Source organism: Aspergillus aculeatinus (genome assembly GCF_003184765.1).
Source record: "Aspergillus aculeatinus CBS 121060 unplaced genomic scaffold BO66scaffold_10, whole genome shotgun sequence".
NCBI classification, from domain to species: Eukaryota; Fungi; Ascomycota; class Eurotiomycetes; order Eurotiales; family Aspergillaceae; genus Aspergillus; species Aspergillus aculeatinus.
Window position 1 is genome coordinate 413,566 of NW_020291479.1, and position 67,371 is coordinate 480,936.

General features: G+C 33.0%; 18 protein-coding genes across 18 annotated transcripts in view; 10 read left to right on the forward strand and 8 right to left on the reverse strand.

Moving 5' to 3' along the window:
- The first annotated feature begins 10,946 nt into the window (after positions 1–10,946).
- On the forward strand, positions 10,947–12,197 carry BO66DRAFT_344263 (uracil phosphoribosyltransferase). Its single transcript, XM_025644509.1, has 4 exons — positions 10,947–11,289; positions 11,372–11,730; positions 11,779–11,950; positions 12,010–12,197. The coding sequence occupies exons 1-4, from the start codon at positions 11,126–11,128 to the stop codon at positions 12,059–12,061; spliced, it is 747 nt and encodes a 248-aa protein (XP_025506555.1). The 5' UTR covers positions 10,947–11,125; the 3' UTR covers positions 12,062–12,197.
- On the reverse strand, positions 12,113–12,990 carry BO66DRAFT_344265 (transcription elongation factor 1 family protein). Its single transcript, XM_025644510.1, has 4 exons — positions 12,791–12,990; positions 12,685–12,729; positions 12,493–12,631; positions 12,113–12,432 (listed from the first exon to the last, which is right to left on the reverse strand). The coding sequence occupies exons 1-4, from the start codon at positions 12,791–12,793 to the stop codon at positions 12,239–12,241; spliced, it is 381 nt and encodes a 126-aa protein (XP_025506556.1). The 5' UTR covers positions 12,794–12,990; the 3' UTR covers positions 12,113–12,238.
- Positions 12,991–13,732: 742 nt separating this feature from the next.
- On the forward strand, positions 13,733–15,110 carry rps1 (40S ribosomal protein eS1; the record flags this gene model as incomplete). The annotated part of the gene is made up of 5 exons (XM_025652719.1): positions 13,733–13,746; positions 13,828–13,912; positions 13,968–13,993; positions 14,095–14,596; positions 14,651–15,110. 5 exons carry the CDS (start codon positions 13,733–13,735, stop codon positions 14,792–14,794), a joined length of 771 nt encoding a protein of 256 aa, XP_025506557.1. The 3' UTR covers positions 14,795–15,110.
- Positions 15,111–16,936: 1,826 nt separating this feature from the next.
- On the forward strand, positions 16,937–18,547 carry BO66DRAFT_389713 (purine-nucleoside phosphorylase). Its single transcript, XM_025646846.1, has 6 exons — positions 16,937–17,343; positions 17,408–17,486; positions 17,559–17,638; positions 17,735–17,799; positions 17,856–18,058; positions 18,107–18,547. The coding sequence occupies exons 1-6, from the start codon at positions 17,151–17,153 to the stop codon at positions 18,489–18,491; spliced, it is 1,005 nt and encodes a 334-aa protein (XP_025506558.1). The 5' UTR covers positions 16,937–17,150; the 3' UTR covers positions 18,492–18,547.
- Positions 18,548–18,654: 107 nt separating this feature from the next.
- On the reverse strand, positions 18,655–19,674 carry BO66DRAFT_317030 (Fcf2 domain-containing protein; the record flags this gene model as incomplete). Its single annotated transcript, XM_025643538.1, has 3 exons — positions 18,655–19,029; positions 19,256–19,415; positions 19,487–19,674. The coding sequence occupies 3 exons, from the start codon at positions 19,672–19,674 to the stop codon at positions 18,655–18,657; spliced, it is 723 nt and encodes a 240-aa protein (XP_025506559.1).
- An 826-nt stretch (positions 19,675–20,500) lies between these two features.
- hapE (CCAAT-binding factor complex subunit HapE) lies at positions 20,501–21,932 on the forward strand. Its single transcript, XM_025645350.1, has 3 exons — positions 20,501–20,839; positions 20,984–21,050; positions 21,103–21,932. Exons 1-3 carry the CDS (start codon positions 20,723–20,725, stop codon positions 21,783–21,785), a joined length of 867 nt encoding a protein of 288 aa, XP_025506560.1. The 5' UTR covers positions 20,501–20,722; the 3' UTR covers positions 21,786–21,932.
- Positions 21,809–24,800, reverse strand: BO66DRAFT_445966 (Rab GTPase-binding exocyst subunit SEC15; the record flags this gene model as incomplete). The annotated part of the gene is made up of 9 exons (XM_025651667.1): positions 21,809–22,129; positions 22,190–22,440; positions 22,490–22,939; positions 22,989–23,124; positions 23,184–23,293; positions 23,351–23,452; positions 23,512–23,643; positions 23,704–24,696; positions 24,753–24,800. The coding sequence occupies 9 exons, from the start codon at positions 24,798–24,800 to the stop codon at positions 22,051–22,053; spliced, it is 2,301 nt and encodes a 766-aa protein (XP_025506561.1). The 3' UTR covers positions 21,809–22,050.
- An 18,478-nt stretch (positions 24,801–43,278) lies between these two features.
- On the forward strand, positions 43,279–46,648 carry BO66DRAFT_344282 (putative meiosis protein MEI2). The gene is made up of 14 exons (XM_025644511.1): positions 43,279–43,701; positions 43,750–44,134; positions 44,205–44,639; positions 44,695–45,057; positions 45,118–45,153; positions 45,202–45,268; positions 45,331–45,349; positions 45,403–45,433; positions 45,501–45,518; positions 45,571–45,599; positions 45,650–45,693; positions 45,750–45,829; positions 45,890–45,995; positions 46,049–46,648. Exons 1-14 carry the CDS (start codon positions 43,514–43,516, stop codon positions 46,279–46,281), a joined length of 2,034 nt encoding a protein of 677 aa, XP_025506562.1. The 5' UTR covers positions 43,279–43,513; the 3' UTR covers positions 46,282–46,648.
- Positions 46,649–49,099: 2,451 nt separating this feature from the next.
- BO66DRAFT_316935 (uncharacterized protein) lies at positions 49,100–49,800 on the forward strand (the record flags this gene model as incomplete). Its single annotated transcript, XM_025643532.1, has 2 exons — positions 49,100–49,329; positions 49,398–49,800. The coding sequence occupies 2 exons, from the start codon at positions 49,100–49,102 to the stop codon at positions 49,798–49,800; spliced, it is 633 nt and encodes a 210-aa protein (XP_025506563.1).
- On the reverse strand, positions 49,783–52,998 carry las21 (mannose-ethanolamine phosphotransferase LAS21). Its single transcript, XM_025642405.1, has 6 exons — positions 52,656–52,998; positions 52,562–52,606; positions 52,022–52,501; positions 51,598–51,971; positions 50,522–51,532; positions 49,783–50,467 (listed from the first exon to the last, which is right to left on the reverse strand). The coding sequence occupies exons 1-6, from the start codon at positions 52,847–52,849 to the stop codon at positions 49,929–49,931; spliced, it is 2,643 nt and encodes an 880-aa protein (XP_025506564.1). The 5' UTR covers positions 52,850–52,998; the 3' UTR covers positions 49,783–49,928.
- Positions 52,999–53,230: 232 nt separating this feature from the next.
- BO66DRAFT_389717 (DUF2423 domain-containing protein) lies at positions 53,231–54,061 on the reverse strand. The gene is made up of 3 exons (XM_025646847.1): positions 53,745–54,061; positions 53,630–53,677; positions 53,231–53,555 (listed from the first exon to the last, which is right to left on the reverse strand). The coding sequence occupies exons 1-3, from the start codon at positions 53,923–53,925 to the stop codon at positions 53,413–53,415; spliced, it is 372 nt and encodes a 123-aa protein (XP_025506565.1). The 5' UTR covers positions 53,926–54,061; the 3' UTR covers positions 53,231–53,412.
- Positions 54,062–54,185: 124 nt separating this feature from the next.
- On the forward strand, positions 54,186–58,019 carry BO66DRAFT_418605 (uncharacterized protein; the record flags this gene model as incomplete). The annotated part of the gene is made up of 9 exons (XM_025649755.1): positions 54,186–54,580; positions 54,684–54,899; positions 55,094–55,410; positions 55,501–55,606; positions 55,665–55,890; positions 55,959–56,375; positions 57,123–57,443; positions 57,570–57,687; positions 57,747–58,019. Coding segments are annotated over exons 1-9 (2,142 nt in total), but the record flags the coding sequence as incomplete, so codon positions are not given.
- A 446-nt stretch (positions 58,020–58,465) lies between these two features.
- BO66DRAFT_409360 (malate dehydrogenase) lies at positions 58,466–59,936 on the reverse strand (the record flags this gene model as incomplete). Its single annotated transcript, XM_025649173.1, has 8 exons — positions 58,466–58,606; positions 58,667–58,811; positions 58,871–58,955; positions 59,016–59,393; positions 59,456–59,543; positions 59,614–59,724; positions 59,809–59,840; positions 59,924–59,936. The coding sequence occupies 8 exons, from the start codon at positions 59,934–59,936 to the stop codon at positions 58,466–58,468; spliced, it is 993 nt and encodes a 330-aa protein (XP_025506567.1).
- Positions 59,937–61,482: 1,546 nt separating this feature from the next.
- BO66DRAFT_301823 (60S ribosomal protein L28) lies at positions 61,483–62,285 on the reverse strand (the record flags this gene model as incomplete). Its single annotated transcript, XM_025643218.1, has 5 exons — positions 61,483–61,651; positions 61,732–61,853; positions 61,912–61,935; positions 61,999–62,093; positions 62,234–62,285. Coding segments are annotated over 5 exons (462 nt in total), but the record flags the coding sequence as incomplete, so codon positions are not given.
- A 616-nt stretch (positions 62,286–62,901) lies between these two features.
- BO66DRAFT_316890 (DUF2015 domain-containing protein) lies at positions 62,902–63,344 on the forward strand (the record flags this gene model as incomplete). The annotated part of the gene is made up of 2 exons (XM_025643530.1): positions 62,902–62,956; positions 63,025–63,344. 2 exons carry the CDS (start codon positions 62,902–62,904, stop codon positions 63,342–63,344), a joined length of 375 nt encoding a protein of 124 aa, XP_025506569.1.
- Positions 63,345–63,890: 546 nt separating this feature from the next.
- On the reverse strand, positions 63,891–65,095 carry BO66DRAFT_409363 (U2 snRNP complex subunit HSH49; the record flags this gene model as incomplete). Its single annotated transcript, XM_025649174.1, has 3 exons — positions 63,891–64,553; positions 64,639–65,014; positions 65,076–65,095. 3 exons carry the CDS (start codon positions 65,093–65,095, stop codon positions 63,891–63,893), a joined length of 1,059 nt encoding a protein of 352 aa, XP_025506570.1.
- Positions 65,096–65,345: 250 nt separating this feature from the next.
- Positions 65,346–66,368, forward strand: BO66DRAFT_469341 (mitochondrial import receptor subunit TOM7). Its single transcript, XM_025652720.1, has 5 exons — positions 65,346–65,555; positions 65,625–65,671; positions 65,738–65,766; positions 65,844–65,880; positions 65,947–66,368. Exons 1-5 carry the CDS (start codon positions 65,529–65,531, stop codon positions 65,966–65,968), a joined length of 162 nt encoding a protein of 53 aa, XP_025506571.1. The 5' UTR covers positions 65,346–65,528; the 3' UTR covers positions 65,969–66,368.
- A 159-nt stretch (positions 66,369–66,527) lies between these two features.
- Positions 66,528–67,371, forward strand: part of BO66DRAFT_389720 (putative mitochondrial folate carrier protein Flx1) — a 1,500-nt gene continuing 656 nt past the window's right edge. Inside the window, exons 1-3 of the mRNA XM_025646848.1 lie at positions 66,528–66,737; positions 66,828–67,073; positions 67,161–67,371. The exon at positions 67,161–67,371 is cut by the window's right edge and continues 656 nt beyond it. Of these exons, the coding sequence (XP_025506572.1) occupies positions 66,620–66,737; positions 66,828–67,073; positions 67,161–67,371 (575 nt within the window). The 5' untranslated portion in view covers positions 66,528–66,619. The remainder of the gene's footprint in view (positions 66,738–66,827; positions 67,074–67,160) is intronic.

Genomic DNA, 67,371 nt, shown 5'->3' on the forward strand with positions numbered 1-67,371 from the left:
ATAGATTATTTAAAAAACTATAAAATAAAGCTGTAATAAATAAAAACTTTAGTATAAAAGTAGTTATAAAAATCTTAGTCTTATTAAAAATAAAAAACTATTTTTTATTATTATTTAATAGTTTTAAAATCTGATAGGCGGTCTAAAAAATAAAATATAAATAATTATTTATAGTTTATAAATTCTTAAAATTAATAAAACTTTTTTTAATAATTAAAAAAAACTATATATAAAATTATTTTTTTACATTAGAACTGTAGTAATATATTTATTTAATTATAAAATCTTTTTAATAAAATTATTAGATTTATTTTTATTTATTTTATATAAAATATTATAATATATTAGAATATAAATATATTGACTATTCCGGCTGTATATAAACTGCTTTTATATTATAATAAAAATAAATTATTAACTTATTATTTAATAATTTTAAATAATTTATAATATTTTAAATAATAGTTTTATATAAAAAAAATATAGTCTATTAATTAAATAAATAGATTAGAAGAAAAATTATCAGAGAATATTTCTTATAAATATAAAATTATAATAATCTAATTATAATCTTTATAAAATTAATATAATAGTTTTTAAAATATTACTTATATTTATTCCTAAAATTAATTTATAATATTATTCGGTCCGGGTTTTTGTATATATATTTAATAATATATTTAATTATTTAAATATTATAATAGATTTATATGTTAATATAATAATAGAAAATATAAAATAAAAATAAATTATATAAAATTATTTAAATATTATTAATTAGAATTTTATAACTTTTAATCTTTTTTATAAAATTTATTCTGGTTCTACAGCATCTACAGTATAATAAATATTTATTTTTAATTAATAAAATATTAAATTATAAAAAGATTAAAAATTATTTTATACAGCTATTATTATTATTATAACATAGGATTCTAGGATTATATAACAGTTTGCAGAAATTATAAATTATATAAATATAAATGAGATTTAATAATTTAAAATTAATAATTAGATTAGAAAACTTTATATAAATTATTTTATTAATTATAGCTGGATTCAAAAACTAATTATAATTTATAAAAAAAATAATTAAATAATAATAAAAAAAATTATACTTTTAATATTTTAAAATCTAAAAATAGACCGGTATAAAACTAAAAATATTCTTATTCTTAATTAATACTATTAGTTTATACTTTTTTAATTTAAATATTCTAACTATAAAATCCGGCCGGCTATTAACTATCTAACCAAAAAAAAATTATTAATAATCTTAAACTAATAAAAATTAATTATAATTATAATAAATAATAATAGTAGACTATATATTTATATAAGTATTATTATATCTTAAAACAACTATTATATATAATAAAAACTATTAATAAATCTAAATAATAAAATAATCCTACAGCCGAGCTTCTTTATACTAATAAAACTATTTATATAAATTATAAAATTTATAAAATTATAATATAAATTAAACTATAACTTATTTTAATAAAATTATATCTAATTTAACTTTTTTTATGTAATTATAATCTAAATATTAATTAAATATTATTACTAAAAACAGCCAGTCTGTAAAAAAATATTAAATTTATTATTATAAATAAATATTCAATAAAGATAAAAATTATAAGTAGTTAAACAATCAGTAGTAGTCTTATTTTTTTATTTTAATTATTATTATTTTTATTACTATAAAAATATTTATTATATGATTATAAATTCTAATACCAGCCGGCATTATTATATAAAAATAGTAGAATATAATATAAAATTAAATATAATATATATAAAAAATTAATCTATACTAAAAAAAACTAAGTCTTATTTTTATAGAACTATAAAAAAATAGTATAAAATATATTATATTTATAATTAGTTTTTATATCTAAAATAATTATAGTTATTTTAAATAATAAAAAAATATTATATTAATACTAATCTATATTTTTTTTATAATTAGCTTAATCTAAAAAACTAGTATAACTTATACTAATATTAAATAGTTTTCTATTTTAAAAAACTATCTTCTAATAGTTATATAAAATAAAATATATAAATTGATATTTTATAATAACGTTATTAATTAGCTTAAAATACATAGCTAGAAAGTAGAATTATACTAGATTTATATACTATTATTATATTTAATATTATAAAATCATATCTATATAAACTATAATTTATAATTATTATTATTTAAACAAAATTATATAAATAAAACAGTTTATTTATAATATTAAATAATATAATTCTATCAGCTGTATAAATATTAATATAATAATTAGCTAATATAAAACATAATATATTATTATGATAATAAATCTTGTTAATAAAATATAAACTATCTAAATTTATTAAATCTAAAAGATTTTGTAAAAACAAAAAAAATATAATATAATTTTTTATATAATATTTTAATAATTATAATACAGCTTTAATTAATTTATAATATTACTTCGAAATCCAGTAAAAAATCTTATAATTAAAATATAGTATATTTATACAGCCGAGATTATAAGTTTTAATAATATTATAATAAAATAATTAAATTCAAAAAACTAGTTATTAAAAAATAATTAAAAAATCAATTTTATTTATAAAAATAATTATTATAAATATGTAAAATAGTATTTCTATAATTAATAATAATATATAAATATATTTTCTTAGTCGATTATAGCTGTATAAAATAAATATAAAATTATTAAAACTTATTTTAAAAAAAAGTTAATAAAAAAATTATATAATTTTAAAATTATTTATATAAGTTTTTATGCGGGCTTAGTATATTAAAAATAAACTATAAATAAAATATAAATTTTTTATATAAAAAAAAACTAATTTTTTATAGTTTACTATATCAGTAGACTATAAAACTAGTTACAAATATTATAAAACTTATTATTTATTTTATTTATATTTTATTTATTATTTTTTATAGTCTACTATACCGGCAGACTATAAAACTAATTATAAATATTATAAAACTTATTATTTATTTTATTTATATTTTATTTATTTATTTTAATAGTCGGCTATACTACCAGTTTATAAAACTAACTATGAATATTAAAAAACTTATTATTTATTTTAACTAGATCTTATTTATTATTTTCTATAATTTATTATATTAATAGACTATAGAACTAGCTATAAATACTATAAAACTTATTATCTATTTTAATTAAATCTTGTTTATTATTTTTTATAATCTGCTATACCAGCAGACTATAAAACTAGCTATAAATACTATAAAACTTATTATTTATTCTAATTAAATTTTATTTATTATTTTTTATAGTTTATTATATTAGTAGACTATAAAACTAGCTATAACCGGAACTATATTTATTTTATAATAATTATTATAATAAAGAATCTAAGAGGTCAGTAATAAAAAAAAATAAAATACAATAAAAAAAATTATATTTAATAATTAAAATAAGATTTATAAATCTTATAATTATTTAAGCAGTCCGGAACTATAGTAGTAAATATATTAAAAAATATAATTTTTTATATATATAATATAGGGCTTTAATAGTATAAGAATGTAATTATTTATAAAATAAAAATGTACAGAAAGCTCTACAGTATAAAATAAAAAATATTAATCTAAGTAAAATATAGAAATTATTAAAACTATAAAAATTATATAAACTATAGAAACTATATAAATTATATAAAGATTTTAAATAAAAAGTAAGAAAATAATATTTTCAAAACCGACTATATTTATAGTATATATAAAAAACCGCAGAAGAGATATAGATTTATTTATTTTATAAAAAAATCTATAAAATAAAAACAAATTTAGAAAAATTTACAGAAGAGCCGTAGGAGCCGAGCCATATTTTTTTTATATAAAAAAATAATTAAATTCTAATATATTCTTTTTTTAAATAAAAAAGATAAACAGATAGACCGGTATCTAAATTAATAAAAAAAATATACTTTCTTAGTATAACTTTTCTAAACCAGACCTAAATTTTTCTAAAAATAAACTTAAAAAATATAATAAAAAGTTAGATTTTTAAATCTTTAAAAATCTTCCGAAAATATTAAGAATTAACTGAATTATTAATTTTTAAAGGCCAAATCTCAAAAAACTGTATTTCCGTATGGTATATAAGATATTTTTATAAAGATTTATTTGATAGAATTTTCTTTTAAAAAAATTTTATTTTTAATTATTGAAAATAATCTATTAACTCATTATTATTATAAAGATTTAATAGATATTATTAAAAGCTTTTTTCTATAGAAATATATAAATAATATTTATATCTAATAAGATTTCTTTTATTAGTTTTCTAATATTTAAACTTAGGATTATTTTTTAAAATAGTAAGATTTTAATAATATATTTTTATATCTTTATTTTAGATTTTTCAATTAAAAAATATAATTTTTTATTAATTTTAAAATAAAATAAATCTTTATTTTTATATACTTAGAATACTACCGATATATTAATATATTTATTAAAAAATAAGTTTATGTTAATAGTTTTAAAATATAATAAATTTTTATATTTATTTATTTAGAATACTACTAATATATTAATATATAAACTATAGAATATTTTTATTTTACTAATTTAGTTAGCTATTTTTATATTAATTTTTTAGTTTTTTTAATTTTATTAAAAACTTAATATTATATAAATACTAAGTTTAGAACTTTGTTATAAAAAATATCTTATTATATTTAAATTAGGATTTTATAGAAACTAGCTAAGATTCTACTAAAAATTTACTAGTTATTTAATATTATATTAATTTTAGAATCTTTATATTAAATAGAATTTTTAAATTTTTTTTTATTTTTAATAATAGATTAGTAGAATTATATCTACCGGACTAATATTAAATAATAAAATTATAATTATTAAAATATATATATTATTAAATTTAATAATTATTTAGTTTTAATTATTTTATAAAAGTTTAAAAATTTTAATAATCTAAAATTTTTTTAATATTATATAATAGCTCTTTAAAATATTAATACTAATATTTAAATAAATAAATAATAGTAAAAAACTTTTAATCTAAGATTAAATAGTAAGTATTACTATTATTAAATTTCTTTAATTAAAATATAATAAAATAATATATTTTTTAGTTATCTAGCTAGAATAATGTTTCTATTATATTTTATTAAAAAATATCTAGTTCTATTTAAATCTTTTATTAAAAATGAAAATATTTTAATAAAAATATAGTTTTAAAATTATAAAAAAGCTATTAAAATACTACTATTTTTTTATTAAATAATATTGATTTTCTAGGCTTTTTTTGATTCTAAGTATTTTTTAATAAAAAGATTAGTAGTAAGATAATTAAAAAATAATGTTTAATAAAATATTAATAAAGATTATAAAATTTTAAGAATATTTAGATTTTATAATATATAATTAGCATCAGCTATATAAAAATATTAAATATTTATTAAAAGTCTATCAATGAATTATATAAAAATATAATATATTCTAGAAATTTAATATAATCTTAATAAAAAATATATTTTAATGATTTAATATAAAGATCTACTTTCTATAAATATTCTAATATTTAATATAAATAAAGAATATAAAAAAACAGTTTTTAAAAAAAATAAAAATAGTATTTAAATAAATAATATAAAAAATATTTAATATATTATAAAAAATTAAATAAATATAGTTTTAAAATATAACTAAAATATTAATTAATTTAAATAATATTACTAAATATTTAAAATATTTATAATAGATTTAAAATATTATTTTTTGTTTATTTTTTTATTTAAGATAAATTTAATAATATATATTCTAAATATTAAGTTTTAAAAAATATTTAGCTTTTATAATCCTATTTAAAATCTTTAAGATTAGAAGTAAAAAATAATAATTTTTAATTAAAATCTTATTAAAGTTTTTATAATTTATATATAATTAGAGGCCTCTATTTTTTTAAATATAAAAAAAATAAAAACTTTTATAAAATTCTTAAAAGATCGGATTTATTCTAAATAAATATTTTTATTAATATAATAATAAAGAGATTAAAACTTAACTTAAAATAAAAAATAAATAAATTTATATAATAGAATTTTATTATTTTTTAGATTAATAGTATAGTCTAAAGATTTATAAAAAAATTACTAAAAAGAACTAAAAAAAATATATTTATAAAATTATAAAATTTAAAAAATAATATAATTTTATTAGATTTAATTTATAAATAATTTAAAAAAATTTCATCTCTTAATAACCAGATATTCTTTAAAAATTTAATAATAATATAAATATAAATAAGATTTTAATAAGCTTTTATAAATTTATAAAAAAATAAGATTTTTAATTTTTAAATCTTATATTACTATTACTGATTCTATATAGATAAATAAATATATAGATTTTTTAAAATAATTATTAAAAATAAAATAAGACTTTTAAAAAGATTTAAGTTATAATTAATAATTATATAATATTTTATCAATAATTATATAATTTTTCTTAAATTAATAATAATAATTAAAATTTTTTATATATTATAGATATTTATAATAAAATAATTAATTATAATAACTAATAAAACTATAAAATAAGTTATGTTAAAATAGAATTATTAAATAAACTAATAACTAATAAAATTAATTTTAATATATAAATCTAAATCTGTGTGAATTTTAAATATATTAAAGTAAATAGTAGTTTCTATTTTAAATTAGTTTATTAAAAATATAAAGACTTTTTTAATTATTATTTTTTATTAGTTTTGGTTTAATATTATTCTTATTTTTATAAGAATATTAATTAGCTAAATAATATTTATTATTATATTTATAATAATAAAAAGTCTTTTTTTAATTTTTTTTATTTTATAAGAATTTTAATAAAAAAAACTTATTAGTTAACTATAAAAGTTTAGATTTTTTAAAAATCTTATTTAGATAATTTTTTTATTTTTTTAAATCTTATTTTCTTTTTTGATTTAATACATTCTAATAATAAACAATAATAGATATTATTTTCTTTTAAAAGTCTAATACTTTTAGTATATATTTATAAATATATTAATTAAATTCCGATACTAGTTTTAAAAAAATTAAAATATATTCATTATTTTATTTAAATTTAAAGTAATATTTTAAAATATTTAAATAAAAATAAAACTTTTTTAAATTTTAATTATTTTATTAGTAAGCTTATTTAAGTTGTTTTATAGTATTAAACTATAAAATAACTATATTTTAAATAAAAAAATTTATTAAATAAAATAATCTTATAATTTCTTAGTATTTTAGTAGTTTTTTAGATATTTTTTATTAATATATTAGTATTATTTCTGCTGATAAATAAAATCTATATAACTAATTATAATTAAAACTTTTTAATTTTTTATATAATATCTTTAAAAAGCTTTTTTAAAAATATATTATAAATTATAAATCTATTTTATTCTTTATTACAAACTAAATTAACGAAAGAAAATAAAGATTTTCTTAAATTTAATTTTTTTTATATTTAAAAAATAAAGTTAAACTAGTAAAATATTAATATAATTCTACTAAAAATTTAATATTTTTATATTTTATTTATAATATTTAAGTCTATTTTTTAATTATTTTAATTATTTTAATTAATAAATAATAGCTTATACTTTTTAAATATCTATCTAGATTAAATAATATAATTTAAAAATAAATAAAATATTTTAAAATAATTTCATTAAGGATTTATTAAATAATATATTATTATTTTTAGATAATTAAAAAAAAATTAGAAATTATTAGAAACTACTTAATATAATAGATATACTAATTAAATAAAGTAAATAAAATAGTTAAAAATAATTTTTTATTAATTTTAAAACTAATTCTTAAAAAATCTTTTTTTAAAGAATCTTAGAATAATATATTATATAAAAAATAAATAAATAATATGATATTATAAATATTCAGATTAATAGTTTAATAAATCTATATTAATCTAGGAGCGGGCTGCTATAATAGTAGGTATAGGCTGCTGTAGCAGTAGGTATTATATAATAATTACTAGAAATAAATTAATAAATATATTATTTTTTAATTTTATTAGATTTTTTTAATTTTTAATAATTTTTTAATCTAACTATTTTTTTATTATTTATTCTATCTTATTATTTATTTTATTTTTTTATTTATATATTTAATTTTTTTTACTTATTAGTTTTTTATTTTATTTTATTTTCTACTCTTTTTATTGTTTTATTTTTATCTTAGTTTTTATTTTTTTATTTTTTTTTATTTTTTTTAATATTTTATAATTTTTATAATAATATATTAAACTCTAATTAAATTATTTTTTAAAATTTTTTTATTATTTTGTAATAGATAATAATATATTTTTTACTATGTTTTTTATACTAGTTAAATCTAAATAAAATTATAAAAAATAATTAAACTTTTAATTAAATTTATTAAAATTATTATAAATAAAATTTTATTCTACTTTAATATTAATATAATTTTATTTCATACTACCAATAAAATATATTTTCATATAATATTAAATTTTTTTATTTTTAATAAAATATATACTAATATTTATAAAATTTGTTATTATAATAGTTTTTTTTAATTATATTAACTAAATAATTATAGCAGTAGATATAATTACCGAATATAAATATTTTTTTTAAAAAAAATATTTAAAATAGCTTATACTTACTAGACAACTTAATATAAATAATAAGAATAAAATATATTTTAGTAAATTTTTATTAAATTTAAATTTTTATAATAATTAATAAATATTATTCTAACTATAATAAAACAATCTAATATTTAATAAAGTTTTATTTAGTCTGTTTTTATATGCTACTATAATAATATTAGAAATCCAGATATTTAATCAAATTTATATAAATTTAAACAGTAATAGTAAATATAAAACTATAGAAAAAAAGAAAATAAGAAAAAAAATAAAAAAAATCTTAATAAAAAGAATAATAAAAATCTTAATAAGATTAAAAAAAATCTCTACTATTATATACAAAAATGTTACAATTTAATTAGAAATTCGATTTCTCAGTCAGTTCTTAATAAAACTTTTTAAAAAAAGATTTATTAGATGTAGAAAAATTCTATTTTTTGAAATATAATATTTTATAATCCCATCTTCCTAAAAAGACTAGATATTAATAAAAAAAAGAAAAATTATATTTATTTATTTTATAGTCTGAATTTTTTATATTTTCTAAAAATTTAAAATTCTATAAATAAATCAGACTTTTTGCTATAGATTAATACTATTTTTAGTTTTTAATATAAAAAATTTAATTTTTAATAATTTTTTAAAGTTAGATTTTAGTATTTTTTATATAAATATTTTGTTTTATTTTTATCCGGCTGACTTAATAGTTTTATTTTATTAAAATTTCTATATTTTAGTCTTAAATTATATAATTTTTAATATTTTGTTTATATATAAATTATTCTATAAACTATTCTATAAACTATTTTATAAATTATTTTATAAACTATTTTATAAATAATTTTATAAATTATTCTAGAAACAGCTCTATAAATAGTTTTATAAATAGTTCTACTAATAGTTTTATAAATAATTCTATAAACAGTTCCACTAACAGCTTTATTAATAGTTTTATAAATAAATATAAAATAGTTTATAAAAAAACAGTTCTACTAATAGTTCTATAAATAGTTCTATTAATAATTTTATTAATAGTTCTACTAATAGTTCTACTAACAGCCCTGCGAGAAAACCTGCAAGATAATTTATAAAGAAATAGTTTTATAAATAGTTTTATTAATAGTTCTATTAATAATCCTACTAATAGTTTTATTAATAACTTTGTTAATAGCTTTGCTAATAGTTCTGCTAATAGTCTTATTAATAGTTTTATTAATAATCTTATTAATAATCCTACTAATAGTTCTGCTAATAGTTCTATAAGTAAGTCTATCAACAGCTCTACAGCCGAGTATATAAATATAAAATAGTTTATAAAAAAATAGTTCTACTAACAGCTCTATAAATAATTCTATTAATAGTCCTACTACCGGTCCTACGGCTGAGCACGCAAGTATAAGATAGTCTATAAAAATAGTTCTATTAATAGTCCTGCAAACAGCCCTATTAACAGTCCTACCAACAGCCCTGCAAACAGCCCTGCCAACGGCCCTGCGAGAAAGCCTGCGAGGCAGCCCACCCTTCCATACACCAAGTATAGCGAGTACCCAAGGCTTGTAATAAATAAGCTTATTTTATATTTATTTTTCTATAATTTTATTTTATATTATTTTTTTTAGTTTCTAATTATTACTTAGTTTCTGACTGTTATTTAGTCTCTAATTATTATCTAATTTTATATTTTAATTTTATATTTTCAGTTTTTTATTTTTTTATATTATATGATTTTTAGCAGCTATTAGTATAATTAAATAATTATAATTTTTTAAAGTAGTATCTATTATTATACTTATAACTATATTTATAAAGATTACCGCCTACTGTAGCAGCGGCTATATCTAGTATAATCTAGATAGTATTAAAAAGCAGCAATTAATAGAATTATTATAATTTAAGTATTTGTGCTTTAGCCTGTGACAATTAGCATAATCCATCTGTCCCGTAACATTTGCAAGCAGAACATGCTACTAATATATAGTAATTAAAAATATAAAAAAAGCATACTTTTGTTATTATCGACTATAAAGAAAGGATCTACCTATAGTGTCATATCATCACCTGATTTGCACGTGACAATTGCGAAGGTTGGAAGAGTCAGCAGGGCCCTTATACAAAGCCCTAGTGGATGTAGCAGCTCCCTTTCTCACTCGAGTAGATAATTATCACCTGGATAATTTAACTATGATAGACATAAATGACGCATCTCATATTACTTGCTGTCAAGATTTATTTTGTCATAAAGACATTAGTTTTCACATAGAGTAATGAAACTAGTCTTAGTAGAATATGGCTCTGCTGTCTGACTGCGACTTCAGCAGATAGTTCGGAGCACAGACATTAGAACCAGTTCCTCATCCCCCCCCCCCTCCTGCCCGCCTTCATCCTCTCTGCCTTTATTCCAAAATCATCATAGGCAAGCCTTGAATCATGGATCATAAGAACAATTTCGAACCTCTACCCTCTCCCGCACAAGGTGTCGGACCGTTTTACAGACCAGAGGACGAAAAGCCTACAGCAACAGTCTCCAAAGATATATCCTACGAGAATGTCCATGTCCTTCCACAGACCCCTCAATTGATTGCTCTTCTGACGTAAGAAATGGCATAAACATACAAATTTTCCTTTGGAGCATCGCCTCCGTCCTGTACTATGATGCGCTAATCCTCTTGACAGCATGATCAGAGACAAACAAACTTGTCGCGCCGACTTCATATTCTATTCTAATAGAATCATTCGCCTCCTAGTCGAGGAAGGTCTCAACCATTTACCAGTGGTCGAGCAATCGGTTACCACACCAGTAGGCAGGGTTTACCTCGGAGTTAGATTTGAAGGCAAAATATGCGGCGTTTCGATAATGAGGGCAGGGGAAGCCATGGAGCAAGGCTTAAGGGACTGCTGCCGATCTGTGCGTATCGGCAAAATCCTGATTCAAAGGGATGAGGAGACCTGCAAACCAAAGCTTTTCTACGAGAAGCTTCCAACTGATATCCGCAATCGATGGGTACTCCTTCTAGATCCAATGTTCGCAACCGGTAAGTCGCGACACACCGACATGGCTGGCTCGACCTAATTGTTCCTAGGCGGCTCTGCAACGCTTGCGGTCGAAGTTCTCAAGGCAAAAGGTGTTCCGGAAGATCGCATACTCTTTCTCAACCTTATTGCAAGTCCATCGGGAGTCGCGGATTTCGCAGAACGATTTCCCAAGCTCAGGGTAGTGACTGCATTTATAGATCAGGGTTTGGATGAGAAAAAGTAAGTGTCGCGCATTGTCCACAGTATAAAAGGTGGGACCGGCTGACCGCCACCGCTAGATATATCATCCCGGGGCTGGGTGACTTCGGTGATAGATACTATACACTCTAGATCGACATTGGTACTTGTAAGAGGTTGTCAGGTGTATGGGGGTGGTCATGACGGGATCTTCTTTGAATGATATTACTTTTATTACACTCAATATAGCGGTATTTAGGCATTAATGAAGTCTTTAAACCAGAGCAAGGCATATCTGGTTTTTACTCCCCGCCAATTGTCGCAGGAACGTCAGTAATCATCAGCATATTCTGCACCAGGATCCACATCTTCGGTATTCAGGTTTCGAGCACTAGGTGAAGCACTGAAGTCATTTGAGTGTCCGACGCGGGCATCACTTTCTTCGTATCTATGGGCAGTGTCTTTGGCAACCGCATCACAAGCATCCACCCAGTCCGAGTACACGTCAACGGCGGCAGAGAGGTCTAGAGCGTGAGATGAGCAGGCCGACATCCTCGAACATGATCCGGGGAAGGCGGACTCACAATTGATTCCTGTCTGAAATCGTTGCCCGCACACTTTGCAAGTGAGGTTTCCCAGACCAAGCTTCTTGTCCAGTTTTACTATGATCGAGTTCTCGTGGTTGCAAAACAGACATGCAAATGTGGTGGGCAGTGGTTCTTTCTGTCGCGAGTCAATAAACAGTGAGAGTCATAGGTACCCAGCGCATCAATCACCTTTCGTGTTTGTTGGGGCTGCCTGCTCGACTTCTTTCGCTTACCCTAAATTGCAAACCGAGCATTAGAATTATCGCCATTATCACCAAGAAGTCAGATAACATACCATGATTCAAACTTTTGTGATCTATGATGGTGCGAGGCCAGAAAGTATGAACACTCTAATCCTGTTGAGTTCATGGTCACGGGCCGTCGGTAATCTGATGTCAGCACCCGGACCACTTGCCCATATGTAAATTTCCCGTAAATTGGAAATACACATGCAGCTAGCAAGGAAGAAAGTACGGAGTACCAAGTACTTTGTTCACATTGATCGATAAATCTTCCTTGCGGTACATAAAATATCATGTAACTAAAGCGGTGGGGAGTTGCCAATCAGCATACTGTATTTCCAGGCACTTAAATAGTATTTCTCTTCGCGGGAAATGCGAAAACCAAGTAAAGTCTTAGAATATTAAAAAGGGTAACTTCGCACGTCCATACTGTACATCCTAACAGCAAGTGACAGTCATGCTGCTTACACCGAGAAATCTGCATATTCTGTATAGCCCCACACAATTGGCATTCCATTGGGATAAATCTTTAAACATGACTATAGGAGACAGAGAACACTGAAGATTATACGGAGTATCCTGTCTGATTTGCCGATCTTGATAGATATACCGGATTTGAAGAGAAGAGCCTAGAGCCTGCATTTGCAGATAGTGACATAGACAGAACTTTGCAACAAACTATATGCTGTATCAAACTATTCCAATAACAAGTTATTATAGATCTATGGAAAATGGATTCAGAGTCACGCGTGGTTGACCGACGGGGGCCAATCAAAACCTCTTAAGGCAGCATATTTGTGGGGAAGCATATTATGTAATTTGGTGGTAGGGCCGACGGCTCGCTTAGCTGACTTTTCTGTGGGATTTGGATTTCTACACTTTTCCGCGATTGAGCAGCAAGCCAGCGACAATCGAATCGACTCCCTCCACCAGTGCGCTTGGTGTGATATTTCAGTCTGTCTTCAACTGTTGCGGGATAGACCTGAGTCGCAATAATGGCCGTCGGAAAGTATGCGAAATTTTACATCCCCTCTCAACCTACCGAAAATCAGACTACAATTTGAGCGTTCAGTAACTGATTGCTTGGTAGGAACAAGCGCTTGTCGAAGGGCAAGAAGGGCATCAAGAAGAGAACCGTTGATCCCTTCTCCAGAAAGGACGAGTACTCCTTGAAGGTAGAGTTATTTTGCATTCAATAGTAGCGCTCTGGCTTCGACTGATCGCAATTAGGCTCCTTCAACTTTCCAAATCAGAGAGTATGCTGCGACCCCAACGTTCCGTTTATGACATTATCTCGTGCAACATTTACCTCGTGGCCCCGGGTATACGACAATGACACTAACAAGCCTTTATAAAGTGTTGGAAAGACTCTGGTCAACCGCACCAGCGGTCTGAAGAACGCCAACGACTCTTTGAAGGGCCGGATCGTCGAGGTCTCCCTTGCCGACCTGCAGAACGATGAGGATCACGCCTTCCGCAAGGTCAAGCTCCGTGTCGACGAAATCCAGGGAAAGAACTGCTTGACCAACTTCCACGGGTTGGATTTCACCACCGACAAGCTCCGTTCCCTGGTGCGCAAGTGGCAGTCTTTGATCGAGGCCAATGTCACCGTTAAGACCACCGACGACTATCTCCTTCGTCTCTTCGCCATTGCCTTTACCAAGAGACGCCCCAACCAGATCAAGAAGACCACATACGCTCGCTCCTCCCAGATCCGTGCTATCCGCAAGAAGATGACCGAGATCATCCAGCGCGAAGCTGCCAGCTGCTCTCTCGCCCAGCTTACCACCAAGCTAATTCCCGAGGTTATCGGCCGTGAGATTGAGAAGTCTACCCAGGGCATCTATCCTCTGCAGAACGTTAGTCTAGCGACACGGATATCTAATATTATCAGACTACTAACCAGACACTAGGTCCACATCCGCAAGGTCAAGCTTCTCAAGTCCCCCAAGTTCGACCTCGGTGCGCTGCTTAACCTGCACGGAGAGTCTACGACCGATGACAAGGGTCACAAGGTTGAGAGGGAGTTCAAGGAAACGGTTCTTGAAAGCGTTTAAATTTTTGATACTCGCCGATCATAGATGCTGTTTCCCTCTGTCATCTGAAGTTAATCCTGTGACTATTTCAATCATGACAAAAATGAGTTCAAAAATTGTAGTCTCAACAATGCATCAATAACGACAACCCCGATCTTCATCATTCCAGCGAGCTTCAGTTAACGGGCTAACATTTTGGCTTTATATTCCCCACTGCCACCGCCGATATCCAGTTATTCAATCCTTGCAAGTATTGCTGGCTTTCTGAAGTATACTCTCATCGATTATATGTAAGCCTGACTATAATCGCTTGTTCCTCGCGGGCATTCTCGTTATGAGCACAGCCCTGGGCAAAGAAGTTCAGTGCAAATTCTAGTAGGCTTTAATCCTGAAATATTCTAGTGCAACAGTAATCTATCTCTTTACCTTTGATAGACTGGACATGTCATCGGTACTCTGGAATATTACTGTAATCACTGTGGTAGTCTCGCATATTCCTTATTATAACAAGACTGCTTTTATCACATCACTAAGGCCTCAATACTGTGGCCGCTTTTGGAAGATGCGCTTTCTATAGTTTGAAGGCGCTGATCTTCCCACATCATGGACAAGGGCTACACGTCCTCTTTTCTCCTCTATTCTGTCACCCCTCTCCTGCAAATCGTAGGTACGCATGTTCTTTAACAGTCTTTTACACGTATGCCGTCGTTCATGGAGAGTGGATGGTTTCATAATGCTTCATCCTTCCATTGGTGGATGAGGTTTTTAATGTCAGTACTGAACCCTGCCCGGTTTGATCGAAATTTGGTAAGTAAGGCTCTACATCACTGGCCTGTCAGGGTCAGATACACACCCTTCTCCGTGATTATTTGATAATTAAGGCCAAATTGTTTAGTAGTTAAACAAATGCAGGCTCAGCCTAATCTGCCCTATTACTTACAGTGCTATGGTACATCCACCAATATGTACAGCGTCCAGGTTGAACACACGGGATCCCGATAATGAAGAATAGAAAGACCTATTCAAGACTGGTCAAGTGAGCATTGGTCCAGGAAATTCGAATCCTATCACATAGCTAGCATAATAGAAGGGGTTGATTAGGTACACTGACCTCAGGCCAACGATGGTCGCAGGAAAGATTGGCTTAGTAATTGATTTTATTAGTTAGTTAGCTAGTTCCTTTGTGTCTACAGGTCATCTAAGCATTTTGAAATATTCAGATGAACCGACCCCACTTAGCGCCAATTAAAACGCAAGAACATACCACATGAACTTATGTTACATGTATTACTACTTTTATATATTAATTTTTTTTAAAAAAACAGACTTATATTTTAGAATATTCAAGATATTCCCTAATAAAGGATCCTAATATAAAAGAATAATAAAAGATACTCCCTAATAAAAAAAATCCTAATATAATATAGATTCTAATAACTCTAATAACCCTAAAAATCCTAATAATCCTAATATAAATAGTTGTAAAGCAGTTAAAAAGCAGTTAAAAAGCAGGTTTAAAAACCGTTCTATATAAAAGTAATAAAAAAATTAATGCGACACAAAATTTCTGTTTTGTATAGATAACTAGCTTATTCAGCAGTCATATGATAAACCTGCTTAGTAAGTTGTTTTTGGGCCACGCAACCGAAAAAACAAGATCGGCTCTTCTATAGTCTGAGTTCCTTTCCTATATTGTAAGTTATCTATCTCAGTGTTATCAGTATGATTGTGGAATCGATCACTTTAATCCTTTGAATCCATCTCCATCCTCCTTGTGTGGGGGCTTTAAGTACTAAGAGTCAATATATCTGGTAAGTCAGAAGTGCAAAGAAAAACCTGCATACTACTAGATAGATGTACATACTGTGCCCATCTTCTAATCTAGTCATGAACTTATTCTCTTGATTGGGACAATTATATGATATTCATAAACTAGTTGATAGCCGGCATATATCTTATTATTAAGACTCTGAACTATATATACCGGTATACTATTGCTTATTCTTACAAAAGAAACATGGATATGATAAAGCTCATGGCGACATAAATGATGTAGGGTATGAGTGTTTTGACAGAGACCCTATTACTTCAAAGTCTCTAGAATAACATGATGGATTTTAGTACTGATCCTATTCAAAATCTATTTTGGGATTTTCGACAATGCGCTCGCACTTTTGGGGCTCTTTTCTACACAGTCCAGAGAGCGGTAACTTGATCGATGTTCTTAACTTAGTAATGTTCAACAACCAACCTATCACTTGAGTTATGTGTGTGTATTCTACGGAGTGACTTGCCCGTCCTTCTTAACCTAGCAGCAGCCGTGACTTATTACCTTCACCTAGTGCTCTATTTAGAAGTGTCTTTGTGACCCAAAAATATGACACATTCTTCATATGAGCAAGCGTGTGAAGCAGCTCTCTTTTTAAGAGATCGCTTGCCGTCTCCGTTGCAAGCCCCTCGCATCGCCATAATCTGTGGCTCTGGCTTGGGCGGGCTCGCCAAAACAATTGACGCCCAACCGCGAGCCGAATTTGACTTCAAGTCAATTCCTCATTTCCCTCATCTAACAGGTGACCTTTAGACTCCACGAGTTCGTCATTACTTAAATCTCAGTGCTTACCTTGCATCTATAAGTTGCCGGCCACGCAGGAAAACTCGTCTTTGGATGTCTCAACGGGCAGGTCCCTGCAGTGTTGATGGTGGGCCGAGCTCAGTAAGATAAACCTCCATCTTCGTCAAGTCCAATGACTGCATGGATTGCTGATTGACTGCGACCTGTTCACAGTTACTACGAGGGCCATTCTCTTGATCGAGTGACATTTCCTGTACGCGTGTTTAAGCTAATTGGCATTGACACAATAATCTGTCAGTCTTCCCTTTTCACCTCAGGCAGATTGAAGAGGGTACGGCAGGAGTGATTGCCTTTCATATCTCGAAACTAACACGTTCAAATGGTGATAGTAACCAATGCCGCGGGGGCCTTAAATCCCGATTATATGGTGGGAGACATTGTGCTACTCAACGACGTCAGTGGACAAACCCTTATGCTCTAAAAGAGTGGCTTATTCTGAAAGGTGTACAGCATTTATTCCTTTCTGGACTGGCAGGCATTCATCCACTAAGAGGGCCCAATGCCGAAGAATTCGGTCCACGTTTCCCTCCACTATCTGATGCCTACGATCTCGACCTGCGCCGCCATGTTCATAAAGCTTGGGCCGCCATGGATCTATCGGGCAACCAGAGGAGGCTCCACGAGGGTATATATGCTTTTGTTGGCGGACCAAGGTGAGCGGTGTAATCCCATACTCCGTTTGCACAGCTAAACTGGTACAGCTATGAGACCAGAGCAGAATGTCGCATGCTCCGCGGATTAGGCGCCGATGTGGTGGGGATGTCCACTGTTCCAGAAATTGTTGTTGCGAGGCATTGCGGCGTGCGAGTCCTAGCATTGAGTCTCGTGACTAATAAGGCTGTTCTGGAACCAGTTCCCCGAGGTGATGACAGTTTGCTCACATGCAAGAGGGCGGAAGAGCTGGATGCAATCATGCAGGAAGGAAAGGCTAACCATCAAGAAGTCCTAGACGCTGGTCGCTCGGCAGCAATCGACATGCAAGTATGCTCGTTCTTCTCCCTTGGAGCCGAATGTCAATTGACACGTGTGCAGAGATTGGTGATGGAGACAGTCGCTTTCGGGTTTCCACCATCCGACAGGCGCTAACGGGGCGATCTCGCGAATTGGGGGCGAGACGACCCTGTTCGGTAAGCGCACGCGAGATTCTCGACCCAAGGCTTGATAAATGAACCAAGTGCCCTGTCCAGTGACAGCACGCCATCGCTTGACCCTGAATGAGAACGAACCCCCCATAAACTTTCGAGCTAGTCTACTTCCCTCTGGTATTTCTTCTAGAGCGTAGAGTTTTGTAGTAGGCCTTTTTACCACTTTGTTTGGTGGCCTGTATGTCCCTGTACTTGGTCTCAAAGCGTTTGGTCTCCTTCTCCAGTGCCAATGCTTCGTCGACGAATGTCTTCTTACGGTCCTTTTTCGCGATGCGACCACTGAAGAACTCCGTTGGACCTTCAATGATCGTGCCAATTTGAGAATAAGTGGGGGGCTGCGCTTTACTGTTCTCCTTCTTATAATGCCTCTTGGGATCCAAGACTGAGCGCATTCGAAGAAGTTGTAGGTCTCGTCTTAACTCTGCCGTCAGTTCGGTTTTGGGCAGGTCAAACCAGTCACTACCAGCCGTAGGTTTCATCTGGAATTCAATGCAATTAGCCTTTGAACCCTTTCCTTGCGGTGAGATGTCAAGGTTGCGAAAAGAAATTTGCTCAGAGTAACTATGAAACAAAAAAGAACTTTCATTGGCACAGCGCAGCCCAGTACGGGATGATAAGCTGTATCAAGCGCTTACGCGATATATTTTCCTCATTGCGATGGGTTGATCCACTGAAACAAGCAACAAAAGAGACAGGGACTCTTACCTTCAAGCTCTTTGAATCGTGAATAGTTCCGCTTGGCCTTTTAGTATGACCATCATTGTAGTCTTCAGAAGTCAGCAACCTGGCAGTATCTACCAATGCTACATCATCTTTGGGATGGAAATACGGCTCGAGAGCTGTACTGCCAGATAATTTTGGTGTCCTGATGAGTATAGAATTAGCTTTATGCTAAGGCAGAGAATACCTTGGAGCAGATGCCGCCGAAAGACAAACCGTATCAAATGTTGCTCAGAGAGTGAGTCTGCAGCCTGTATATGGTCAGATTCTTTGGGTCTTTCGCCATCGCAACCCTGGAGCCGATCTTCAGCTTCAAGGAGAAGCTGTTCTATCTCCTGATCTGTTAAGATAATGCCATCCTGTATTTGGAGGTCATCAAGTTTAGAGCATGTTGCCCCTGTCATGGTCCTTATGACCAGACTGCGCGACTCTATCGTTGTATTGAACCTGCAAGAGTAAAGGATGGAGGCGAAAGAAGTGAGCAAGCAAAATCAAAACTCGGTATTTATGGGGGGAGAGAAAGGTCGAGCTATTTTTTGGACTTTGGAACAACATCGGCTAGGTTGAGGAAAATTTTCTCAGTGGGGGCCCGCAGTACCAGTAACTGAGTTGTCCTACTGGTCAATACGTTTCATTACAGTCCGGGCGCGCGTGTCGAATCCGCCTTAGATTGCTGAACAGTGTGATTAAATGGTAACTTATACGAATGTAAAATTCCATAAGTCTATGCTTGGAAATCTGCATGGGTACTGTTTTCGGTCCGCCTTCCTATGCCACTCATACTCCCATCAACTGGGGGGGATCCAATGGTACCATGCACACAGTATAGACCGATTGATATGCATGTGGCACCATGATGTCAGAGTAAGCACTGGGATGTCTAGCTGATATCAGCACTGTACTGTAACTAGTCGCGGTACTGTGTTGCGTCTGCACCGCACAGGGGGATATGTAGACTGGAATCGAATGGCGGGCTAAGCCTATTCGCAAACAGGTCCCCAGGTTAGTATCATGAACCTGGAGAAAGCTGTAAGTCATAATCCGCATTGATTCGAAAAGTCCACAATCGACGTGCTGTGATTCAACAGTAAGCAGGGATCCATATAGTATAGTGATGTACCTACATAGTACCTTACCTACGTACGTACCTCCCGAGGCTGCCAAGCTTGGCGCGGCTTTGTTGCACGCTACCACCAACTTCATCCACCTGATGGGCCGTCAACTTACTGTCTTACCCAGCTCTTCTCCTGACTGCTACCCAGCATTTGCCTCTGTCTTCACTCCTATTATCTCTATTATTCACCTTTACTCTTATCATTAGGCGCGGGGATACTATTCAGCATATATTCGTCGCTACCATACCTAATCTGCGTCTACCTCACCTTATCGGAACAACCCTTTCATTCTATTTGCATGTAATTCGAGTTCATTTCCAATAGCGAGCTTCGCAAAATGGAACAGCCTACACAAAGTGCTGGACAGCAGCAGGGCAGACAGCAGCCTGTATATGACACCAGAAATGGAGGGCATTACGGTATAACCTTTTGGCCCTCCCTACATACTCAGCACGTCTCCATAACCTGAGGATTGGGCTGACGCATATTTCTATAGGAGCCAGTGCAGCTGTAGGACTCCCCACTTCTCCGGGGCTTGTCTGCGAGCAGGCTCTGACTATGAACACTCCGACACTGACCACTGCTTTAATCTGTCTAGCTATCTGCGCAAGGTTTCGCACCTGTTGCTGAGCTTTACACGGGCACTTGGGCAAATGCGAGTAGAGGTCTTCGGCAGCTGCACTTTGATTGTAACTAATAACGGACAGGTGAATCAAGGACTGCAAGGAACGGCTCGGGATATCTTAACAACATACTGGCAGCACATTATCAACCACCTCGAGACAGATAATCACGATTACAAGATACATCAGTTACCGCTCGCCCGTATTAAGAAGGTGATGAAAGCCGACCCGGAGGTAAAGATGATCTCAGCCGAAGCGCCTATCCTATTTGCAAAGGGGTGCGACATCTTTATCACCGAGCTTACTATGCGCGCATGGATCCATGCTGAAGACAATAAACGGCGCACACTACAAAGGTCGGACATCGCAGCAGCTCTTTCGAAATCAGATATGTTTGATTTCCTCATTGATATAGTACCTCGGGAGGAGGCTACATCGCATGCGAAGCGTTCAAGTCAGACTGCTGGGGCAGCTGCAAGCGCATCGGGCGCTGCCGGCCCCGCAAATCAAATGCCAGCAGCCCAGCATGGAGTTCAGCACACTTCACACCATATGCCCCCCCCAGACTATGGCTCGCTAGGCCAGCACGGATTACAAGATCCGGAATACCGACAGCCGACAATGTATGCCGGTGCTGTACAGTCGGACCCTACCGCGGCTTATGGGGGACATCAACCTCAAATGTTCGACGGAATGTATGCTTACCCGCATATGCCACCGCAACAGGTATGTCACATTATCAGGATTCGATTGGTACCACTGAAACTATCGTTATGAACGAGTTTATGGACTAATCAGTTTTCTAAACAAGTGATATTATGATTTATGTTTCTCGCTTAGGTGTTAGGGTGCTTGAGTCGATTTCCTCGACCTTTTGAATGTTAAATGGAATTGGAAGAGTTGATACGCTTTGGTTAGTGGTAGGAAATGGCGAATTGAGAGCCTGAGACGCATGAGCCCTCTCTGTCATGTTTTGAGTAGACATGATCCAGCAATTGCTTGATGTGCTTAAATAGCAGAATCGGGACAACTGTATTGTGTTTCATGATTTCTTTCCGAATCTCGAAGATAAGGTAGCGAATTTATCGGTTTTCGCAGAGCTTTGCACAGTGCGCATAATCCTTCGGCGATCGATTAGCACATGTTTCACTTCGGGTTCGGCACGCTTAGCTTTGACGTACTTCTCTAGAAGGACGGGGCCGTTAATGGCATCTACACGTCCGTACTTCTTGTTTCGTGTAGATATATCATAGAACTCATCTGTGTTGTCTGCCTGCATCAACTGCACTGTTTGCTGCAGCTCGTCAAGATTCTCCCGTAGTATGGGCACGCCGAGGCTATCGACAAATTGATATAAATACTCGACATCTTTAGCGAGAGCTAGCACCCCATTTGTATTGATTTTTTTCACATCGGACGAAAGAGGGAGTGCCTGAGTTATGTCAGAGATAGATTTCTCGCAGTGTGCAAGTGAGACAAACCAGGATCATGTTTGCTGCGTGACTAAGGGCGTCGAAATATATTAGCTCCTTGATTTCCGTAGGGAGGCCGAGGAGCGTCGAATTCATGATGTTAGAAAGGAACCTGGTCAGTGTTTGCATGTAGTTACTCGGCTCCGTAGGCGGAATATGAGCCATCCATTCGTACTCAGCTGTCTCAATGAGGTCATCAATCTTAGAGTTGACTACCTCAAAGATTCGCTTTTCGGCCGCCTTCTTATTGTTCTTGAATTTTTCTGTTGCGTTCAGCTTCACAAACTCACTAGCAGAGGTCTGTGATCTTGCCGCTGCAAGAAGCAACTCGAGCTCGCGGCATGCATGTTCAAAATGCTCAAGGTTGATAAGAATCTGCACAATCTGTCCCAAGTACTGGGAAGAGAGACGCTCGACAAGTGTATCACACACTTTATTCGAAAGAAGTTCGTCCAATGCCTTACGTCATTAGCTTGCAGATAATATCTAATGTCAGTATGCCACTCACATCTTTGAGTGTCTCATCAATCACATTGGTATGTGGGAAATCATCATTGGCGAAGAAGTAAAATTGATTCAAGAAATTGCGAATATCAATGCAGCACAGCGGATACATTTGAGAGAATGGTAAGACGCAAGGGAACCTGATAGAAGAGTTGGTGGCTTGGTTGTCAAATCAAGGTTGAATGAGAGGAATTCTTACATCTGTTCTTCGTGTGGTTTTTCTGGATTGTACCAGCTGACATTCAGCACCTTCTCATATTCCTCGATTGTTTGTATCGGCATAGGCATATAATCGTCGGTCGAAACGATCTTCAAAGTCCCTTAGCAATGTGGATACCAATTCGTCTAAAAAAGGAACGGGCACACCTCTTGAAAATCGTCACTAAACCTCTTCTTAAGAAGGTCAGCATACTTTTCAAAAAGTGTCAATAAAAATGTATCAAAGACGCCGACAGGGAAGTCCCATGTCTAGAGGACATGAATTAGTACAAGATTTCACATTAGCCATAAGAATCGGATCAACAAACGTTCATTGTTTGCATAAACAATGCAATTAGATTCTTGATTTTGAGCAGGCTCTCAGCATTATCAACTTCGCGAAGAGCCTTCATTATCAAGCTCACAGCAGCTTGACACATCGAGTCCCATAGTTCATCGACCTTGCCCATTCCGTGATATTAGCAACTTGAATCTAGCTTAAGCATAAGGAGATGACATACGTCAATAGGAGATCTTAGGTCCGGGATTCTTTTCATCGTTGAGCGCTCAACAATTGCGAATCCCGCCATTTCTTCGAGGAGATTATGAAGACAAGCCCCATCTTCATCAATCAACGTTATTGATGTAGGCAACAGAAGCTCCTTTTGCCGACGGCGTGTGTTGGCATATTCGAGGCGAAACATGTCAATACGCCCTAAGGATCGATGAATATGTAAACATTCAAGTAGTGGCGTGAAATCAACCTGGAGTTCGTCGTTCTGTAGTAAGTCATACTCTTCACTCTCATCGGAAACAAGTTCAATGGCGGAGTTAAGCTTGAATTGTCCCAAGTAGGGCAATGCTCCAGCTCTTTCTTTCTGTCTCGACTTTCGTAGATCGGTGTGGTACAGAGCTATTTCGCCAAGGTATTGAGACATTTCACGAATTCTGTAAAGCCAAGTGTTCAGATCAGACATGACTGCTTCCGCAATTATCTTCTGCGTGGCAGGCACTGAGCGTTGGATCATCTCAGCGATCTTATATTGTGTAACCCCTTTAAGGTGAACATTCTGCAGCTCCTCCAGGGCGCGTAAGGCCGCATAATGATTTTTTCTGGAAAGCAAATCATGGATTTGATTGGCAAGGCGCAGAACTTCAAGACAATCCTGTATAGCGCCAGACGATTCATCAATATTCTGCCGGTGACTGCGCGACTCCACCAGGGCTCTTTTCTGCTCTGCCAGTCTTTCCGTACTTGCTTGAATGGATTGGTTGAGGTCTAAGATCTCGGCTGTCAGGCTAACCGTACCTTCCCTGATACGAAGAAGTTGATTGATGGAAGCAACAAATTCTTGATGATTTGTATTGCAAATGGCCTCTATTTCTGCCTCCTTATCACTTGCAAATTTGGCCAAAGACTGCAAGAGTTGGGAAGTTCTGTTGCCAATACTGTATTCTTTGATGGACGGAATCAATTGATCCAGGTAGTCTGTGTCTGAAGGGGATATGATGATCTAAGTAGGACGGCAGGTCAGTCTAAAGTTCTACGGCCTGTTACACAACGACTCACTTGATTCAGAACATGCGATTCGTTGCGTGAGGGTATCGCAGGCGACATCTTGATGGTTGAGGATTATGGCAACTCGAACACGTGGTGGGTCCTCGCAATGTGCCTGGGAAAGCTACCCGCGTGCTTGGCTACTCTTGATGATCATGTGTGGTTGGTCTTACAGAAGATGACGCAGCAAAAGTGGTTAGTCAGTGTATGAAGTTACTCATAACTGTTTTGGGCTTTCAAGCTGCGCATGACAGACTTGTCAACCGGCTAACTCCGGCGGTAAAATAAACCGTTCCGTAGGAGAGAATATGTTTGCAAGACATGAAGACATGATTGTCGCTGACATACTCGGAAACTTTGTCGCCGTTCCAACCTCTTCTTTCAGGCGTACGCGCTCGTAGCTAAGGCAGCCACTCAAGAAGCTGGCTGAACGGTGCGCGGGTACGCTACTTCCGAACACACCTCACGCAGTTAGTACTCAGGGTAGTAGTCAGGTACCTCGTATAGTAGTCATCATCAATTCCATGTGTAGGCAATCTGACCGCCTGCTCTCTTGGGCCGTTTTGCCGCCTTCTTATACGGACTTCCGCATCTCATCAAAAGTCAAAATACTACAGACTGCGTAGGGGGAGCTAATGGTCCCCCCGCTCACCACTTATATATATATAAGTACGTATATATTAGTAGAAACTTGCCCTACCTAGAATATATAACCCCGGCAGGTACTAGTTATAGTTATTACTCACTGACTAATGAACTACGGAGAAGCCATTCGCTACTAGGTAGTCATATTCGAGGTCCACGGTCACGGGGTCGGTCCACCTCGGACACGGTATCTCCATATTCGGTGAAGTGGCATAACGCCTGGAAGGGCATTATGAGCGGTGAGTTGGAAGTACTGTACAACACTTAGTTACAGAGGGTGGAACCGCTTCGCTAGACTTCTTAGTTGCTTCGGTAACCAAGACCGATCACCTTTGCCTGGCCCGGAAGCTTCATCTGCTAAGTTTTCCAAAGCTCCTCATGATAGAAATGGCATTCCATTCATACTCAATAAATGCTACTCGTTGCTGCGGCGCCCCACCACCTGCGGTGGAGGGTTGCCTCTATCTTACTAATAATGCTACCTCACAAATAATTTTTTTATTTAATAAAGAATCATCTAATTCTATTTATTTTTCTACTAAAATAATAGCTGATAATTATAAAATTAAAAAAATATATTATACGGTAGTTGCTCTATTAATCTGTTAAAATATTAAAATTAGAGAAAAAATTAAAATTATTAAAATTATAAAAAACTAAAAGTTAAACTATTAATACCTCCGAAACTATATTATAGAAAAAGCCTTATATTTAATTTAAAAATATATTAGTTTATATCTTAATTATATAATATATAAGATTCTTTTTAAATATATTAATTTTAGTAATAATTATAGTATATTATTAATATTTACTATAATTAAGAAGGCAGCCGAAAAGATTTTTAAAAATTTATAATAAAAATTATTATTAATATTAGATTTAGGTTTTAACTACCTATACTAATTTATAAAATAATTTTTATAATATTAAAAAAAATCTTTATAAAATAAGAATTATTTATTTATTTTATTTAATCTTAGTATTATAAACAGCTGGTTTAATTTATATAAGATTAATATTTTTAACCGCGGTATTATACCGTCAGATATTTATAATATAAATAAAATAGACTTTTAAATTAGCTAGAACTGAATTAAGTTTATTATAAAGAATATTTATTAAAAAATTTAATTTTTGGAAGTCTTTTACAGCAAGTTTTAATAATATTAATTAAAATGTTATACAATACTGTTAGGGACTACTTGACGCAGTAGACATACTGGTTAGATAAAATAAGTAAAATAGTTAAAAACAGTCTTTTATTAATTTTAAGACTAATTCTTAAGAAATCTTCTTTTCTAAAAAATCTTAAAATAATATATTATATAAAAAGAAAAAGTAAGTAGTATAATAATATAAATATTCGGATTAAAAATCTAATAAATTTATATTAATTTAAAAATAGATTATTATAATAATAAATATAAACTATTATAATAGTAGATATTATATAATAATTATATTTCTTTATTAAATTAGATTATTTAATGTAATAATATAGCTATAAATAATTTTATTACTTATTTTAATTAGATATTTCTATTAATAATATTTTTTAAATAATAAAATTCAATATTATAATAATAGAAGAACTATCTAGTAGACTATATATTATATAAATAAAAGATTTTAAAATAGTAAATAAAGTATATATTTTATTAATAATCTAATTAGAATCCGATATAAAGTATATATATAAATAAAAAAAATTAATATATTTTTATTTATTTTTATATTTTAACTTTTTATTAAATATTTTTTTTATATTTTTTTTAATATTTTTATTTTTATTTTTATTTTTATTTTTATTATTTATTTAATATTTATTTATTAATTTATTTTTTTAAAATTCTTATTTCTACTATTTTTTAATATAATATTTATAATTATTTATTATTATTTAGCTGATATATCTATTATATTTAAATTTTTTTATTTATATTATTTAAAAATTAGTATAAAAAATTTAACATTATTAATATAGAAAATTTTATATCTGGCTATATTTTTAATATTATAATATCTATAATATATAAGTAGTATTCTAATAAAAATTAGATTTTAATTAATATATTAACAAATATTCTTAAATTATTATAAATTTTTAATTAGAGTTAGAAGTTTTTTATTAATTATATTATTTTTAATTAAAATTTAGATTAGGATTTAATATTTTATATTTAAATAAATTATTTAATTTTAATTTTAATTATTAGTTTTAAAACAGCTAAACTCATTTACTACTATAAATATAAACTAATTGATCTTAATAAATCTAAGGTTCTTATATATTTTTTATTAATTTTCTATTAATTGATAAACTAATTTATTAATTTAATCTAATTTTTTATTATTTTTTTATTATAAATTATTATTTTATTATAAATTCACCAACTATACTTTACTTAATATCTAAAAATAATAGATTTTTTTATAAATTAGAACTAAATAAATATTTTTGAGAAGATCTATTATAAAATATATATTATATATAGTAATAAAACTGCTTTTTAAAATTTTTATATTTAAAAAATAAAATAATTCTAGTTTTTTATTATTTATCTTCTGTCAAAGAGCGGGCTGGCGTCTGGTTCTTAGTCTGGCCGGGTAATAGAAATAACAGTACTAGCTAAGAGAATCTTTATAATAGTCTCTTTAAATTTTTTACTAACTACTAAATTAGATTATTTTTAGATTTATAAATAAGACGTAGCTCGAAGAGCTATAAATAGAATGAGAAATAAATAAAAAATTAAAAAATTTTATATATTATATATAAAATAGTTAGAAAAAATAATAAGATTATTAGAATTAAAAAAATAGAATAAATTAGATAAATAAAATAAATATATTAGATTTATATTATAATAATATATTTTTTTTAAAACCGAGCTTTATTAAAACATAGATTATAGCTTATTAAAATAATAATAGTAAAAGTTCTTAACTATTTAGTAGATATTTTTTAAATATTAGACTAGTTTAGCGGTTAGATTTAGATATAATCTATTTTATAATATATATTAGTCGGGGGCGGCCGTGTTTTCTATAATTTAATATAAAATTAAAAATATTTTTAATTTTTTATTTTTTTAGACTATTAATTTTTATATATAATAGTAGGAGTTAGTATTAGCCTGAAACTAGTTCTTTACTAATAAAAATAAATAAACTAATATTAAATATAAAATATATTTTTATATTAAAAAATAAGACTAGTTAATAGATATATAAATTAATAATTTTCTTAATTTTATATAGTTTTAGAATATTTTAGTTAAGTTTTTTACTAAATCTTAATATTTTAATATTATAAATATCTAATTATATTTTTTAGTTTTTTTTTAAATTATCTTACTAGCTTATATTATCAGTTTATTTATTTTATATAGTAGACTTAAGCAGTAGATATTTTTATTTTAATAAATTTAGTAATAGCTTATATTTTTATAATAAACTAATTTATATTTTTAGCGGCAGGACTGTTTAAAATAATAATAAATTTAAAATTTATATAAAAAAAATTCATAATTTATAAAAAGTAAAATAATTTTAATAATATTAAAAGAAGTTATATTTAGTATAAATTTAACTAAAAAAAGCTACTAGCTCTAATTATTTTATAAATAATTTATATAAACTTAAAGATATTATTTAAATATTATATTAATTTTTTAAGTCCGGCCGTCAGTTTTTAAATAATATATTATAAAAAATTTACTAGTAATATTAAGTTATTAAATTAGATATTTCTAAAACTTAAAAATAAACTAAGATTTTTAATTTAAAAAAATAGATTAAAATAGATTATATAATTTTTATATATATTAAATATATATTATTATAATAGCAGCAGTATTAGTAGTTAAATTATAAAAAATTAAATATTCTATTTTTATTAAATAATTAATAATTATTAAAATAATATTATAGTTTTAGTTTTTAGATAGATATATAATAAAATTTATAAATATATTTTATTATATTTATTTAAATACTAGCAGAGGCTTTAGAATTTTTTATTTTATTTTTTTTAGATAAGATTACTTTTTAATAGATATAATAGTTTTTTATTTATTATTCTATATATTAGTAAATATTAAACTAGTAGTATTCTTAAACTAGAAGCTTATATATGTAGACTTTTTTAAAGTATCCGAAGATAGATTTATTATAAATTAATCTAATTAAATTAGTTTTAATCTATTTATTATTAAATATTTATAGTTAATTTTTATAAAATAAGAAGCTTTCTTTTTTTTTATATAATATTAGTAATATACCTAGGTAATAGTTTTTATCGGTAGCTAGGGCTTTTAGTATTTTTTTAATTTATTTATTTTTTTTTATATATAATATAAAAAGATTTTTATATTTCGGACGGAAGTTATAAGTTTTGTTTATTTTTAAATATTATATTTTTTTAAATATATAAAATAAATATTAATTTTATTTCCGGTATATTTTTTATATCTTTTTTTAAAATTGTTTTTTTTATTATTTTTACTCTCTGATAGGATCGGGGGTGGTATTAGTAGATAAATAAAATTAATATTTTTTTATTTTAAAACTATTTAATTTTAGTATAACAGATATTTATTTTTTTTTTAAAAGATTATCTAATTTTTTAGTTAAATTATTAGGCTTAATTTTATATTTTCCGAATCTGTAGATAATTTTAAAGTTAAAATATAATAGAAATTTAAACTATTAGATTTATTAATAGTTAAGAAGCTTAGTAGATATAAAATATTTTAAATTATAATAATTAATAATAATTTAAATTAAAAATAATATTTTTTTAACTTAAAATATTATTCTTTAAAGTAATAAATAATAGTAAGTAGTTTTTCATTGCAAATCTTATAATTATATTTAATAAAAATATACTTTTTAAAAAAATATATAATAAAATATAATATCTTATTATTATTATACTAAAATAGAACTTTTTTTAATATATAGTTAAAAATATTAGTTTCTAGAATAATATTACAGATCTAATTAAATAGTTAAAAAACCGGTACTTTCATAAAAGTATTTTTAAATTTATTAAATACCTTTTAATAATCTATAATCTATATAAATAGAACTTTTTTTTATCAGATATATAAGTAGGGCGGTTAGTTTTAAAAAATTATAAATAAATTAATAATAAAAGTTACTAAAATCTAAAAAAATCTATATATTAATTATATAAATTAAAATAAACTCCTTAGTTATAGTTTTAATCTTTTCTAAATTTATATAAAACTTCTTATAATTTATAATCAGATCTAAAAACTTAGTTTCGGATATAATAAACTTATATTTAAATAATTTAGTATAAAATCCTATTTTTTTTAATTTTTATAAAATATAGTAAATATACTCAGAGTATTCTTTGCAAATATAGCTATAAATTAAAATATTATTTAAATAAATAGTATAAAATATATTAAAATAATCTTTTAGAATATTATTAATATATTATTAGAATATAACAAAAGCTCTAGTTAGTTTAAATAATATTATAAATATCTTATATAGTTTTGAATAGATTTAGAATACTATAAGATATTTTTAGTCTTTTTAAATTCTAATATTATTAAATATACTAATAATATTAATCTTTATAAAATATTTTATTTTTTTTAAATTATTTAAAATTTTTTATAAGCGGAAGCAGATATCTATTTTTTATAGAAATAATATTTAAAATATAATAATTAATATAAAATCTTAAATCTTCTTTAGGCTTTTTTATAAATAATATTAAAAAAACAACTAATAATAAATTAAAGTAAATAAAGTCTTTTTTTAGATTTTTTAAAAACTATTCTTTTAAAACTTATAACTTATTCCGAAATATTTTACATAAAAAATTAAATAACAGGTTTTTTCTATTTTTTAAAATAATAATATAATTATATTCTTAGTATAATAATAGCTTTTTAACTTTTTTAAAAAAAATATTCTTAAAGTTCTTAAATTTTTTAGATAGAGTTAGTTCTTTTAATTTACTAATAGATTTTAAGACTTTATTAATCTAATTTATTATTATTATAAATATTAAATAATTATAGTATGTATAAATAGTATATATAACTAATAAAATTAAATAAATATTTTTTTATTAGAATTTCTAAAAATATAATATTCTTAAAATAGATTTTTATTAATATATTATATAATATTCTAATCTTCTAAAATCTTAATAAAATATTATAATAATTCTAATAATACTAGTTAATAAACTAAACTATATATATAAACTAATTAATATAAAGATTATAGATCTTTAGCTACAAAAAACCGAGAATAATGAAATAATAAATAAAATAAATAATTAAAAAAATATATTTTTTTAATATAATTATAAATTTTTAAAATTATATGAATATAATAGATAATACAGCCCGATTTTTTTTATTAATTATTAATTCTTATAATTATTTTATAAATGTTTAAAAAATATAATAGTAATTAATAAATTTTAGTCCAGCTTTAATTTATTACTCTTAAAATAGAACATCCAGTATTAATTATTATATAAATTAAAATTTTTATATTTTTAGAATTTAAAATAGCAGAAATAATTATTAAATTACTTTTTCAGAGTTTTTTCTTAATAAGAATTTTTTTAAATACAGTTTTTAAGATAGTATATAATTATACTAAAGAATTAGTCTATTAACAGCTTAAAATAAATTTATTTCTTTTAGCTATTTACTTAAATTAAATAAATAGAAATATTCGGATTATACCAAATAATAAAACTATAAACCTTAAAAAATCTAAAAATAAAATTATTTATTAAAAACTATTTTTATAAAGCAGTAAAAAGATAAATAATATTTTAAAAATAAATAAATATAAAAATTAAATATAAAAACTTAAAAACAGAAAATAAATAGATATAATTTATAGTATTTTTATATTAGATTTAAAATAATTTCTAATAAAATAGTAGTCTAATTTATAATAAATATATTTATAGTATTTATAATAATCAGTTTTTTAATAAAAGAACCAGCAGCATGTAGTAAATAAATTTATAAAATTATATTTAAAAATAATAGATCTTTATAAATAGTCTTTATTTTAGAATTTAAATTAGTTTCTCGGATTATAAAATATTGGATTAACAGAGAGTTTTTAGAGTTAGTTATAAACTTTAGTATTATATTATAAACAGTAGTTATTAAAAATTTAAAAAAAATAAACTAAATTATAATAATCTTTTTTAAAAAAATATTAATTAAAAATATATTTTTAAAATCTCTACTAATATAGTTCTTAAGTATAGAGAGAAGAACATCCGAATATATATATACTTTTTAAGCTAAATATTTAAATTTAATAAAAAATATTATAAAATTATAAAATTCTTATTTTAGTTAATACAGTTTATTATATACAGTTCTAATATTATCAAAATTACTAAAGAAATATTTAAATAATTATAGAATATTAGTAAAATTATTTAGATTATATCTTCTATTTTTAATATAAAATTAAATTTAAATATATAGTATCATATTCAAGCGGCTAATTATATATAACTTTTAAATAATAGCAGTAGTATATTAGTTAATATTTATATTTATTTTTTTTAATCTAAAAAATAAATTAATAAAAATTAGAATAGTTGCCTTTAAACTTATTAAAGTTAAATAAATATTTAGAAAAAAATAAAAATAAAAAACTTAAAATTAATTAATATAATTACTTCTACTAAAGCAGCTGTAATATTCTTAATAATAAATTATAAATTTTAAAATATATATAAAAATATTTACTATAAAAGTAATAATTTAAATAATTTTAATATATTTATATTAAACTTAATCTTTTTTTTTATAATAATCTTATAAATAATAGTAACTTTGGATAATAGCTAGATTATCTTAACTTTTTTCTACTAAGTCTAATTAAATTAAAATATAAATAAAATCTTTTTTAAAGTAAGCTAGTTCTAAATCTTTATAATATATATATAAATCTAGTTACAGTAATTATATTATTTTTCAGAATATTTACTAATATATTAAACAAACTTTTCTAGATTATTTAAAATAATTAAAAATTACAGGATTGCTGGTATTTTATTAAAACTATTATTTCTAAAAATAAAAATTATATAATATTAAAAAGTAGACTGACGTCGGATTCTTAGTCTAACCGGATAATAAAAATAATAATACTAGCTAAAAAAGTTTTTATAATAATTTTTTTAGATTTTTTACTAGCTACTAAATCAGACTATTTTTAGATTTATAAATAAAATATAGCTTGAGGAGCTACAAGCAGAATTAGAAATAAATAAAAAATTAAAAAATTCTATATATTATATATAGAACAGTCAGAAAAAGCAGTAAAATTACTAGAATTAAAGGAATAGAACAGGTCAGACGGATAGAATAGGTATATTAGGTCTGCACCATGACATCTTCTATAAGAATAATATTAATTAATTAGATTAATTTAATAATTTTTTAATAAAAATCTAGTTTATTTATAAAAATTTTTTATTTTAATTATATATTTTAATATTAATATTTAAATATATCTAATATAGTAATTTAATATATATTTAATTATGTTTTTCATATTTAAAAAAAATATTTTTTATTATTCTAATATTTTTTTTATTTTTTATAGCTTTAAATAGCTTATTAAATATTATTTATAAATTTTTTTAAAACTTATTTATTATATTTACTTAGTTAATTTATTTATTTAATTAAAAAATACTTTAAAATAATATTTTAAAATATTTAAATAAAAAGAAAACTTTTTTAGATTTTAATTATTTTACTAATAGATTTATTTAAATTATTTTATAATATTAGACTATAAAATAACTATATTTTAAATAAAAAAAATTTATTAAATAAAATAATTCTATAATGTTTTAGTATTTTAATAGTTTTTTAGAGATTTTTTATTAATATATTAATATTATTTTTGCTGATAAATAGAATTTAAATAATTAACTATAGTTAAGATTTTTTAATTTTTTATATAATATTTTTAAAAAGCTTTTTAAAAAATATATTATAGATTATAAATCTATTCTATTTTTTATTATAAACTAAATTAAAAAAAATAAGAATTTTCTTAAGTTTAATTTCTTTTTTTTATATTTAGAAGATAAAATTAAACTAGTATAATATTAATATAATTTTCTTAAAAATTGAATATTTTTATATCTTATTTATAATATTTAAATCTATTTTTTTAATTATTTTAATTATTTTAATTAGTAAATAATAGTTTATATTTTTTAAATATTTATTTAGATCAAATAGTATAATTTAAAAACAGATAAAGTATTTTAAAATATTTTTAGTAAGACTTTATTAAATAATATATTATTTTTTTAAATAATTAAAAAAATTAGAAATTATTAAAAATTATTTAATATAGTAGACACACTGGTTAGATAAAATAAATAGAATAATTAAAAATAGTTTTTTATTAATTTTAAAATTAATTTTTAAGAAATCTTTTTTTTTAAAAAATCTTAAAATAATATATTATATAAAAAAAGATAAATAATATAATAATATAGATATCCGGATTATAAGTCTAATAAATCTGTATTAATCTAAAAGCAGACTGTTATAGTAGTAGATATAGACTGCTGTAGCAGTAGGTATTGTATAATAATTAGATATTAGAAAATAAACCAGATATATTAAAAAAATATTAAATAAAAAGATAAATTAATTATTAAATTTAAAAAATAGATAATAAATAATCTTTTTCTACTAAATTATGAAAGTATTTTTATCTAAAATAATTAGTAATTAATATATAATACTGTTTTTTTAACTATAAAATATTAAAACAGTTAGTAAATAATAATTTATTTTTTTATTTAAAAATAATTAAAAAATATTATATTAAAAACTTAAGTTTTTTATTTTATATATAAATTATATAAAAATTGGATAAAAATAGAACGTCTAATATAAATTAAATCTAAATATTATATAAAATAAATAAAATACTATATTCTAACAAAAAACAAATATAAAAACAAATTTATAAATAATTAAATTAAGAACTAAATAAAACTAAAAACAGCTGATTTAAAAATTATATCAATTAAAATGGCCGGTTTTTAGTAATATCTAAAAAAATTAAAATTAAAAATCTTTATTATATTCTTATAAAAAATTAAAAAAGTAATTAATAAAAAAATAAAAATACTTTTTATTAAATAAAAGTAATAAAAGATTATTAAAATTCTTTTTTTTAATAATATAATTTAACTAAAATATTTTTTTAAATAAGTCTTAGATATTTTATTATTATTTTATATTTATAATTATAAAATTTAGTTCAATAATAAATTTTTATTAAAATTCTTTTTATTTTATAGAATTACAGCTGAAGAACTAAAAGCTATAAAATATTATATTATTAAAATCTTAAATAAAGATTTTATTATTCTAAGCTTAGTTTTTTTTATATTATTTATTTTAATAGTTTAAAAATCCGAAAAAGATCTTTATATATTTATAGATTATTAGAAATTTAATATATTAATTAAAAAAATCTATGTTTATTACTACTAATTAATAAGATTATTAACTAACTAGAACAAACTAAAATATTTATTAAATTAAATATTAAATAAAGTTTTTATTATATTTATATAAATTTTAATTTAAAGAATCTTATTATTTTTTAAATATAATATAATATATTTAAATATAAAATTCTTTTCTTTAAACTAATAAACAGACTAGTAGTATTTTAAAAATTAATAAATAAAATTTTATATAAATATTTAAATAAATTTATAATTATATATATTAATAATATTCTTATTTATCATAATAATTTTTTTAAATATTAAATTTATATTAGATTAATTTTTAAAAAAATTATATAAAGCTAATCTATAAGCTGTTATTTATAAATATAAGTTTTATATTATAAAAACTAAGTTTCTAGATTTTATTATTTTTATTAACAAAATATAAATCGACCCGAAAAAAATAGTAGTTATTAAAAAATAAAAAATTCTAAAAATAATTTCTAAAATATAATTATTTCTAAAATTTTATAATTTTTATTAATAATTTATTAAAAACTATAATAGACTAGTCTAATTATTAATATTATTTATATATAAATACATTTTCTTTATATAAAATAAAAAATATTAAATAATTTTTAAATTTTTAAAAAATATTTTTATTTTAATATTAGTATTAATCTATTATAATTCTAATTTTTTTATTATATTAGGAACTAGTATTATAAATAAAATTATTATAAAAATTCTTATTTAATATATTAATAATTAATAATATTTAGTTTTATTTTTTTTAAAGACTATAATATCCGCCGAATAAAACTATAATATTTCTAATAAGAAAATATTAGTTATTATAAAATCTATAAAGATTTAAAAAATAAAGTTAAAAAATTTTTAATAAAAAAATCTTTTAAAATATTTATAAATTACTAAATATTAGAATACTTTATAACTTTAAAAAAACTAAATATATAATAAATAAAATAAATTAAACTTTTATATAAATATCATTTTAGAATTTAGTATAAATCTAAAAAAAACTAATATTTTAGCTAATATATCTATTTAATAAAAAACGATCTATAAATTATTAAATTAAAAATATACTTAGATTATATCATAATTAAAATAAATAAATCTAAAGATATTATAAATATTATAATTATTTATTTTAATTTTATTAAATAAAAAACTACTATTAACTAATTAAATTTTTTATATTACTTATAAATTAACTAAACTTAGCTAAAAGAATACTATCAATTTAAATAGTTCTTATTTTTTCAATATAGATTATTATTATATAAAGAATATCTAATAGTATCTACTAAAAAAATCTATATACAAGATTATTAAATAAAATATACTACTAGTTATTTATTATATATTTAGATTAGATAAAAATTTTAAAGCTAATTAAATAACATTATTATTAAAATATCTAAAATAAAAATACTTATTAATATTTAAATAATTATATAATTTATAAATATAAGAATTATTAAAAAAAACTATTATAAAATCTATTTTAACTTTTTTTTATTACTAACTAATTATAGTAGTATTTATTTATAAATTTCTATATATTACTAAAAAATATATAAAAATATAATATTATATATATAATAATAAATTAATTTTTTAAATAAATAATATTAATTTTATATATTAAGAATATAATTATATAAGATATAGTCTGATTATTTATTAAATTTATCTATATTTAAATAAGATTTTTAAATATTATTATTTTTAATAAAAAATCTTAGTTTATTTCAGAATTCTAATAAAAGTTCTGCTATATTTTTTAAATTAAATTAAAACTTTTTATAATATATTGTTTCTAAATTAATAGATAGACTAAAAATATAAACTAATATTTAATCCAATTATTAATTTTATCTATTAATAAGTTTTATAATAATTAGTTAGAACTATTATTAATAATAGATTTTATTATAATATATCTACTATATATATTTTTTAGAATATTTCTATTTTAAATAAAATATAAATACTAATATTAATTATGTTTTAATTAAAGTTTTTTAATAAATATTAAATAGAAAAATATAAATATTAATATTAATTATTTTTTAATTAAACTTTTTTAATAAATATTAAATAGAAAAATATAAATATTATTTATATTTATAATACTATAACCTGTTTTAAAATATTTAGAAATTTATTAAAACTAATATTACCAATTTTTAAAAATAATAAACTATATAAACTAACTATTATTAAAAAAATTTAATTTAAGCTAAAAGTAGAATCTATATTAATTATTCTAACTAAAACTAAAAACAGCTATTTAAAAAACTAGCTAATAAATAATATAGTTCATATAAAATTTAAAAAAAATATATTTTAAATATAATTATCAGCTAATATTAAAATATATCTAATATTTTATTTTAAAAAACTCTAATTTATATTAATAAATAAACTATTAATAAATTAAATCTAGAATTAGATAAAGCTAATAAATATAAAAAAAAATATAAAATATAAAATAAAAAAATTCTTAATTTTTATATATATTAAAAATATTTAATATATTATCTTAAATAGAAAAACTTAAATAAAGCAGACTTATTATAATATTTAATAGAAAATCTAAAAAATATTTTTATATCTTTAGAAAAATTTTATAATTCTTATTTAAAAAGCCCCGGTTTTTTAAAATATCTAAAAGTCTAACTAAAAATAGCTGTAAAAAAAGTCTTTAATTTTCATTATTTTAATAATAATTTTACTTTAAATTTTATAAAATATTTATAATTTATAATTATATTATAAAAATAGCTATAAAAAAAACTATAAAAATACTTCTTATCTACAGATAATTAAAACTAACCCAGAGAGTAATATAAGAACTATATAAAAAATATCTAAATAAACTAATAAATTAGAACTAATTTAAACTATTTAATTTTTTTATTTTATTTATATTATATTTAGATAATATAATACTATAGAAAATATAGTTATTTTTCTTTTTTTTTCTTTTTCTTACGCTTAAGATTTTGTTTAAATAGCACCATATTAATAAAATTCAGTTGGTTTGATCGGCCGTTATAGTTAATATAAATATTTTTTAAAATTTATCTTTATTTCTAAATTCTTCTATTTTTTATAATATAAATTTTATAGTAAATAAGTTTGTAAAAAATATTAGTTATATTAATAATATTATTACTATTATAATAAGAGATAATAAGAAAAAAATTATATAATATTAAACTAAAAATTTTAGTAAATCTATAAAATATAATTTATTATATATATATTAGTATTTATATTTTTAAAATTTTATCTTATCTATTACTATTATTTAAAGTAATTTTGAATAATTAGAAAAGCTTTCAATCCTGCTGCTAAGCCAGTCTTTAAAGCTGCTCCTAAGCTAATTTTTAAAACTACTATTAAGCTAATTATTAAATCTATTCTATTATATTATTTCAAATCTAAAAAGCAGCTAATATACTAATATAAATTTTATTAAGACTAATTTTAATAAAAAATAGTCTTTAGGTTTATTAGTTAGCTTTATAATTAAATATTAACCGGCCGGACTTTTTTAAAGTTTAAAATATTTACTATTCTAAATTTTAGATAAGAAAAACTAATTAACAAAAATATTGTATCTAATTTTTTAAAATATTATTGAATAAATATTTTATGTTTAATATTTATTTTTAATATATAAAGGCCCGCGTCTTAAAAACTCTATAAATTATTAATATTTTAAAAAAATCTAATTAAAAACTTACTTTTATTAAATAATATTTTTTTATATTATTTATATTATTTTTATTATAATATATATTATATTAATTTAATATATTTTTCGGATTTATAATTATATTAAATAATATAATTAGTAGATCTATATACTTAATAAAATCTAACATTATATAAATAAAACTATATTAAAAAGTTTTTACTTAATACATATTAATATATTTAATATAAAATTCTAATTTTTATTTATTTTAGAATATTTTTATTAAATCTATTTATAGGCTCCTCTTCGACTAGTTATTTTTTTATTACATATTTATTTTATTAATTAATAAATATTTTATTATAATCCAGTTCTCCGATTACTTTTAAAATTTATAAAAAAAATCTAAAACTTAATATTAATATTAAATTTATTTTAATAAAATAAAAGTTTTTTTTATAACTTCTCTATAATAATATCTTCTAAAAATAATAATTAACTAATATTACTATTTTTAAAATTAAAAAATATTTTTTTAGATATCCGTATATATAGATATTCTGAAAAATAAATATACTAATAAAATAATTAAATAAATTATTAAATAAAATAAATAAAATAAATTTCCGGAACCTACTGTTATAGATTTAAAATAAGATAAAAATAGTTTTAAATTTTTTTTAAAAATTTAAATTAAAATAATTAATAAATAAGTTTAGTAGATAAACTAATAATAATTAATATATAATAATTTTTTTTAATAATGAATATTAAAGCTGAAAAAGACTAAAAATTTTTAATAATATAATAAACTAAATTATTTTTAAAAATAGTCTTATTTTAAATTTATATAGATAAAATAGGCTTTAATAACTTTTTTATTTTTATTAAATAAATAGATAATCTGAGCTATTTTTATAAAAAGATTCCGAAGATTATATATTATATTTTTTTAAACTATTTTCAATATAGAACTTTTTAAAAGACTAATAGAAATTTTAATTTTTTATAAATACTAATAAAAATACTTACTAAGCTGTAGTAGATAAAATAAATAATTATATTTTTTTAATAACTAGCTGGCTATTTTATTTATTATTAATAATACTAATAATAGTATTAATATTAGAAATAGATTTTAAAATAGGGCTCCTAGTAAAGTAGATATATTAAAATATTTTAATAGTATCTGCTAATTATTAATATTTTATTAATTATTTTATTGGTTAATTATTTAATCTGATAATTAATAATATTTATTAGTTTATAGTAGGATTTACAGGCTAACCGGCGATCTTCAATAATTAGTTAGTTAATAAAATTAAAGATTAGAGTATTAATATTTTTTATACCGGCCCGAGATAATAATAACCGGCGGAAATAAAAAAATTAGTTAATTTAAAAAACTATAAATCAATAAAAAATACTATATATAATTAATCTAGTATAGGCTTTCAGACTTACTAATAGAATACAGTAGGCGAAGATAAATAAAAAAAAACTAGTTAATAGTTTTAAATAAAAAAAATAAAAGAATTAAATAGACTAGTTGGTTAATTAGTAGTAGTAGATAAATATCGCCTATAGAACTAAAAGACTAGTTAAAATTAAAAAAACTAGTTAGTAGTATTAATTAATATTATTTATAAAAAACTATCTCGCCGTATAAATTAATCTATATATATATAAATTAGAACTAAAAGAGCTAGCTGATATATAAGAAACTAGTTAATATAACTAAAGCTGCCAACTAATCTAAATAAAAAAATCCTATCTATATATAGTCTACTAGTATTTTTAGCTACTCAGATATAGCTTTATACAGGGCCGCACCTGAGTATAATGGACATAATCAATCAATCAATTAATCAATCAATTCTAGTATAATATTATTTAATAATAAAAATAATATATTATATATATTTAATAATAATATTAAAATAATCAATTTCTTTTTATTTTTTAAATATTATATTAAAATAAACTTACTTAAAACTATAAGTACTATAAATTTCATAGAAATTATTATATAAAATTTTAATACTTCAAATCGGCTGTATATATTATTAGATAGACAGATTTTAAATATTTTATAAATAATATAATTAATGAAATATAATATAATATTATTATATATTTATAAATTAATATTAATTTTTAATTATTTTTTATAAAAAAGCTTATATTAGTCTGAGGTCTTAATCTTTTAGAATATATAGTTAAAAGAAATTTAAGGCTAAAAACAGTCTATAAATATTATAAAAAGCAAATAAAAAATATTAAAAAATTATTTAGTTTATATAGAAGATATTAAAAAAGTAACTAATAAATATAAAACTAAAAAATAGCTAAAATATAAAAAGATTATAATATTAAGTAGTATTAATATATACAGACTGCTGGAATTATAAAAAAGAGAATATATAATCTAATTTTTTTTTTTTAGATTTTTTGCTTAAAACTTTTTTAGATAATTAATTATTTTATATAGATACTTAATTTAATGTGTTTAACAGTTTATAGTACTGTTTTTAGAATGTTAAATATTCTTAAACTTATAAAGTTATAAAAATCTTTATGAGATGAGATTATTCGTAAGGTGGAGGCGACCCTCTATCGCAGGTGGTAGGGTACTGCAGCAACAAGTAGTGATCTTATCAGTCCGCCCTACTTGTCATGGCTGCCGGTAGCTACGGAGTAGATATTATGTAGATCATGGATACTGAGTAGGGAAGGGCGGAGGACTCACCCGACACAACGGTCTGTGCCTACCCTTATATTGGTACTACATATTTAGAGCAACCTCATACTATAGTCCTTTTGATTGTTTCCTTGGTCGAGACTTACCGGTTTCCCTCCATAAGTTGATTTATTTGCTTCAATATGTCTCCATATTCCGTACATATACTACACATAGGTACTAGCTGGATTTGCAAAGTTTGTGATAAAGGATCTATTTTTTTTGGGTCGAATCGGGCATTTCGAACCTGGCATATTGCATAGGCATAGTGCCATACCTGACTTTCAGATATCTCACACGTTGACAATCAATTCAGCCCCGGATCCAAAGCACCCCGGGACCTTGGGAGATGTGTCACGGAGCAGGAAAGTGCCAGAACACGTGGAGGTCTCCTGATATGCTTACAAGCCGGGCTTTCCTCAATAGAGGTTGCTGGTCTCATCTCCGTGGATCTTTCTACCAAATTCGCAGCAGGTCTTCCAGTGGGGAACAGCCATGAGCTTTATATGATGGCCGACATTAACAGTATGAGATTGGGAGTGAAGCCAGTGGCCAGACTGTGTTCCATATCGATCGAATCACCTGTCTATTTTCTGGGCTGAAAATAACGTAAGGAGTTGTCAAACGTTTTTTTCCATGCTGCAAGCCCCAAAAAAGCAGGTACGACCAATTTACTGCGTCGCCGCAGAATGGTCTCAAACCCTGAGCATGAATGGACTAAGAAGGGAGAAAGTAGATTTTGTGTTATATTTTTTCGTCTAGAAGGATAATACAGCAGCATCATTGAGCCTAGTACATGATGAAGAATCACTGTGCTAAGTACTACCCTGTTACCTACCATGCGGGGCCCTTCCCTAACACCCAATACTAAACCTGTGAAGTTATCCTTCAATCCCTTCACTTATCACCCGCATTGAAACAGACAAAAGCACTGCATCTTGCTTATCATTACAAAGCACATCTTTCACAGGCTGGGTCTGAATAAATGGTGTTTCTCTTTGCCGGGACTTTCACAGTCATTATACCCAAGCCTGCAGTGTGAGAGTACACAACCTTCCTCTTAACTGAAGACTCGACCTCATTAGTCACAAGGGTACACGCAGAAACACCAGATAATGCGGACAGGAAATTTTTCTCGCGGCCTGAGCAGCCCTAGCTCTCTGAATGATATCGATTCAGCTAATGGCTCTCCTGATACCAAGCTCACCGTCTACTCGCCCGAGGAAACGATCTCTAGAGGCCGTCTGGGCACCCGTGTTATAGACACACTCAGCGACGCCGGAGTCCGTAGACTCTGCTCTGCGTGAGTGTATGAGATCCGATGCATAAACAACTTCTCTAACCACTCTAGTACATCTCCTGATCCATTCTTCGTGTCAACAGTAGCAACACGTGTTCAGCTTTCACCGACAGCGGCGGCATTTACCCCAGTAGGGATGCTAGATAGCGCAAATATCGAGACTCAAGGCCGATCCTGCCCACAGAACTTCTCTCGAACCGAATTCCTGGCAACGCACCCAGATCCCAAGCGCATTGAAAGAAGCCCAGGGCTCATGAACCGCATGGAAAGAGATATCTCGAGCTACGGCGCTATTGGTAGCATACAGTCGAACAAAATCAAGCAGTTGTTTGGTACAGAGCCGGATGAGCTTGAAAATGAAGGTCACAGTCGAGCACTGGTAATAGAGAATGTGCCAAACAATCTGACATACATGTCCTTAGCTGGATTCTTCAATGTGAGTCCCAAGCACCAAGATGTTTGACATCTCTTGGTAAGAGTGACGAGCATATGCTGACCAGAGATAGCGTCGCGAGTTTGGCTCTCTTAGGGGTCCTGTTCTCTCAGAACTCAACTCGAGTGGCAAAGTCTATGTTGCATTCACAGATAGTCGTGAGGTTACAAAAGCGATTGAAAAGGTCAACCTGCTTAGACCTGAATGGCGAGCTTTCCCCATTACTGCTAAGGAGTACGTGCGGCACGCGGAGCCAGCTCTTCTATCACAGGCATCTGATTATGAAGGCCAACTTCTGGTGACCGTCTACTTCGACGGCCGTAATCCAAATCTAAATCGGCATACCGTGGCCCGCTCCTTGGAAACTCTTGCTATGACCTTCGGCGACATAAAGTCCTTTACAGATGTACCAACAGGACAAGACAACATTGGCGAGTTTCATCTCGAGTTCTTCAATACTCGCGACGCTGAGAATGTGACAACCACTTTGAATGGAACTTTGGTTGACGTATGTTTATTCTCTTATGCGATACCCTTGGCTATTGCTAAAACTCAAACGAAAGGACTGCATTATCGAGATCAAACAATTTAAGCCCGATCTGGAGAAGAGAGCATGCAGGTTCACCCCCGCCAGCCCTACTCCCGCGAAGGAGCGGCTCACTGGAACAGAAGGTCATTTCAGCACACATTCCTCTTGGACTCCGACTCAGTCATGTCGCACTCCCTACATGGAGCTCAGTCCAACAGGTCGCTCGACAGTACCTCCAGGTGAACATACTAGTCTTATGAATTGGATGTCCAGGGCTGGTGAAAGGGTCATGCCTTCCCCGCGGCGTGACCTGAACCGTTATCCTGATCCCCGTATGGGAAGCCAAAACTCTGTTGACATTGAACGAATTCGCCTTGGTTTGGATGTCAGGACAACTGTCGGTCCCGTCAGTCATTTCTCTTAATAGCCCTAATGCTAATGGGCGGTTCTATCACAGATAATGCTTCGCAATATTCCCAATAAGATTGACCAGGTAAAGTCACGGCGTTCATACTTATTGCTTGGATTCTAATATGATAAGACCATGCTTAAGGCCATTGTCGATGAGACAAGCCATGGAAAATATGACTTCATGTACCTACGCATTGGTGAGATACCATGAGGCACCCATATCACGAGCACTGTGGCTAATCATTAATACTACTTATAGACTTTGCGAATAACTGCAAGTATGGCAATGATGCCCTCACAAGTCTGAAATCCTGTTGCTGAAACCCTCAAGTGTTGGCTATGCTTTCATAAACTTTGAAGATGTAAGTCTGTCAAATCATCTAGTGTGTGTGGCCTGATGCAAAAAGTTCGGCATTTGACACAGTCCAGCCGATCGATATTATTGACGTCAGTACATACACGAGGCAGTGCATCCTAGCATACCACTAAGAATATTTAGTTCGTCAATGCACGGGCTGGAAGAACATGGTATGACGGGGATATCGATTCAACATACTCCCGCTGACAAAGTGAGTAAGGAACTGCTTCAACAGTGATAAAGTCGCCGAAGTCTCATATGCCAGTAAGTCAACGAGGGCTTCGTTCGAGGAAGAGATGGTTGTCTTACTTCAGTGAAAGCTATCCAGGGTAAAGACTGCCTGGTACAAAAGTTTCGAAACAGCTCTGTTATGTTGGAGCACCCTTCGTTTCGCCCGAAGGTTTGTGTATATGTCCCTTAACTCAAGCCCGTGGGTGGAATAGCTTATTGCCCAATGCAGATTTTCCACACTGGTACTGGGCATCTCGCTGGCACCGAGGACCGCTTCCCTGGACCAGACAATCCCTCAAAGATGCGACGTAGCATCGAAAATGCCGAGCATGTAGGTCAGTACATAGCGAGCTAGCGCTGAGATTCAAGTTGATGTCTGACTATTCAGGCCTCTTTGCTCCTCGAGTCGGCCAACAGTACCGTGACGAGCAGCGTCGACGCCGTTCGCAGTTTGACCGCGGAACCACAGCTGCTGAGCGTGAAATTGTATTTGTTCGGACACTTGCCCCAAAGCGCACATATGGTTCCTCAAATGGTCTCAGAAGTGCGCCGTGTACCTATCCCGGACTGAAATCGTGGTGCGACTCGCCAATACCTGAACATACCCCAAAGACCTCCTGATTCCTTTCCAAGGCATCGGCCTGCGGCTTTCGAATTTATATCCCATGATAGGATCAGAACTATGCAAAGGGGGTTGAATGACCGCAAGTGACATGGGGAAGAGCAAAGGCCGGGGAGTCGCGGTTATTCCCTTTGTCAACTTCCATCTACAGCCCAGCAACGTCATTTGTCCCGAGTACAGTGCAGAGATTTTATTTCAATTGGAGGCGAAGCGGAGTTGAAACTCTATGGAGCATCTTACCACGCCCTGGTCGGCTTGGAAGCATTGCCTGTGTTTGAGTCGAGTTGTTGGGGTGCCATTCTCTGTGGGACTCTGGCGTCCTTCCGGGTGTTTCTTCTGATACCGTTCAATAAGAAATCTAATTGTAATACAAGACGACGGTGGCTGGTTTTTTATTACCCACCGGCTAACTTACTCCACTACATCATGATTTACTCATAGAGTGAAGACTATCAACTGCTTTTGCTTAGCGCAGGGCTCTGATGGCCCTGCAGTGTGCAGGTCCAACCAGCAGTTACCGAGGAGCGCGATGCATGCTTTGCAGGGGTTGCGTCACGTGGTGTTTAATTACATTATTACATTAAGTAGCACCCACGTATCTAAACTCTGTCTCTATGGAATAGGAAACATGTTGATCATAAAAGCATTGTTGTTCGATGCCCATATGGTACTCCTTCCTAGGGCTGACGTATTTATTATGCGAATAACATATGCAGGCCGGTGGACCAAATGGGCCTTTCTTGTACTCCTGTATCTTGATAACAGAGAAGAATTGTGAGGTATACTCTTCATTGGTATAGGTAGTCTATTTCCCCAATACTTAGAGGGGCTGTTGTCTTGTTCAAGCCTGGCAATTTAAACATATATTTATTGTTTCAGTCACAGTGTAAGATTAACCATATCCGATTGATTATATGTATTCATAGAGAAGACTTAGCATATCGGTTTAGTATTATGTACATACCATAGAGTCTATATTGAATGGAATATACTAGAGATACTTTGTTGGTTTTTAAGAGTCACCGGCCTAACGTTATACAGTTTGGCGGTGTGGAGGCGGTGGGGCGGGCCCGTCTTATCTAAATAGAAAAATATATTTATTTTTAATATACAAAAATAAATATAGGTAAGATTATATGACCGGTAGAATTACTCCGTAGTTTTAAGATTTTTTTTACTTCTACTATTATTTTATCTCTGCTACCATCTTTATTTATAGCCGATATTAACGATTATTAATATATTTTTAACTTTATATATTAATATACTACTTGATTAAAATTTATATATAAACCAGAAGAATATATATACTACTGTAGTAGCCGGCGCGGTGAGGCCGGTGTAGCCGTAGTAAGATTAGCTGCAGTAAGGTCAGTCAGCCGTAGTAAGGTAAGCCGGACTGCCCGGCTTATTTATTAAAACTTACTTAAATTTTTTAAAATAGTAACTGCAGTTTAGGCGGTGAAAGATCTGTATTTAAAGTCTTATATAATTTTATATATAAAAATAAATATATATTTAATCGGGAATAGTACAGTTTACGGGCACTTTACTTCTTTAGGCCTTAGCCAGATGACTCTTTAAAACCAACGAGGTGTCTCTAGCGGGTTTCATATTGAATTAGTAGGATCATAGGATTGGTTTTGAGTCTTAAAATGTGTGCTTTCATAGGGAAATTGATAGGATCTGGAATCTTATAGAGCGAACCATCCGCTGGATCGATGTCAGACAATGCTTTTAGTCGAGCGGTACTCCGTAAGATGCACTAACAAAAATACAGTTGGTCCCACGGTCCCACCCGCTTGCATCTTTGGCCGCCCTGCTCGCCCTGGTCCGAAAATAAATCGGCGTGGCTCAAAAATTCTGCTCTGAGGACGGTAAGCGCTTATTCAGTATTTTGATTTATATTGAGCTATAAGAAAGTAGATTATTCGGATATATTATAAATAACTTTTAGGCATATTCTTTGGATATGCTTTATATATACTAGATAGTTATAAGCACTTATAAATCTCTAAAAACTTCTAATAAAAAATAAAAAAAATAATCTAATAAAGAATCCTAGTATAAGAACCTTCGGCCCCTAAAAATCCTAATAACCCTAATATAAAAAGGGAGAGAAATAATTAATTTTTAAGTACTTTTAATAAAAGTTGTTAAAAGTCTTATTAATAAAGATAGCTCAACGTGGTTCGAAATTCTGCCCAGGGCGGTAGAGAATTTTTGAGCTACGATGAACTTTTTTCGGACCACGCTGAGCTGGCCCCCGTGCATCTTTCCTTGGCTTGCCGGTTAGTTACGTTTATCAGCTTACATAAGTTAGTTGAGTCGATCCTGCCGTCAAAACTAGCTGATTTTCGAACACTAGCTATGCACATCTTAAATGGCCCAGATTAGAAAGCCGTATCTACCTCACTGTTATAGAGAGCCATATAGATTCCTTGGCTTGCGCCTTGCGCATCTTGTAAAATGCTAGAAACTCCCGTTACCACAAGAAATACGCAGCAACACGTGCTGACCGTTCTCACCTGTTAGGCGGTACTTGAGGGAAGGCGGTGTCAGATGTGGCTGACCTGAACCAAACAGCGAGGTTCCGCCTTTATATCAAAGTTACTTCAACCCAGGAGAAACATCTATTGCGCCGACTAGTGCTGCACACCGAACCATCCACGTGGCAGAGTACTGTGTAGTCTCAATACTCTTTAGAAGTGCTCTGTCCTTTTCAATTTGAGCAATCCACCTGCTTCCAGCCAGGCCTCGCTGCCAATCACATCAACGTGGTGTATATTCCCCGAACCGCGCAGCGAGCCGCAGGAGATGGACCTGGAGAAATTGTTTGCTATACATTCGATTCTTCACCTCATATATCACCGCAACAAGAATCAGCATGGCAATACTAAGTGGTGGAAGTGGCTGGCGATCCTGAAGCGAACAACCCGGAAGCTCGTCATGTCTATTGGGCATCGGCCATCACACATCGCAGGTCAATCTTCGGCCCAAAAGTACACAAAACCCCTGGCGCACACTATTATACCAAGATGTTACCTGTGAGTCGAAGTCCAGAACAACTCAAGGGTCTACACGTATGGAAAGATGCGCTGATTCCCTTATAAAGCGTCTTCTCAACGGTTGTGGCCGACGGGCAGTTCTCCACACTTGGGGCAGTGCTTTTGGCCACGCTGGCCCGCCTTGCTAAGGCAATTGGAATGCGGAAGGAGCTCAAAATCCCTGCTACGACGGTGGGCACCTCTGCTCTCGGCAGCAGCAGCGAAACGACCAAAGAGGAAGATTTAGGGATAATCGTTTCACGGGCCAGACACAAGGCAGTCACACCATTACCGCCAGACCATTGTGACCTGGATGATCTGGGTCGCATCGCGTACCATAAAATTACAGGTAGCCTACCAAGGGGTTCAGGACGCTGCGAAGAGACGAAGATGAAGGAGCGGATCCAGAAGAAGAAAAAGAAGAATAGGAGAAAGGATGCCATCGACGATTTGTTCGACTCTTTGCTGTAGGTGAGCTGGATGTGCACACTGTCGACATGCCTCCCAGAATCATCAACCAAAAAGTCTTCAATCTGTCTCCGTCAGCGAGACACCCGGTGGTACCGCATTCTCCGTAACCCGCGCCTATTTCATGCACATTATGAAAATTCCCCAAGTAAATTGACACCGAGATGGCCCATGACAGCCCATGCCATCATATAAAGATATTTAGGGGAGAAGACTGTCCAAATGAAAAGATGCGCCCTCAATGTCGCACAAGCAATCATGACACACAGCGATGATGTTGCTATATGGAAAGTGAGAGTAGTCATATGGACCTCTCTCCCCTTCCAGGTTTGTCTATACCGCAGGCGTCGAGCAGCCGAGGCCCACCATATTGGCCCAGCCCAATTGCCAACAAAAGTCAGCAGACCCACCAAGAAAAAACTGTAATGGTCAATACCATTGTAAGCATTTGAAAGGTCGACGGAAGAAATGGCATTCGAACCACCGAATGCGAAGAAAGTCATATATTGCATCAGGAGGGATGTGATCGTCAATTCAATACCAGAGAGGTTCATTGAAGCAAATGTAACTGCTTGCAACCTGAAAATTAAGAACAGTGGAATATTCGTGGTCCGAGACTGTGTGATCAATAAGAGAGTGAGGGCTTCGTGCATAACGCGGGTGTGCATTCCTAGCCTGCGTTAGTAGATTATCGAAGTAAGTAGGGCAATGGCTATAAATTTACCTAACTTAACTGGTCCCTTTTTACAAGTAATCTTCCTGCTGTATAATGTGACCAGGATAAGGAGGAGCAACCCTACGAAGACAATTCGTGAAAGGAGAATAAGCGGGACCTTGTTAAAGGCCTGTTTTAAGGTTCCTATGTGAGTGGTCCCAAGGAGCTCAGGGAAATCCGAGACCACAGATCCAAGCTTGAAAAGGAAAGCTGTTGCTGTCACAGCAATGCAAATTAGACGCCACGGCTTGGATGAGTGATAACCGTTAGAGAGGTGAACACATATATCCACATATGTGACAATCACCAACAGCCAGAGAATGTATAGGTGAGTGGGAAGAAACCCGTGTGCAATGTCTGGCTCGGCCGCAAATTTCTGACCTGTTTGGTTCCAGCGCCTAAGAATACGGTGAGTTGCGAACAATCCCAATGTAGCATACTGGGCCATCGAGCTTGAGAATGAACCATTGCTGATGGGAAGTTGCTCGGAAGAAGCACAAGACCTCCGCGAAGCAACTTTCACATGCAGAAGGAATATCCACGCTGAAAAAATCCAATTCCAGAATTGATGTTCTTCCTCAACATAGCTGCTTGCAAACATCATACCACCGTAAGACACAATGAGACCAGCAAAGAATGCCCCAGAATGCATCGATATGGACAGCTGCTTATAAGCATGCGGAAGAAGCAGCAAGACGGCGAGAGCCATAGCACCAATGCCTAGGAGAAGTTGTCGGAGGTTGTAATCACTAGCAGCATTGGTTAATACTTCTTGAGCTGATGATAAAAATCGCTTGAGCGCAGGCTCAAGCTCGTCTTGGTCCCCAGTACTGATGGAGTTGTCGACAAGACTCATTACTTGAAGCCAAGCACATTGGGCTTCGTGCATGCTGGTTAGCAACTCAGTAGTACATCTGCCCGGGAGTTGATCGACTGTGATTTTGTGATCTGGGAAAGAATGTTCCAACCTCCTCAGCAATTGCTTGGCGTTCGCGAGCAAAACTTTGGTTCTTTGAGAATCTGGACACAGGTTCTCTGTAAGCTGTCGATACACATATGTAGAGCGCAGATAGCCTTCTACTCACATGAATGCCACACACCCAGAAGGTCCGGAATAAACACGCCCAAATTGTTTAACGGGATGGGGAAACCAAGAAGCCCTGCCAGGGTCGGAACGATATCTGTTTGGTCGACGGTTTTGTAGCATTGAAAGTCATCGGGAATGTCTATCGGAGCTTGATGGCGGGGCCCTCCCATAGTCTTGAACAATGGCGATATGAATAGAAGTGCCGGTGACGTCTCACCAGAAGATGAGCCACCATGATTACCGGCATCGTTCATTCCGTGATCACCACACAGTACTAAGAGGGTTGATTGAAGGTGTCCTTCCCGCTCGATGCTAGCATATAACTCGCCTATCACCGAGTCCATTTCACGCTGCTTTCTGAGCATATGTGAACTAAACAGAGATTAGACATCAACCAAGCAAGCGGAGACGATAAGAAATACCTCTGAGGGCCCAATTTATGCCCAATATGGTCGAGGCCGAGGAAATGCATTATGAAGGCAGACCAGTCGTCTTGAAGGAGCTCACTGGGTACATGCCGAGTCACATTATGGTCAACCTCAGTGAAATCCTGCAGTGTGGGTTTAACTTGGTATCGAAGATACACCAGAAAGATTGTAGATTGTCTACTCACTGAGACATAGAAGCTAGTAGTGCCATCTGAACGGTCAAACATGCCAGGAAATAGCTTGAGCCAGGTGTCATCACCATACATCACGAGGCGGTCACCTCTTGCCCTCAGTTGGGCAAGCCAAGTATCTTGAAATGCTAGTGTTGTTGACGTATCTGACTCCGCGATGTTAAATATAACGTCTAAAAATGACGGAGTAGACCCTGTAGTCATAGCTTTGAGACGGGGCATGGTGACAGTGGGAGAACTGGCGTGTGCAGTGAATGGAAGCGCAGCCCCTGACCGAATGAGACTGTTTATCTGTATTTTAGACCTTGACTCAACGCAAGACAAATGAGACACTACTGCTGACCTCTGTGTGAATGTAAATCCTGACGCGTTCGAATACACAAAATCACTATATCGTGGCTCAGCTTAGCATCTAGGAATGATTTGAACAACCGTACCTTCGCAAAGCATCGACCACCATGAAGATAACCTTGTCAAAGGGCGGCTTAACATATTGCTCGAGATCTTCGCATTTTGCGAGCCCTGAAACCAGTGGCTTGTATGGGAAAAATCCGGATGAGAAGATTGCGATAGCTAGGGGTATCAGTACATTGGCGATCAGTATCGCCGAAAGTCCTGACACAACAGCCATCCTCACTGCACTGGCAAATCCAGACGCACCGGAGCCGGGAAATAGTTGAGCCACGCACAGGACCTGTCGCGTCTCGATTTAGATCTAACTGAAGAGAAAGTACTGCGATGTTTGTGACTAAGTAGCCTCCATGTCATTCCTCGTGGAAGAAGACGGGGGTACTTCATTAGCTGATGCGTATGTATACTAACTACTAGGCCCGACTGACCGCCTTTAGGATCCACCCGGACTGAAATGCTCTTCGCAGACCATAGTAAAGTAGGCTTTATAAATTCCTTGCTGGTGAGACTTCACAAGGCTCTGGAAGATACTGCTACATTACTCTATGGGAACCTGAAGGCTCCCGATTCAATGCATATTCTTTATAAGAGAGGCCTAGGCGAAATATGTACTGTGTGCTGATATGTTTGCATCAATCTATCGTACTTGATTGCAGCTGTCCTTCAAACGTGACATGTCTGCAAGGGTAATTGACAAGATGACTTGTGGGATTAAGCCAGATACATGTTAACTCCAGAACTCCAGGATATAGAGCATTGTAGTAATGCGCAATACAAGGTCCTTTATTTCTTCTTGGACATTCTCTTAGCCTTCGAAGGATGGGGACGAAAAACGATGGATGAGCGGTTTTTCTTATTCTTCTGGATGCGTCCTGACTTTTTCGAGCGACCGTGAGTATCACGTGGTTTCTGGTCGACGTCCATATCTGCATCCATGATAGGTTTGTGAGTGTTGAACAAGAATATAGGGTCACAGAAGCGGCAAAGAAGAGAACTATACCTTCATTAGAATCTGCTATTCTCGCCTTTAGATCAGTGGCCTGGCCATCTATAGTTCTGTCAATCAATGCCGCGAATAATATTCGGTCGAATATTGTTGTCGTGAGGGGACATACCAGATCTTGTTGAATCCATTTCCATTTTGGAGTTGCCCTCATTTGGTTTCGGCTGAGCAGCGAGTTCCTGCAGCTTTGCTGAGAGTCTCTCGGTTCTGGCATCAACAGCAGGCCCGAATACAGTAGCTCGCAGATTGGCTCTGTTGCGCTTGATGACACTGGCTCGACCACTCTTGGCCATGCTGAAAGGGAGAAATCTTTAATATACAAAAGAAAGAGGTAAGCCAAAAGAAGAAAAGTATAATCGCCGAGAGATAGGGTGTTGCGAAATTTTCGTAGTTCTGGTTTGTTGAGGTCTTCTCTATCTTATCGCCTCGGGGGAAACTTTTTTCTTTCATTCCCTCCCATATCCATTACTCAAAAGGGTTAAAACCAAGGCGGCGGCCGATCTTATGTCATCATGTTGCTCGGAGGCTCTTCACAACTCCGCAATCCGCCATTACAAGTTCTGGAGATACAAATGAGTGCTCAAGAATTAGACGCATATCGCCTACAGTGTTCCCAATGCTTACTCTGCTGATCACCGAACCCTTCTTCTAGCAATATATGGTCCCACTCGAGCCAAGTATTGCGATGTCTTTGAACAGTGTTGCTCAGGATCCCGCAATCATATCCAATTATACCTCTTCCTGAGACGGCAGTTGAATGCATTTACCACAATATTGAAGAAGCTTGGCTGAAAATCAACATGGCATCTACTAGTCCATTCTACGACCTCCAGAGCACGGTCGCATTGGTGAAAACCCTGACGAATGCGCAGTTGAAGGACATCTTGAGGAATGAGGGGCTTGCGGTTTCTGGAGTGAAGGCGTCGTTGCAGATCCGGATCCTAGATTGTTCGTGGTATCCCCGTGCCTGTAATCATTGCTTGATCTCGAGCTTTTCATGAAATGAACGCCTTTGATCGAAATCTTGTTAACCCTTCTTGAGAAATACCAGATATTGATAGACTCAGAGAAGGAGGTCATATTGAGAAGTACGATAGCATGAGGAAGTTCATATATCATACAGCACACCGGTCGATACCATCGCCTACACTGCCTCAGCAATCGTCCAACCAGCAATATCAGCAGCCTTCAGTTAGTCAGTCTCTGCCCACGCAGCATAGACCATCACCTTTAAGCATGGCAGTGCCGTCGCATGCTATCACCCCAGGTATTTGAAGCTTCATGCTTCGACCCTTTAGACTTTCAAGAGCTTGAATAACCCGCCATTACTGAACAGGCCGCTTGACCTTTAAGGATAGTCCTTTCTATACGGTTCTGGACCAACTGACTCCGACGGCGGAATGCAAAGGTAAGTTCGTCATTCCTTGCAAAGGGCTGTCAGTGACCTTAGATATCACCAAGTACGCGAGCACACTCGGGACAGCGTGGAGCTGAAAGTTGCTTTTACGCCTAGTATGGCATCCAAACTGCAGGCTGATCCAAACCTTCGGGTGATGGTGTTTTGTGCGGCAGACACGGGTCTCAATCAATATACCAAGTCGGATATAGCATTTCCTCATCAAGTTGAACTCAAGACAAATCTTGACGAAGTCAAAGCGAACCTGCGAGGTCTAAAGAACAAGCCTGGTACAACAAGACCGGCGGACATTACCAATTATGTTCGCAAGAAAGCAGGGTATCAAAACACTGTTGTCTTGACCTTTGCCCTCACCCAGAAAGTAAGCATTCAGTCACGGGTCATACCATTCTGTGTCATTGTTTGACCATGGTTCGGACTCAATCACCTTAATTTGCTGATTTGCTGGTAGAGATTTTTTGTTTTGGTCAACCTTGTTCAGAGACATCCAGTTGACGAACTTGTTACCGAGCTCAAGAGAAGAAAAACTATCTCAAAAGAACAAGTCCTGCGAGAAAGTATGCATTCTTGTACACTTATAAATTTACTCGAGAGATCTAAGCTAAGCAATCTTAGTGAGGAGCAAGGCAGAGGATACTGAAATTGTCGCCACTTCAAGTGTTATGTCACTCAAGTGCCCTTTGTCGCATACTAGGATTACGGTTCCCTGCCGCTCTATAATCTGCACCCATAATCAGTGCTTCGATGCATCATCATTCTTGCAACTACAGGAACAAGCCCCGCAGTGGTTGTGTCCTGTATGTTCCAAAGCGACTAGTTTCGAGTCATTGCAAATAGACCAGTAAGTGCAAACACTAACCGTTTTGTGCGCGGTGAATACATGAAAAGAGAACTAAATAAGTGTCTCAGGTATGTGGATGATATCCTCCGTCGGACCCCGTCGGACACTGAACAGGTGATCATTGAGCCAGATGGGAAATGGTCTCATCCTAATCTCGAGGACATTGAGAAAGCCGGGAAAGCTACATCAGCAACAGAAGATGATGATCTGATAGAGATCAAGGAACCGGGGATATCACCCATCAAACAAGAGAGTTTCTCTGCTGTTAATTTGACCCTGCAGCAGACTCCACTCAAGTCACGCGAACCCTCTGCAACCTCGTCTGCAGTTCCACCGTCTATGAACAAGCGTCCTGCAGCCCAGGTGATTGACCTTACTGGCAGCGATGATGACGATGATGGCGATGATCTACCTGTCAGACCGACCAAACGGCCTGCGGTGGGTGAAATGGGAAGGAGTTCACTTCGCCCAGAATATCACGACTCGTACACTAGCGTTTTCGCAGGGGAAACGAACCCTACCTTATCTGCCCGGCTCAGCCCTGGATTTCCAGGCCAGGCAGGCGACTTTCAATCATCAACCTATTGAAGCATCCATGCACGGTGTCACGGCGCTTTCGGAATTCGGAAACCGGCTATCATTATTATACCTGGGATTGGTGGGACTGGGACCAGACGTATTGCTCACATCTTCATATTGAAAACAAAGGAATTTTTTCTCTACATGAAGGAAGCAAACCCATAGTGAAATGGACACATAAACACATTTTAAACATTTTGCGCTGTACAATCAGCTGCACTGCGATATGATCCATGTCGAAGCTTGGCGACATTGGTGTACTGTACAGTTTAGTACACTAATGAGTTTCAGTTAGACCATTTATTGACGTACGTGCAGCACCATATAAATACATTTAATATCTGGAACTTCAGGAAGACATTTGCGTGACTAATATTTGTGCGATTCATTAATAGTTGCACGTTGGCGAAATGGTTGCGAGGGTTGTCCTTTTCTGATGTGTGTGTTTTGGGCACAAAAAGCGGCAAGATGTTTGTATGGACTAGAGCGTAACTTCTCTCTGGTTAACTTAGCTGAGCTTAGTTACTCACTAGACAAACTATTACTCCGTACTGATTGACCACTTCTTTGAAAGTCGAACTCCTCACCCGTGACCTTTGCGGGCGGGAGGCACCCCATCGCTCTCGGCTCTCTATACTCAAGCCACCTCTCAGAGAAATTCATTCGCCTACCTCTTTCTCCGAATTGTCTCCTTTCACCCCTTCCTTTTCTTTCCCTAAACGAAGCCGTCCACTAGGTACTATGTCAGTGGAATCGCCCGCCCTCCTTGCCAACCATGCCTCCGAATCGCATTTGCGCCTTCTCGGCGCCTCGTGCCTGGACTTCCTCTTAATTGAGCTCGTCCCTATGGCCGAGCGCTTAACAAGAGAGCTCACCCCGAATGAGATTATACCGGATGATGAAGGAATTAGGGAAACAACTTTTTTCCGGCTCGAGTCTCTTGGTTACAGAGTAGGGCAGGGCCTTGCTGAACGGTACGCCATATGAATCCTACCGCTGAAGGAATATCTTCGTAAAGGGGCGAGCAGGGAGGACATGGCGAGTCGCGGTTTTTTGAGTGTCTGCTAATACACGTCTATTCGACTTGACTCGATGAACAGCTTTGCTCGAGACCGTCCACGTTTTGTGGATAACTTGGATGTGATCAAGTTTCTTTGCAAAGACATTTGGACGATTCTCTTCAAGAAACAAGTCGATAACCTGAAAACCAATCATCGGGTAGGCACTGAACACAAAGAATCGCCGCGAGATGGGCAGCGCTAATAATAGGTCTTCAGGGTGTATATGTCTTAACAGACAATTCATTCCGGCCGTTCGCTAGGATGAGCACATCTGTCCGAAGTGAATCGGTGTCCATGGCTCAAGCGGTACAGTCATGCGGCCATCTACCTATGAAGTGTATACTGATTTTATGTGGCATTCGGCAGTATCTATGGTTCCCGTGCGGTGTCATACGCGGTGCGCTCTCCAACCTGGGCATTTCGACCACTGTCCAAGCAGAGACTGCTGAGCTTCCAGGGGCCACGTTTCAAATCAAAACAGTCAATCCGAAGTCTTGAACAGACATCCGACACTTCCGGTAGTGTAAGCGTGAAACGCCCACGTAATCGGTCCTAGCAGGCTGGATACTGCCACAGCTCATTGCGCCCATCGACCTACAGATCAACCGACTACTGCATGCTACCAAAAGTGGAAACCGAGGCACAAATATACATGATGCTTGAGTGTATGGTGCACATTTCTCGTACCCCAGAGTCATGGTACTAGTTTGTAACAGCCTCCACGACTACTGTGTCAATTTGTCCTCTACTTCTTCCTTCAGAGCCTATCTTCAAGGAATGACAACGATCAGCGATACTCTATCCATTACCATGTCCGTGAACGACGAGCGAATCAACCGAAAGGTGTCTTTCAGGTAGGAGACAAGTGTGCGGTATCAACAAAACATCGACTAGCGGATGGAAAACTTGCAAATGATGTGCGGGGATGGACGAATTTACTTTGGTGGAGGATTCTGGATGAAGTCGATGCCTTTTTCGATGTTGCCTTTCAGGCCCTTGTTGCAAGCCTCAAGAAGCTTCTGCTCTTGGTCGGTGATGCCCTCCAAGACATTGATGGCCTTCTCTGCTCCATTCGCCTGTTTTCGCAGCGTTAGAACCGGTCACTATTTGCCTTGCAATCAGGTATCGAAACTCACCCCAAGAGCCACAAGAGTAGAGAAAAACTCGACGCCCGTAGCCTTGACAATCTCGTCACCACCGGGAACTCCAGGCAAATACACAAATGTGGGCTCGACAATGTCCGTCTGGCCCTGGGAAGCCTTTATCACACTCTCGGCAAATCTAAGACGCAACGAGATAAGTTTGAGCTGTAGCATGGTGGGAATGAAAAGGAGTCAGACCTGAAACCAGCAAAAGCCATAGATAGAGTCGCAGATCCAGCGCCATCCTTAGCCTTGACAACCTCATCTCCACCAAATTGAACACCTGGGCTAGCATAAGCATACATACTCAGAGCTTACGGTGACCGAAGCGGGAGTGACTCACGATTAACCAGGGCATCATACTTGTCTGATGGGATCTGGAAGGCGGGCGTAGCCTTGCTGAACAGCGGGACAATGGTTTCACCAGAGTGGCCACCCACAACGGGGATCTTAACAGCAGATGGGTTCTTGTGGCCCGAGAATTCTTGGGTAAAAGTCTCCGCGCGTACAACATCCAGGGTAGTCACGCCGAAGAGGCGTTTAGGGTCAAAGACGCCAGCGGCCTTGAGTACCTCTGCGGCAATGGGAACCGTTGAGTTGACGGGGTTAGAGATGATCAGAACGAACGCCTTGGGGGAAAACTCGGCAATGCCCTTGACCAGGTCGCGCACAATACCAGCGTTGATCTTGAAAAGATCATCGCGGGTCATTCCAGGCTTGCCTAGCAGAAAGCGTTGGCATTAGAGTTCACGACCTGTGGTGTCTAAAAGGGGAGGGACTCACGTGGAATTCCAGCGGGGATGACAACGATATCAGCTCCAGTCAGGGTATGCTTCAGGCCATCATCCTTCGGCAAATAGCCAGTGATTTTCTGCGAACGGGGCGGACGCCATCAGCCATTAATACTCCATCAGTCGAGGGCCAGGCTTGTGGGTACCTACAGCAACAGAAGAGATGTGGGACAGATCGGCAGCGACACCCGGGGTGTTAACAACATCGTACAGGGCGAGTTCGTCAACCAGCGGAGAAGTCTTCAACAGGAGAGACAAGGGCTACACAACCGAATATCAGAATGGCAGTCAGTTGGGAGTTAATGGCTCGGTTGAGAGGACAATCATCGGAATAGTGATACAGACCTGGCCAATGCCACCCGATGCGCCGAGAACAGCTGTTTATGGGAGGTCAGTGGAGGTTGTTGCATGTTTTCCCGTCTATATCGGAAGCTAGGTCGAATTGTAACCAGGCACTCACCCGCTTTAACCATCTTTGGAATGCTGTGACTCTTGGGAGGTGTGAGGTATGCAGCTCTAAGGTAGCGTGAGTGAGAGATATATGTGAGGAGACGTAGAAAGGAAAAGGCAAATGGGTCAGAGGGATGAGGAGGTGAGGGGAGGGGCAGGTCAGGAAGGGTTGGGCGGGGGAAGCTTTTGTTTGATAAAAAGAAATGACGGGTGGGGTTGGGTGGTGGTACGGTCACATTTTACGGTGAGCAGGTCAGGGAAAGTGCCATTCTTCTGCCGGGGGGCTTGGAGCCTTCGCGGCTTGGGACCCGGGGCTTGAGGATTGGTTGGGATTTGGTGAGGAAAGGAAGAGTGGGTAGGAGATCAGGAGGGGGGAGGTGTAGGGAGGAGGGGAGGAGTAGTGATTGAAAATCGTGGGGAAAGGAAAGAGGGGTAAAGAGAGGAAGGATGGGGGAAGGGAAGAGAAAGAGGAAGAATAAGAAGAAGAAGCACAAGACAACTTAAGAGGAGCACTGTCGAAGTATAGAGAAATACACATGAATCGAACTTGTTGGCAAGAACTTACTATGTACTTTGTGTAGTTGTTTTTAGTTTAAGAGAATGATATAATTGGAAAGTGAAAAAGGGTAACTGGAGGATGTTGTGATGGCCGAACTTATATACTCACAGACCAGCTAAGCTGCCTTGGTGGAAAATCACATGTGGGGGACAAGGGGGTAGCTTCCTTTCCCTGTAGACCGTAGACGTAATACTACTCATACTCGTACATACTCTGTACTCATACTATGTATATCTACGTATACTGGATGGTGCTACTTCTTCTCATGACCTAGGTACCTATCCGACAACCGGACAACCACAAACAGCATTCGCTAGGCATCCACAACCACAGCCGCAACGGATAAAACCGAGGTAATCCTCTTCCGGGAATTTGTCATTGTCGTCATCCATAAGTTAGGTCTGGGTGAACGGATCAACCTCAATCCTTACTAGAGATTCTATAGGTCCGATCGTCTCCGTCCGGAATTTTCCCTGTTTGCTACTCCTGGAGGGCTAGGCTTCCGGCGGAGTTTGTCGGTACCTGAAATTGACTCTTAATGGAGAAGGAGTCTCCTTCTTCCGCTCTGACTAGTCATCGGAAAAAGGCGGATGGCCTCATCCGTGATCTGAGTATCCTACGGCAATTGCACGGCTATTGTTGGCTTACCGGCCGGTGACAATGGTACTCACGCCGGTGCTGCTTAGATCTGATGGCTGGAAATATGTTCCCCGCACCCAGCAAACTGCAGTAGGTTTGCTATCACCAACAAGTGGATAAGCAATCGCATAGCGAAAAGCAGAATGCGCTCATGGCTTGATGTGAACTTCTTTTTGACATTTTTCCTTTTTTCAATTTGCGGATTATCTTATATCACATGGCCGGTGGTGTTTCTCATGGTAGCGCGATCATGCTACATTACCCAGATGCTTCCGCCAATTAGTTGACACAGCCCTACTATGATCGATGCGCCCAGTTCCGGGGAGCTTCAACCTTAGGATCCCTCTTGCTACTATTGTTGCCTACTCCTGGTCCTTCTCGGCGGCCTTCTTAGCCTGAGCGCCACGAAGCTTCTGGGGAGGAGACTCCTTCTTGGGCTTCTGGGAGCGGCGGATGGCGCTCACACGGGCGACAGCAGCCTCACGGAGATCGGCACGGTAGCCCCTCTTAGCGGTCTTGTCGGCAACACCCTTGAAGATCCTGTAGAGAGCAAGTGCAACCAGTCAGCCATACATGGTGCTCTGGACAGAAAAACATATCGGTAGATGGCGTCGACTTACTTGCGGGTGGAGGCGCTGGGGCCGTAGCTCACGGTGACGATGTTCTTCGCGGGCTGTTGGGAGTTGGACTTCTTGGTGAGGACGACAACACCGCCGTTCTCGGTAGCCTGAACACCAATGGCCTGTTGCAACATATCAGGAGGTTTATTCGCGGGTAAAGGAGGGAATAATATGGGCTACCTTGTTGTTGGCATAGCCGGCGTACTAAAAAGCAAGACCGTATTAGCACTCAAGAAGTCAAGATGACCTTCGTCCTGGAACTCTTACCTTGAAAGAGTGCTTGTTCTGCACGTTCAAAGGGTCACGGGAGAACTGAGAACCACCGCCGCTGTTACGCTTCACCAGGAAAGCATTCTGGTTGCCTGTTCCAAAATTCGCAAATTAGCCGGAATTCGATGGGATGGCTAGGTCGTGCGGCGAATGGCGAGAAGCGGATCTCGAAGCCCTTCATTTGAGAATCTCTATATATTGCCCATTTCTGTGCGAGGGGATGGTGACGTACGGGTGATCTGCCAGATGAGATCGCTGGAGACGTTGGTTCTGTCGGCGGCCATTGTGAAGATAGCGTGTGAAGCTTGAGGGTATGTGTGGCAGGTCGAAGTCGTCGCAAGTCCGTTCGGTATATGCGACTCTTGCTGCCAATACTAATAGCCCTGTGTGTGTGCCAATGCCAAGAGTGGCAACGCTGGAAAAGGCTCGCTAAGCAGGCCGCTTCAGGAATAGCCTAGCTAGCGTGTGGAGCGTGTGGGAGAGATATACTGATGCCTGTATGCCTTGTAGACAAGGCATCAAAAGGCTTGTCTAGTGACTCAACTCTGTAATCATTGTTAAGTTAGTCTGCAGGTGCAGGCATCAGCGGTCCAAATTCGGGTGTTAACGTGCACGGTCCAGTTTGGCATCTTCCACAGCCTTCCCATTTTCTCCACACACCCGGCCAGATTACATGAGTACGCTCTTGCTGATGCCTATGTTACTCTTGATGGTGCCGCCCATGTAGTGTATCGTGGGAGTCGCCTCTGCCATCACGAAGCAGATTCTCTCATCTACCAACAATTCAAACCCAAGAGGCTTGCCTCGTCTCCTAGCCGTCAACATCCGCAAGTCTGCAACGGTTCCGATCTGAAAGCTGGCGCGGATCTTCCCGGGGTTCTACCAGCAAGACTTCAGACCATGGCTTATTATATCTTGTTCTTTCTGACCTTCACGGTTATCATTGGTGGCACCGGTAAGCTTGAGGGTTCTCGTTGAGGATTATGGCTTCCTGGTTCTGGATCGAGTCTAATATATCTGCAGCGCTCTACCTTACTCGTGCACGATGGCTACCGTTTATTCCCGTGCCTGAATATATCTACCATCGCCTTCCTTCCAGTTTTGCCAATGATGCCGAAGCTGGCTTTACATCCACACAATTTGATCTTTCTGCGAACGTCGCAGATGGAGATAGTAGAGCTGGATTGGATAGTCGTGCAAAACGTGATATTCGGGAAATCATGCACCGGCAGAAAGTCAACTTTGATGAAGCCCGTCGCCTTTACACAGAGCAACGATTTGCGAAAAATAATATTGGCCCGGATGGTCGGCCAAGAGACCCCAAATTTGTTTCCTTTTCCTAACCGCGTATTATGTTACAAATTGATTTCGCTATTGTCGTTGTCGCTCTTCTCATGGTCTGGGCCTGTGTGCAACCATACAAGTATATTGGCAATCATCGACTCTATAAGGTCACCTTCGGAAATCGCCGAATGCTCCTCTATCTTGCTATCTGGGGTACAGTTTGCTAAACGCGCTTCGCTCCAAAGCTTGATACCACTGCCAACATTGTTGTCATCACCATGTACTGACACGTATTGACACGTATTGACACGTCTATTGCACCACTCTAGTATTAATATGCACCAGTATGATTCGTTGCACAGTTTGTAGAGACGGTTCTCTATGGGAGACCAACTGCCAACCGAGGTTCGATTATCAGCAGGACGATGCAAGAGGGTGCTTCGAAGGCAGCACACGAGCGTCATCTGATAACGTAGAATCAAGATGCGCACTGCGGCGAAAATCGGGTGGGTGGATGAACTTTCTTGGAGCGCGAGCTGCCTGAATAAACCAGCCGTCGTTGTCCGAATACTTCCTTGACGAGACGGCGATTGTGATACCGAGACTCAACGACCCCGCCCAAAACCAGGTTGTTGAAAGCCTGGGGGCAAAGGAGGCTGAGGCCCAGGGGTTCCCGTAGCAGGGCCGTAACCCGGCTGTGCAAAACCTGGTGGAGGTGCTGCTTGGACAGGGTAAGGTGGCTGTTGACCGGCGCCATTGTAGCCGGTGGGAAGGAAAGCTTGCGGCCCCCCGTAACCAGCTTGCGAAGGAGGCGGACGTGCTGGTAGACCCGGCGGCGGGGTGGCTAAAGATGTCGGGGGATGAATTGGTCGATTTGGCTGAGGCGGCGTATTCTGATAACCAGGATTCGGGGGCGGCATGCCCCTGCTAATACCTAGATCTGGTGGGCCAGTGCCCACAGGTCGAGAGTTGTCACCATTGGCCACGCCCGCTGATATCATAGGAGCTCCAGGTCCAGAGAATTGCGCTGGGAGCGGCTGAGTCACCGGACGCACATTGTGCTTGCGAGCCTGTGCCGCTAGCATCCGCTCTGCCTGGTCACCGTGCCGCTCGCCCTTGCCGTCCTTCTTATACGCATACTGGACTGAAACCTGTTTGTTCATCAGGTACTGGCCGTTCATGCTGGCTATGGCGGCGTCTGATGATTCGAAGTCGGCGAACGACACAAATCCATAGCCCTTCGAGAGATTATTGTCATCCCGTGCGATCTGAGTGAAACAAAGTGTCAGACAACTTGCCAGGAGCGAGAGTCATGTTCAGCGACGGGAATCCATAGAAGGAAATGATACATGCCTTTGGAAGAGTGATCAAGTTCCCGAACCGGCTAAATGTATCATAGAGAACCTGCTCTGTCACCATTGGGTCGAGGTTGCCGACGAACAGCTCTGCACCGATTTCCACGGCCTTCTGCTTGTCGGCAGAGGCCTTGTTCACGCGTATGGGCTTTCCGTACAGGCGAATACCATTCATAATCCGCGATGCATACTCGGCATCCTCTTCACTGATGAATTCCACAAATCCATAGCCCTGGTGTGACTGCGTGACTCGATCTTTGGGCAGATGAACGTTAACGATGCGCCCGGCTTGAAGCATTAGCTCCCATACCAGGCTATCCGTGACACGTTCATCGAGGTTCCCAATGTAGACGGTAGCCTCTTTGTCTTGCTCCCTATGTAGTCAATGAGTGAGTTTGAGAACATTGGCCTGCAATAGAAGCGTGCAGCACCTACCAATGTCTTGCGCCGGACATCGCGCGTGGCAAGAAGCTGTTGGAGCCCCTTCACTGATTACAGCTGACTGGTAGGTGAAAGGAGGAGATGAAGCATAAGTCGTGGGTCAGAACGCGTGCCTACAGTTGATATCAAATACAGATAGCGTGTAAGACTCGGACACCGAAGCGAAAGGGAAGCGGAGAAGCGTAAGTTGCGGAGCAGGGATCGATCCGTCGTTGGAGACAGAAAGCGTTCGTCGGCGGAGCGGTACGTTTTTGTTAGCCCCGGAAAACTTTGAGCTTCACCTTCTCCCCGTCCTCCGTCATCACTCCCACCAAAACAACATACCGGTAGCCGCCGCCTTTTGTTCTGCTTTCTGGCTTTTTACCTCGACTCTTGACCTATCCTTGCCCTTGGCATCTGCTTGACTCAGAATCTCGCCTTTGATCTAGGAAGCTATTACCGCTCAACATGGTCCAATTCTCCGAAGAAACCAAGGTGAGTGCCTGTGTTTTAGTGAGTAGCCTGCGCATATACCATCGGCTTACAGTTGTCTGTGTTTCCTAGGAGCGTATCTCCAAGGTCATTGACGTCTCCAGAGTTGCTATTCACTAGTGAGTTACTCCCCAACCCCCCTCCCCTTTCAAGGTGGCCGCAGCTGACGGTTGTCTTTGTACTAGCGGATATCTTCCTCTGATCATCTACCTCGGTATGATTCTACGGGAATGAGCCCATTTCGTTTTGGGAGCAATGAAAATAGCCCCAATACTGATTTTTCCTTGACAGGCTACACTTATAGCGAGCCTAGACCTTCGCTTTTCAAGTATGAACGAACCTTGATGCCAGTTTTCCTCCGATCGGTACACCCAGCTAACACCATGGCACATAGGCTGTTCTCGCCGCTTGCATAGAGTTGTGGAAGACCTAGCCGCATTGCATACGAGGGCTCGGTCCAAGAAATATGGCATCTGAGATTCTCATTCCTCAATCTGTGGCAGGCATGAGATTGGGTTGAACCGGACCTTCTGCACGGAGCCTCGGCCTTTCGCCTTCTCGCCGGTAAGGAAATACGAAACTGGATGTGCAGGAGTTTAACAAAGACGGAGGGGTATTTCTAATACTGTGTTGGGATTTGTCAATTCTCATTTTTGGTTTTGGTTTGGTTCTTGCGAATGACTTAATGTGACTCCTTTTCTCACCTCTTCTTCCTTATTTTCTCCCGTTTCGGGGTATCATGCATGGGAGTGACGCAATGTAACTGCTTCGAACTATACAAGAGCGCCAGAGGGGTATCGCAATCAATCCTCCCGCACAGTAGATGAAAAGTTCACCATTTTTTTGTGTTAGCGATAATAGCCGGAGAATCGCACCAGACTGGATACCGCGGCCTCGGCCCGCCAAGCTTAAACCATGCAGGCAAAGTCAAAGCCCAGGCCCGGGCGATTCCGTAGTCGCTTTACACCAATCCAACTCACACCCCGCACTCAAAGACGAAAGATTACATATACCTCATTTCCTAAAGACCATCAGCCCGGAACCTTTTTGGTGAGGTCGAAGAGTTCATGACTGGCAACGATGGCCTATCGTCATCCTTTGTGGAGACCGTAGCAGGGTTGACGGCGGGAATTGTTTCAACGCTTTGCCTGCATCCGCTGGATCTGATCAAGACTCGACTTCAGGGTGCGCCTCTCTGTTTCCTCGGAACGAATAAATGAACTGCGGCCTCCGCAACTCTTCACTTGATGATCTGTTTACTGAATCGCATTGCAGTTGACCCGTCTTTAAGCTCTCGCGGCCATGAATCACTCCGACTTGCCCAAGGCATCTTTCAGCATGAAGGTGGCCTGGCTGCATTCTATCGAGGCCTGACGCCCAATCTCCTTGGAAACTCGACTAGTTGGGCCCTATACTTCTTGTGCTACGGTAATATCAAAGAATTGATGCGAACCTGGCGTGGAGGTACTTTAGGAGAGGGGTTGAGCTCGGCCGACTATTTTCTAGCCTCGGGATCCGCCGGTAAGTCTTCTCTAGATCTAGACAAAGCGTCAGTGGGAGATTCCGGCGGTTTCGCTAATCGTCAGAAAACATGAACCCGGTCTTTAGGTATGCTGACATCCGTCTTAACGAATCCTATCTGGGTTATCAAAACCCGCATGTTGTCAACCGGCTCTCGGGTACCGGGAGCCTATGCCTCCCTCGTCGTGGGCGCGAGACAGATCTTCCGCGCAGAGGGCTTATCCGGCTTTTATAGGGGCTTAGTCCCGGCGATGCTCGGAGTCAGCCATGGTGCGCTGCAGTTCATGGCTTATGAACA

Excerpts from the sequence above, each read along its gene's own strand:
- BO66DRAFT_389717 (XM_025646847.1), bottom strand. The coding sequence starts at position 53,925 with ATGGCCAAGAGTGGTCGAGCCAGTGTCATCAAGCGCAACAGAGCCAAT. Across the intron at positions 53,678-53,744 it reads AATGGATTCAACAAGATCTG|ATGGCCAGGCCACTGATCTA; the intron begins GTATGTCCCCTC and ends ACAGAACTATAG. Across the intron at positions 53,556-53,629 it reads AATAGCAGATTCTAATGAAG|ATATGGACGTCGACCAGAAA; the intron begins GTATAGTTCTCT and ends TCATGGATGCAG.
- BO66DRAFT_389713 (XM_025646846.1), top strand. The coding sequence starts at position 17,151 with ATGACACATTCTTCATATGAGCAAGCGTGTGAAGCAGCTCTCTTTTTA. Across the intron at positions 17,487-17,558 it reads TTGATGGTGGGCCGAGCTCA|TTACTACGAGGGCCATTCTC; the intron begins GTAAGATAAACC and ends ACCTGTTCACAG. Across the intron at positions 17,800-17,855 it reads ACATTGTGCTACTCAACGAC|CATTTATTCCTTTCTGGACT; the intron begins GTCAGTGGACAA and ends AAAGGTGTACAG.
- BO66DRAFT_344263 (XM_025644509.1), top strand. The coding sequence starts at position 11,126 with ATGGATCATAAGAACAATTTCGAACCTCTACCCTCTCCCGCACAAGGT. Across the intron at positions 11,290-11,371 it reads CAATTGATTGCTCTTCTGAC|CATGATCAGAGACAAACAAA; the intron begins GTAAGAAATGGC and ends TCCTCTTGACAG. Across the intron at positions 11,951-12,009 it reads CAGGGTTTGGATGAGAAAAA|ATATATCATCCCGGGGCTGG; the intron begins GTAAGTGTCGCG and ends CGCCACCGCTAG.
- hapE (XM_025645350.1), top strand. The coding sequence starts at position 20,723 with ATGGAACAGCCTACACAAAGTGCTGGACAGCAGCAGGGCAGACAGCAG. Across the intron at positions 20,840-20,983 it reads CCTCCCTACATACTCAGCAC|CTATCTGCGCAAGGTTTCGC; the intron begins GTCTCCATAACC and ends TAATCTGTCTAG. Across the intron at positions 21,051-21,102 it reads TTGGGCAAATGCGAGTAGAG|GACTGCAAGGAACGGCTCGG; the intron begins GTCTTCGGCAGC and ends AGGTGAATCAAG.
- las21 (XM_025642405.1), bottom strand. The coding sequence starts at position 52,849 with ATGGCTGTTGTGTCAGGACTTTCGGCGATACTGATCGCCAATGTACTG. Across the intron at positions 52,607-52,655 it reads GTGGTCGATGCTTTGCGAAG|TGATTTTGTGTATTCGAACG; the intron begins GTACGGTTGTTC and ends GCCACGATATAG. Across the intron at positions 51,972-52,021 it reads CATAAATTGGGCCCTCAGAG|TTCACATATGCTCAGAAAGC; the intron begins GTATTTCTTATC and ends ATCTCTGTTTAG.
- BO66DRAFT_344265 (XM_025644510.1), bottom strand. Across the intron at positions 12,632-12,684 it reads AGCCCCAACAAACACGAAAG|AAAGAACCACTGCCCACCAC; the intron begins GTGATTGATGCG and ends GACTCGCGACAG. Across the intron at positions 12,433-12,492 it reads ATTTCAGACAGGAATCAATT|ACCTCTCTGCCGCCGTTGAC; the intron begins GTGAGTCCGCCT and ends CTCACGCTCTAG.
- BO66DRAFT_344282 (XM_025644511.1), top strand. The coding sequence starts at position 43,514 with ATGCGGACAGGAAATTTTTCTCGCGGCCTGAGCAGCCCTAGCTCTCTG. Across the intron at positions 45,058-45,117 it reads GTTTGGATGTCAGGACAACT|ATAATGCTTCGCAATATTCC; the intron begins GTCGGTCCCGTC and ends GTTCTATCACAG. Across the intron at positions 45,830-45,889 it reads ACCCTTCGTTTCGCCCGAAG|ATTTTCCACACTGGTACTGG; the intron begins GTTTGTGTATAT and ends TGCCCAATGCAG.
- BO66DRAFT_469341 (XM_025652720.1), top strand. The coding sequence starts at position 65,529 with ATGGTCCAATTCTCCGAAGAAACCAAG. Across the intron at positions 65,556-65,624 it reads AATTCTCCGAAGAAACCAAG|GAGCGTATCTCCAAGGTCAT; the intron begins GTGAGTGCCTGT and ends TGTGTTTCCTAG. Across the intron at positions 65,672-65,737 it reads TCCAGAGTTGCTATTCACTA|CGGATATCTTCCTCTGATCA; the intron begins GTGAGTTACTCC and ends TCTTTGTACTAG.